The sequence below is a fragment of the Filicampus tigris genome, chromosome 3, assembly GCF_054856515.1.
Source record: "Filicampus tigris isolate MCC_2025a chromosome 3, RoL_Ftig_1.0, whole genome shotgun sequence".
Classification (NCBI taxonomy): Eukaryota; Metazoa; Chordata; class Actinopteri; order Syngnathiformes; family Syngnathidae; genus Filicampus; species Filicampus tigris.
Genome location: NC_141219.1, coordinates 13568889 through 13629444, shown reverse-complemented (window position 1 = coordinate 13629444; position 60556 = coordinate 13568889). Strand labels below are relative to the sequence as shown.

General features: G+C 39.9%; 3 protein-coding genes across 5 annotated transcripts; 2 read left to right on the top strand and 1 right to left on the bottom strand.

The window, feature by feature from the left end:
- The first annotated feature begins 872 nt into the window (after positions 1-872).
- Positions 873-23645, top strand: LOC147149973 (hexokinase-1-like). 2 transcript variants are annotated; one of them, XM_086026821.1, is made up of 21 exons: positions 873-1183; positions 8708-8870; positions 9923-10071; positions 10154-10273; positions 11612-11707; positions 11800-11899; positions 11993-12176; positions 12623-12778; positions 13734-13821; positions 14175-14320; positions 14589-14781; positions 14904-15015; positions 15596-15744; positions 17000-17119; positions 17202-17297; positions 17524-17623; positions 17704-17887; positions 18727-18882; positions 19565-19652; positions 20465-20610; positions 21320-23645. In XM_086026821.1, exons 1-21 carry the CDS (start codon positions 1121-1123, stop codon positions 21462-21464), a joined length of 2754 nt encoding a protein of 917 aa, XP_085882947.1. In that variant the 5' UTR covers positions 873-1120; the 3' UTR covers positions 21465-23645. The 2 variants fall into 2 exon arrangements, with proteins under 2 accessions (XP_085882947.1, XP_085882948.1); XM_086026822.1 differs by lacking the exon at positions 873-1183 and adding an exon at positions 6964-7132.
- Positions 23646-23741: 96 nt separating this feature from the next.
- tacr2 (tachykinin receptor 2) lies at positions 23742-34082 on the bottom strand. 2 transcript variants are annotated; one of them, XM_086026823.1, is made up of 8 exons: positions 33743-34082; positions 31207-31359; positions 30801-31096; positions 26836-27030; positions 26398-26548; positions 26186-26305; positions 25907-25983; positions 23742-25818 (listed from the first exon to the last, which is right to left on the bottom strand). In XM_086026823.1, the coding sequence occupies exons 1-8, from the start codon at positions 33770-33772 to the stop codon at positions 25626-25628; spliced, it is 1215 nt and encodes a 404-aa protein (XP_085882949.1). In that variant the 5' UTR covers positions 33773-34082; the 3' UTR covers positions 23742-25625. The 2 variants fall into 2 exon arrangements, with proteins under 2 accessions (XP_085882949.1, XP_085882950.1); XM_086026824.1 differs by lacking the exon at positions 23742-25818 and having other exon boundaries at positions 25903-25983.
- Positions 34083-40230: 6148 nt separating this feature from the next.
- On the top strand, positions 40231-58350 carry tspan15 (tetraspanin 15). Its single transcript, XM_086026877.1, has 8 exons — positions 40231-40429; positions 45526-45711; positions 45914-45988; positions 46626-46721; positions 50970-51083; positions 53438-53488; positions 55116-55232; positions 56867-58350. The coding sequence occupies exons 1-8, from the start codon at positions 40340-40342 to the stop codon at positions 57032-57034; spliced, it is 897 nt and encodes a 298-aa protein (XP_085883003.1). The 5' UTR covers positions 40231-40339; the 3' UTR covers positions 57035-58350.
- Positions 58351-60556: the final 2206 nt, after the last annotated feature.

Genomic DNA, 60556 nt, shown 5'->3' with positions numbered 1-60556 from the left:
AAGTGGAGTGATTTGTTTGCTGCTTGGGGACGGAGCAACTGTTTACAAACAAAATTGCTTTTCAAAAAAGAGGACAGTCGGCCTGGCCGTGAGATGCTGAAAAGATACTGAAATATGCCATACATTATAACTCTTAATAATTGTGTGGGTGTGTGTGTGCGTGTGTGTTAAGAGGTGAAGGTCATTGTCTTTGTCTTTTGTTGGAATGTGTTATGTAAATAAAAAACAAAAAAAGGAAACCAATTGGCTGATTTTGCCTATTTTAAAAGAACCAATATCATCTGGCTGATTAATCAGTTGAGCCATACTTTCTATAAACTGTTACTGTGACGATAAATACTGAAATATGGGTTTTGAATGTACTGTACAGTACAGTACTGAATATTGAGTTTCCATTACAGCATAAATGTTATTATTATGATTATTGTTTGTCCTGTGATTCGCTGGCAAATAGTTCAGGGTGTCCCCCGCCTACTGCCCGAAGATGGCTGGGATACGCTCCTACACACCCGCGACCCTCAATAAGGATGGGTGGATGATTACTGTTATTAAACATTCATAATCTTCAAATAATAGATTAGTAATGTTTTAAGGCACCTATCTATTTTCCATATATACTGTAAGCGTGTGTGTGCGCGAATTGGAGGCTCATTTTGCGGGTCGGTGCTTTCTGAAGTCCATTGACTTGCATCAGCTTCCAGGGCAGACACATTCAATATGGCGGAAGCGCTGTCGTATCCCAGCAGCGGATCAACCTTCTCAATGCCGGGATATGCATGTAACTAACCCGTCCACGCACACCTCCCATCCAATCAGGTGTCAGATGGTGGGCGTGTCTTTCTTGAGGTTTACAGCCTCCAAAGTTGCTGGCTACTCATCATTGCTTCTTCCTTGCTTTCACTCACGTGCAGGGAGAGCAAGAAGTGCTATACATGAGTCAGCCGACTACTTTGAAACCGGCCTCGATTCGAATGTGGATATTTATCCGTCTCTTTCTCTATTTTTAACGGGCCTATAAAGTTGAATGAAGTAGACGTTTAAGTGGGTTTCTTCCCCCCCCCACTTTGATTTCCCTCCATCTGTGTGTGTGCGTGTGAGAGAGCGAGAGAAGAGGAGCAGGATGATCGCAGCTCAGGTACTAGCCTATTACTTCACCGAACTCAAGGATGACCAGGTTAAAAAGGTGAGTACTCCATTTTGTCTAATTCATGTTTTGTAAGTGTCAGTTACAGTTGTTCCATACTCTGGCCTGGTTACCGTGCATATATGACGCAATGCACTGATGTGTTAAAGCCGTGACTCGGGAGTCTGACACCGGTGGTTCCTTGTTTGTTTTTAGAGGTGTGTTGAAGAGGAAGAGCGAGTAAATGAAAGATGAAAGGACAAATGACCACACTGAGGAAAGTTGTTGGTAGAGCATGGCAATTATGTCAGCATTTTTTTATTCGACGATTTACGTGGTTTTAAAGTCAATGTTCCGCTGTCTGTAACCCCTAATGTGTTCCTCTTTTCTTTTCTTATTTGAAGTGGACTTATAAGCAGCGCACAATATGATTGGCTGCTTACACTGGGGAAGCTAGAGTCGCAAGGGGGTTGCACTGCCCCCCTCTTAAATATGCTTGGACCCAATGTTCCCTTTAATTAAGGTGCGTGCGTGAGCAGTTGCGCACTCTTCTCAGTTCTCACCCTCGCGGCGCACACGGTGACACTGTAGCGCAAGACACACAAACTACATTTCTACAATCATTCCTTCAAGCATCTATTTACACACATACACACACACACCCACACACACCCGGAAACACACACACGCACGCACCCCCCCACACACAAACCACTGACAAGACGCTGTAAGCGACGCGCCGACCGCTCCATTCAGGAAGTCCAAACATGGGCGTAGTTTACGAGCCACTCAAATGACGCTCTCTCTCGCATTTCAGAGGTCAGGTGACATTTTAGTGCTTTATCAAATGGCATGTTTTCCATTATTTATGAGGGGGCATTATGGGACCACCTGTGTGCTAAAATAAAAGTAACAAACTAGGGCTGATTTTATTTGTGTCACAAATATCTATTCAATTAAATATTCTATTTTAATATGAAGGTGTATTCAATCATATGTTCTATTTTGATATATAGGTGGTTTGAATTTTTTGTAACGTACCTACATCATGTAACTTATGATCGCAGGTTTTGGGCAGGCATGATATTGGTTTGGCTGCCGTGTGATGGTGTTGCTCATCGTGGTCCTAGGAATGCTCAGGGAATGTGTGTGAATGCTCAGACACATGGAAAATTAGAGGGAACATTGCTTGGACCCCCCCAGGTGCCAGGCCAGATAATTGACTTTGGGGTATTTTCTGATTTTTCAGAGAATTCTTCCCCACATTTTCCCCTGTTCTCCATAGGGAACATATGCTGAAAGTTTATCTGCTTTTGGGATTTGTAAAAAAAAAAAAACAGATTAATCAAACTGTCGCAAACAGTTTTTCTTGTTGCAAAGAAATTTTGAACATGTTTGACATCAATAGGTCAGGGGTGGCCCAAATATGAAGCCACTTAGTATTTCTAATGGCAACAATGTAATACTTGTTGCATTGGTTTAGCATTTTATTTAGTGGCAGAGCCAGAAATATTTCATTGGTGTGGCCAGGGCGAAACCATGACTCACATAGGGGTGGAAATTAATTGATACACACACGCTAGAATAATACACTCTACTTGCATGATCCAGAACTCATAAATTACCAAGGTCAGCCATGCCATGATGTGAACATGGCAGAAGTCATTGTTTTCATACCACTCACAGTCAGGATTTCATGAAATAAAAAGCGCACATACCACACTTGTCCAACATAACCATAATACAAGCAGGAACAAGTGAAAGTAAAGAGAAACATTTACTAGATAATGCCTATAGTCTCCAGCACGCCCGCGACCCTTGCGAGGACAAGCGGTATAGATAATGGATGGATGGATAGATAATGCCTTTGTCTTTGCCATTTGTTTTCTTTTGCTACTTCTGTTTCTTGTCTCGTGCACCGTTTTGCTCGCTAACAGCCAATCAGAGGGATCAACTGTCACCGACGGCCGATGCCATTTTGCATATTGAATCTGGCAAAAATTGCCCGCCAATGGATGGCTCATTCAGTCAAGTCAAGAATCACAATGACATGGAAAAGATACAACAATCTCATAATCCTTGACATGCACAAAAATCGATACTTAATACTTAATCCAGTTATTACAGAACTTTAGCAGGTCTGGTTGTGTGGTGCATGTGTCTCAAGATAATATTCTATACCAGGGGTCCCCAACCACCGGCTGGGACCGCGGCGGGCTGCACAGAGGAAAGAACCAAAAAAAATAATGTACAGTATTTCCGGTTTAACGTCCGCGGCTGAAAAATATTTTATTTTGAAAAGTGACCGGATTCTCTCCGTTACGTCAATCTATGACTGACTCTTAACGCATGTCAAGTTGTCTCCGTCGCGTAACGCTAATATTAAATGCACAAGCTAGCAAATGAGTAAAATAAACAGACGTATTTGGAACATTTCTTAGGTCCTCCAGAGCAGAGTTTCCTAATCACGGGGACACATACTCCTCGGAGTATGCGGGCACTTTGCAGGAGGTACATGAAAAATTTTAAGAATTTATGTCCAAGCTCAATAACCTGTGGGACAAAATCAGCGTGTCAGCTCAAGTCTCATTACAGCTCAGATAGCTGTTGAAAAGTGTGTGTAAGTAAAACTGCTATAGTGAGCCTGAACATTATTTTTAGCGTTAAGTGTTTTGTTCATAATATTTACAGGTTGATGCCTGCTTGAAGGGAATTTAATTAAAATAGCTCCATATTTTTGTTTTAAAAATAGAACAAAGCCCTTGAGCACAAACTTTTGTATACAACCCCGTCCTCCAACAATAAGTTAAATCAGGTGAAGTGTTGGTCACCATGAATGTGTATATTTCATTACTTCCCCATTGCACCGCCCAGGTGGTTAGATTCCTGACCAAATGTGACTGGGCCTGTTTTCATGTGCCTCAAGGCAGCTTTCAGTCTCTTCCATCTTTTAAAGACCCTCTAAAAGTTTCCTGAATCCGATAGTGTTGTCAGGCAACCGGCATACATCCCTAGCTCGTGTTGCAGGAGACAACATGTCATCTTTGTTTTCCCCTGATCACAACAAATGTATTCACATTTTCCACTACAACATCAGAACAAATGCATTCACATTTTCCCCTACAACATGTGCTCCATAATTCACACATGAAGCCGGGGGCCACTTTAAGGTCGCTCACTGATGATGTCATCAGCTTCTCTTTCTGTCACACCTTCCTTTATAAATTGGGGAACGTTAAGGCCTGTCATACTTCTTTTTCGTAACCACCCTGTCTCTGTTTGTGCGTGTGTCTACGCGTGTACAGTATATGCTATGGTCAAACAACAGCCTGCGGTGATAAAAACACATTAAGAGCCCTGTGGATCTGATGCAATGCAGCGCATCATCCGTCCCACCCTCCCCTCTCTCGCTCCTGTCCTCTCTTGGCCTCCCTGAAATAGGCCAGCTTTGAGCCATGTGACTATAAGCACCACGCAGAAAGCTTACACACACTCTTGCAAGACTACAGCCAGGTGGGCAGTTGTTGTGTAGCTCCTGAGCTGAGGGATAGTTTAAGTGACCCTTCTGCTAAACACACTAGCCAAAAAATGCTAATCAGTTGTGAACATCCACACATCGTCACTGTGTTACACAAACTGCTCAGTGGGCGCCGCATGTTGTCTAGTGGGGGGAAAGTATTTTAATTTGAGTTCGTTTTTTTCAGTTTATAATTTTTGTTTCAGACAATACAAGAAAGACAAAAACAAATTAACTATAATCAAGGCTACACCAAAAGGGTAGGTAGGCTTAAGCTAAAGCTTTTTGATATCTACTCCTGTATCTCCATCCACCGCAGTGCCTTTGACTATACATTGTTGGCATTGTTGCCGTCTGTGTGTGTGTGTGTGTTTCACTGTGACCAAGGCAAGATGCAAGGCTAGAGTAGAGCAGAGGACAGTAGTTTTCCATATGTCCGTGCGTGTGTGCACAATGTCCAAACACCAAAGTGTCAGGTTTCAGAGCTTCCCCAAGCAAGCCTGTGACAAGGAGAGCAGGACATTGTTGACAGGTGCAGGGTGTGTGCGGAAGGGTGAGGCAGTGAGTGGGAAGAAAGAGGGAAGAAAGAGGACAACATTTCCACACAGTGTGACCTGCTACTGAAAGTGAAGCAAAAGGTGAAGTCACAGACGCAAAAGGTGTGTGGCAAATGTGTGTTCAGTGGAAAAAAGACCTTGAAACCCAGCCTCTCCCTTTGCAAAACAAAAAAGACATTTGTAAAATATAAATAGTATATGTATGACTCTCCAAAGGGCAATCAAGCTATGACCGCCATCTAGTGGTGAGTAGTGATATTACAACTTAAAACTACAGTTGGCAACTGCATACTCGCGGTTCGGCACCCGCGGATTCACATAATTGCAACAAAACATTTTTTTGTTTGGGATATGTTTAATAATGTTTAATATAAAAAAATAATATTTATTTTTTTGTTTTTGTTCCCCTCCATTTCACCCCCATTTTCCGTGAAAAACATTTATTGAATATTGAATCACCAGTGTTTTTTTGGAGGAATTTGTCAATTTTACACACTTTTATATATATATATATATATATATATATATATATATATATATATATATATATTTTATATATATATATATATATATTTTATATATATATTAAAATCCAGGGCCCCTGTTTTTTTTTGGTTACGTGTTCTAATGTGACACAGTCGCAGAGGCAGTCCTATGACATAATTGCTGCATCATCTCTCACCTTGCTGCAGGAGCTCAACCTCTTGTGCCACTAGCGGAAGTGTAAAATGAAAACATTGCCTAGTTTTCCCTCCTCCTATGAACCAGTTGTGCAACTTAGACACACACTGTTATTTAAGCTGACTGACTGCCTTAAGATTTACTCAGTATAACAAGGTAATGATTAAATAGCCAAAAGCAGGACGAATGAAAATGCAGTGGTATTTCATGGTAACAGGTAACAAATGCTATTTTTCCGGTGTCTAAGGTATCTTAAATTCATCTTTTAAATTGTGTTAATTAAATATGTTAATAAATCAGTGTGCAGAACACTATGCTTAATAAACACATTTAATCACATTTAATCGCTCATAAATAGATTTATGCAACGTCAGCTGAGTCAAGCCCCAATATGCAACCCCACAGAAACCCTCCCTCAAATCCATGATTTTAAACAAAAAGTGAATAGTCTATTGTGATGCGAATTTTGAATAAGTAATCAAGTGGCGGGTATGAGGGTTTACGAGTGACAATTAAGAGCATTCTGCTAATAAGCATTCCATGGCAGACTCTACATGTAGGAATGTTATAGGGAATGTAACACCCACACCCACAGTAAACACTCACTACCCGTATATCAAATGCATTTTCATTTGGAATATTTTGAATGGACTGGGAGAATGTGTTCTGATCTCCTGCTTCCATGTCTGTATTGAGAAGAATAATATTGAATGGAAAAATTTGAGGCCTGCAAGGTTGAAACTGTTGTAGACCTTTTCCACATTATCAACTGAATTCGAAACAGTCTGTTAAATGATTAGCGGGAGTATTCGCATTCCTTAAATTAATTATTATTATTTTTTTTTTAATGGTGATTTTTTTTTCGGCCACCCTTAAAAAAAAAAAAAATTAAAGCTTTATCTCAATTTGTATAAATTATTCCTGGTCAGGTGTGGTTATTCCAAGCCAAATTTCTTTCATTTCCTTGAAGCTGTAATTGTATAGCATCATAAAACAAACACCTTTCGAACAGTTCGGTTTGAGTTCCTGTTTGATGTAAAGTCATAAAGAGCATAAATGTCTCCAAAGTCTTTATGTCTGCCACACTGTATCCAGTCTCTTTCTGCTAAGTCAAATGAACTTCCTCTGAAATCACACAATACCACAATGACACTGTTAATGCCCTCGTTACGCAAAGACGAAGCTTCCAGGAAAGGTCACCCGAGTACAAGAAATGAAAACAAGCAACAGCACTTGTATGATCATACTTAAGATGTAAGTAAAATGCTTTTGTTTTTTTTGAGATTGAACATTGCCGAAGAATGTGAATCTTCTGCGGAACAGAAGAAGAGAGCCACAGAGCAAGTGATAAGGCGTGAGCCAGTTTATTCTTTGACGTTGACGTGACGCAACAATGGTTGTTTAACATCCTGTTTGACGCCACACAAGTGACACGGGCTGCGTGAGTGTGTCAACACTGTGGGAAGTTTTCGGCCAGTAAAGGAGATGTTTCAGCAAAGTACAGCAACCTCACAACTATGACGTAGAACGTAAAATGTGGCAATGACACAAGTGGCTACAATACCGGCTTGATGCCATTCATTTCTTTTTTTGTAAGAGAACAGGATGGTAATGATTGGACAGTATCATTCATTTCACAGCTATTTGCAAAGTCATTAGCAGATCCTGTAAATCTGGATCCTCTTTTGCAAACGAACATTGTCTTTTTTTCTGGGATTTGACTAGTGTTGTTATGCGGTACATGATTATGAAAATAATCACAATGGCTTTAACGTTCATTATAGTTTTCTTTTTTTTGAAATTATGTGATGGGGAATCTTTTATTTATAAAGGCCTTTTTTTTTCATTTTTTTTTTTTAATAAATGTCCCTGAGGCCCAGTCCAAGTTTATGACTGCGATGCATACAAATGTTGATTATTATATCCAATACCATATGACCAATTGTGGGTTACGGTAATTTACAGCAGTTCTACAGAGGTATTTGTTCTGAGAATTGCATGATGCCCCAGATCTAAAGCTCTCGTGGACCATGATTTTTGTTTGTGTGCAAACGCCCTTGCAACAGTTTAAGATCTACATAAAATTCCTTTTATTTTTTTGAGGGGCAGATATTTTTACACGAATGTTCCCCACATTGATGATGTGAAAATCTATCCACTGAACAAATAAACAAATCTTGATTCCTTATCATAAGCAAATGTATTTGAAAATATGATGCATGATTGCATGGATCTCTATCAAATCTGGTCTGAAGCTTTGATTAATTACCACGTGTTGTTTTGTCCACCTCTGATTTATCTGGCCTGATATCTGGCATATAACAACAACCTTTTCTGACTCTGTTAAAAATCATTTTGGGATAATATTGGATTTTTATGAACCTTGGATTGAAAATTTAACTCCTTTTGTAGCCTTCTTAGCTTTTGTATTGATGTTTCCGGTAACAAAGTCTTAAGCCTTGGTGGAGGTCAGCTTCTGTGGCCTTCCTTCCTTTTTACTTTATTTGGATGTGGAAAGTGACGTTCACTGAGGTGTTGCACAACGGTTTATAATTTTATTAGCTTTAGGTGCTTATTTCTCCCAGTCTCATATAAAGTACCCGAAAGCGTTACTTGAGTAAACGTACAAGTATCTTAGCAAAAATTCACTTCAATAGAAGTTAAAGTATTTATTTGTACTCTGTTACATTACTAGACTGAAATCTCCTGAAATCTTGGGAATTCCAAATTGCGTGACATGGGAGCGTTTGACTTTTGAGGTTGAAATGTTGAAAGTGAATTTCCATGTCCTGATTTCAAATTAACGGATTCCTTTGTGTGTATGGTCAGATTGACAAGTACTTGTACTCCATGCGCTTCTCTGATGAGACGCTACTGGACATCATGCAGCGCTTCGGCATGGAGATGGTCAAAGGATTGAGCCGCGACACCAACACCACGTCCTCGCTAAAGATGCTGCCGACATTTGTACGCTCCATCCCCGACGGCTCGGGTCAGTGCTTCAGTGTCGCGATGCGGCAAAATCATCCACTCATCTAGAATTTGAAAGTCTTATCATGAATGTCCTCTTTTGTGCTGCCGTACGTCCGCTGATTTGTGACACAAATGAATCATCTGTCTGTTTCACACTTTCCCTCACCACAAGCCACACTGTAAATCTGTGCCGTTGGTCTGTTGCGCCTTTAACTCATTCACTGCCATTGACTTATTTATTCGTCTTTTCACAGTCCAGCCATTCGATCCCAGGAACTCATTTATATATTTATTTTTTTTTTCAAATTTTTTCCAACGTTAGGGTAAAAGAGGGTCTGAAAATGCCTGGCAGCGAATGAGTAAAAAGGTGCAGTACTCCTTTTGAATATTTCTGCATCACTCCAGTGTAGAAAGAACAGACGAAATGAAATGAAAGACCATTTATACAGTTAAGACGGGTGCAGTTTTTTTCTCAACTGAAAGCCATTCAACAGCTGAAAATAAACAGCCATCTCAACTCACCAATTCTAAAATGACTATTCAAATGCAGTTTTTGCACACCTTGTTGTAAAAAGCTCTTTCACACCGACTCATAGTGAATTCCTGGAATCTTACTTTTTGATTTTGCAATAAGGAACACATTTGATTGCTTCTGCACTATTGACCTGAGTTATAATTAACTTTCAAGATACATTAAAAAAAGATGTGGATAGTTGCAGAAAATGATGTTGGGTGGAACATTGCAGTGTGCACACAACTCTCAACTGTTATCTTGTCATGTATGCACGACACAAGAGGTGTCCTGGCTGGTCCACCAATATTGATGATTTGGTGCCACACTGCAAAAACAAAAGACGTTAGTGACCTTATTCTATACCAATGGATGTGCAAACTTTTGCGCTGGGCCACATTTTTAACAGCGACTGATCGACCAGGTCTTCTGAAGGTGAAGTCAAATATGCCCTCACAAAATGTTTTGAAGCCGTTATTGTATTACTCGCAACGTCTTCCTTCTGTTCATTCTTTACTCCTCTTTGTCTCCTGCGGCAACATCTTTCTTGTTTTCTACAGAGAAAGGAGACTTTATCGCGTTGGATTTGGGAGGAAGTGCCTTCAGGATCCTTCGCGTCAAAGTCAGTCACGAGAAGAAGCAGACCGTTCAGATGGAGAGCCAGATCTACGACACACCGGAGGACATCATGCATGGGAGCGGAACTCGAGTGTGTTCACGCACAAGTACACACACGCACACGAACACACACACACACGCCCACTCTCACTTCCACCTCCGCCTTGTTCCAGCTGTTTGATCATGTGGCAGAGTGTCTGAGTGACTTCATGGCAAAACACAACATCAAAGACAAGAAGCTGCCAGTTGGCTTCACCTTCTCCTTCCCTTGCCAGCAAACCAAACTTGATGAGGTAAAAATTGTAAACACCTGAAAACAGTGGTGATGCCAGGTGTGGGTGAGCATTAGTCTTACCTGGAGGGGCAAAAAAGTGTTACAATGCTCAAGTAGGTTGAAATCCAGTGTCGTGCTACCGTACCTTAAAACGTGTTTTGTTTTCTCCTTAATTGAGATAACTGTTGTTGTGGATTGATTTGATTTCAATTTTTTTATTTCCCATTCATCAGAACTACGTCCAGTTTTCTTTTAGTGGGCGGAGTGTGTCCGTGGGTGGGCACTGCCGACCCTGCCCCCCCTCTGGTAACGCCCCTGCCTGAAAACCCCCTCTTGATTCATTATATAGCCATCTTATTTGTCAATGTCTCTATTTCAGTTGTGCTTCTAAACCAAGGATGGTCAACTGGCATCCTAGGACCACACTCTGAGTGGTCCCTTGATTAATAAAGAAAAAAAGAGAAAAAATAAAATGTTACTATTATTATTATTATTATTATTATTATTATTAATTTTTTTTTTTTTTAAGAAACCCGGCGGTTATTACTGTAATCCATGAAAAATGAGGAAGTGGGGGTGACCCGGGAAAATGGAGAAAAAAATCTACGAATATGCAGGGGTTGACAAGTTTAAATTGGAACCAATCACCACTAGAGGGCAGAAATGTCTTAATCTCGCTTACCAGGTTTTATCTAAACTACAACGTGAGTAGACTTAATATTTTTGGAATATATGCAGGACAAACATAGTATCTCAATAATTAAAAATTTTTCAGTGAGTTGATTTTTGTGAAAAAAATTTACAAAATGAGTTCTTGCACTTTAACGTTGGTTTCTTGTTCAGTAGTTTTGTGCCATCCTTCAATGATAATTTTATACAAGAGAGCACTTTGCACTGGGGAAAAAAAGTCAGTGTGTGGTTATTTTGTTGCTGAGTTAGTATAGTGGATCTTTTCTACATGCATTGAAAAATGTATCATCAAAAATGAAATGTATTAAGAGCACGTATTTTGTCCATATCTAAAATAGCATTTTTGTCATACGTCTAGTTCTGAAGTGTGTAGTCCTATGAGGCACCTTAGTTGCAAAGTTGTGGCCCCCTCCAGCATTTAAGTTGCCCATCCCTGTACTAAACTATGAGGCACCATATAGGCCAAAAATTTAGGACTCATACACACACACTACAACAGCCAAAAAAAACTCTGCATCAGCAACAGACAGGGGCAGGGTCTTTTTGCATGATAGAGGTGAATGTATACTTTTGACCTGGAGATTACGTCATATTAACCACAGATGACGTTTTTCTGTCGTGTTGTTTCATCTCGAGTGACAGACAGCGTTTGTTTGTCTGTCCGCAGAGCACTCTGATAACGTGGACGAAGCGCTTCAAGGCGAGCGGAGTGGAGGGCATGGATGTCGTCAAGCTGCTCAACAACGCCATCAAAAAGCGAGGCGTAAGTCATCTTTTCGTCTCCGCTGGAGTTGTGCATAGAGCAGCACGTAATGATCAGGGGCCGCCATGACTGAAGTCTTTTATTTCTTCCAGGACTATGAAGCTGACATCATGGCCGTGGTGAACGATACCGTGGGAACTATGATGACGTGCGGCTTTGACGATCAACGCTGTGAAGTGGGAATTATTATTGGTATTCCATCTACAGTGTGTCTATATTTTTCCCAAACGAGAGCTGAGTGCATACAAGAATTTAGTCAATATAATTTATTCATATTTCTTTTAGGAACCGGCACCAACGCATGCTACATGGAGGAGCTGCGTCACATCGACCTGGTGGAGGGCGACGAAGGCAGGATGTGTGTCAACACCGAGTGGGGGGCCTTTGGAGACGACGGCTGGTTGGAGGACATCCGGACGGAGTTTGACCGAGAGATTGACCGAGGCTCTCTGAACCCCGGCAAACAGCTGTACGGAACTTTGGCTCACTCATGCTGCTCTGTTTAATTCGTAGCATTACCCGTGTATTCTCTTTTTTTAAAAATACTTACGAGGCATCACATGATATCTTTATCTAAAGTGTGGGCAGAAATGTGCTGTATGCTGTCACAATCATAGTAAGTGATAATAAAACAAAGTCCTCAATTGGATGGCTCATCTATTTAGGCCATGTCCAAATCCGCTTTTCAGTTGGTGAATTTATATTGAAAATACTTAAATGCAAGCTGCACACTCGTTTGTTTGAGAATGTTCTACAAGAGCCTTTTCATTGCTGGTCATTCTTAACCATAAAAAAAAAAAAAAGAATTGAATAGAATTGTCCAAAAATGTTTTGATAGGATACAAATTCTACAAATTCAGGTGTGATCACCTTTGCGATCAGCAGATCATAACGCAAATGTTACTCGGGCTGCAGGTTTGAGAAGATGGTCAGTGGACTGTACATGGGCGAGCTGGTTCGTCTCATTCTGGTCAAGATGGCCAGGGGAGGTCTGCTGTTTGAGGGAATGATCACTGCTGAGCTTCTTACCAAAGGGAAGATCGAGACCAAGCACGTGTCCGCCATTGAGAAGTAAGTTGCATTTAAAACCGCAAACTTGATGTGCAAGTCAACTTTATTTTATATCCCTTGATTACAAAAGAGGGATGAAGGATGTGAGCCGATGAGAGGAGAAGAAGCAATAAAACAGGCCGAAATCCAGCTGTCAAGAAGCTAGTTGCAAACTGGGTGTGATTAAATCACATCTGCGAGTGAAGACCCACGCAAGTCTTAAATTAAGATTTAAAGATTTGTACCGAGGTCGCTGCTCTAATTTCCGCAGGTACGGCATTTCAAAGTACTGGAACCCGACTAGAGAATGCTCTTAAGTTTGCACAACGTTTTTGACCTCCTATTGGCCCGAAGGATGATGTGATTTACATTGATTTTGTGGTGTCTTAGTATGCTCACCACCTCTTTACACGTACTGGAAGTGGCATCTGTTAATTGCAGCCTTTCCCAAACTTTTGCTTGTGACCAAACTGCAATCAATAAGTTTGGGGTCCTGAGAAGGAATCACATTTCTAATTCAGCTCCAAAGATTTCTGTAAACTTCGGACGATGGTGGACATTGTCCAAGGGAAAAAATAATATGCAATTTAGTAAAATTACATGCAACATTTTGTTTTTTTTTCAAAATTTAACATTTAAAATTTGTATTTATTTGTACATCTTAAACCTTGATCTTTGGACCGACAGTTTAAATATATATACCGTAACCCCCCCAAGTAGCCAAGATTAGACTGCAAGATGTTTTTTCACCTGAGATCTTCTGCTCCCTTATAATCAACCGTGAAATTTAGCGAATTTCCATCTTGTAGTTTTCTCTATAAACTCATTAATCCCCATTTATTCTCATTAGTATATGACTCCTACTTTGAAAATTCCTGAAATAATGCTGCCCTTGTCTTGAGCGGCCATAGTTTGCGACGCCCTGCTTTATTGGATTACCCCACAGTGTCACTCTTTCTGTCTCTGTCTTGTTTAGGAGTAAGGAGGGATTGACCAAGGCCAAAGAGATTTTAATCAGACTTGGTGTGGAGCCCTCGGATGACGACTGCATCGCCATTCAACATGTGGGTATTGTTTCCAAAATGGATGCTAAATGACTTCTTCCTGGAACGGAGGCTGGCCTAATCCTGGTGCCATTTTATCTTCTCTTTTGGCTTCTTGTCACAGTCAATAACCTCTATGTTAGGTTATTTTGGAGACTAACACCATCGCTGTGAAAGTGAAATTGAATGGTTTGTGACTTTACGCGCTAGACGTGATCGACAGATGATAAATCCAGGGTGATCCCCGCCCGCCTATTGCACCAGATCATCTGGGCTAGATTCCAGCTTTGCATTATCCCTTAATAAGTGGTTTGAAAAAAAGGCTCACGTGGATATTTGAATGTGTTTCTCCTCCCCTCATCCGCTCCATTTAGGTTTGCACCATTGTGTCTTCCCGCTCGGCCAACCTGATAGCGGCACTGCTAGCGGCCATTCTCAAGAGGCTCAAGGAGAACAAAGGTGTGGCCCGACTGCGCACCACTGTTGGCATCGACGGATCTCTCTACAAGATGCACCCACAGTGAGTTACGGAAAATCATCACCACTCAGTTTCTGGAGACGGTATACTTTTTGCCGGCCCTCCCTGCACAGCCTCTTGAAATGAAATTGAAGTCTATTGTCAATAATGGACCCTGTCTAAAGTTGGTACCGTAAGGCCTTTTATGAAAGTGCACCGTCTTTATGGAGGCCCTATTGTATGTTCACAATCTAATGAAACGGCACAACCACAATCATAAAAGTATGTTTGAATTCCACAATTGACGACTTCTCTGACAAATGTACTTCAGGTATGCCCGTCGTCTTCATAAGGCGGTCCGTCGGCTGGTCCCCGACTCTGACGTGCGGTTCCTCTTGTCAGAGAGCGGTAGTGGAAAAGGAGCCGCCATGGTGACGGCCGTGGCCTACAGACTCGCCGAGCAGTCGAGGCAGATCGCTCAAACTCTGTCAGAGTTCCGCCTTACGACCGATCAGCTGCTGGAGGTGTGGAGGAGGGGATGCATGAAAGTGTATTTGTGTGGGTGTCTGTGTGTGCGTGCCTGCGTATGTGTGTGAGAGAGAGTAATGGTACGCTGTACCAATGAAGGTGTTGTATCTTTCTCCAGGTAAAGCAGCGAATGAGGACTGAGATCCAAAATGGCCTTTCGAAAGCTACGCAGGAATCTGCCACAATGAAAATGTTACCGACGTTTGTGTGCAGCACACCCGATGGCACCGGTTAGTCGCTTAACTCGATTTCTTGTGAGGACTCAGTAGACGCTAATAAAAAAAAAAATAATAATAATAGAAGACAATATGGATTTGGCATTCAAAATCAAGCTTTCTTAACGTGTTAATAAAGGCTCAGAAAAGAAGGGCGATTTCACGTCACTAGTCTCCATGCAGTGCAATTTGGCATTTGACACTGTCCGAGAAAATTTTAGTTGAGATAACAGCCTAACACCAAGGTCAAGCCTTGGAACAGCAGGAGCAAAAGGAGAAGGCGCTATCTTTAGCCTAAGGAGCTGTGCCATGTCACGGTGTACTCTCACACACATTGTGACCCGACTTTCATATAAACAAGTCGGCAATGAGAAAGTCTTCAGCTTCCTCACCCCATAATCCGTCATTGATACTGGAAATCCCGACCATGAATACTCGGATGTTCTCGTTATTTAAACAAACTCTACCCTAACCTAACTTAATAGTAGTTCACTATTAGTAGTCCACTCAGCTCTCAAGGCATAAACATGCAAGTGCACTTAAAGGTTGAATTGAAATAATTATTTTTTCAATACGTGTTTCTGTCTGACTGCAGAAAATGGTGATTTCCTGGCTTTGGATTTAGGAGGAACCAACTTTAGGGTACTGATGGTCAAAATTCGTTCTGGGAAGAAAAGGACAGTGGAGATGCACAACAAGATTTACGCCATTCCTCATGAAGTGATGCAGGGAACGGGAGAGGAGGTGATCTTAGAATCCGATTGAAAGGTTCATGCGTTACATGTCTCTTCCAAATAGGGGGCAGCATACAACCACGATAAAATAGATGTGAAGGGTGTAGGAAGTTGCCAGGCTACTGGTAAGCTTGTAAACGGCTCTGTAGCTGTTTTAATGTAGACTGGCTGGTATGGTGTTTAGGATTAGTGGCGTCTTCACTTCAATTTTGTCAAGTTAATCCTGTCTGTTAACTTTTGACCTTTGCCTCATTTAAAAAAAAAAAAAACTTTTCACATATTTTGCATAAGCACACTTTAATTCCAGACTTGGCTTTTCCAGGAACATTTATCATGCGTACAAACAAATGGCATGCCGTGTTAAGATATTAGTTCAAATTTACACTGTCATAACCATAAAACTTTTACGAACCAGAGCTGGGCATTTTACTAAAAATTGAGCGTCTGTTATTCGTCATCTGTCTGCAGCATGGGTACTCTTCCGCCTTTTTTTCCAGGGGGAAAAAAATAGTACCCGTCTATAGGCCGGTCCGCCTCGAATTTTAAACTGCCGTCCATCAGCGACTAAGTGTTATTATGACTAAGTGTTGTGTTTTGAATTTCCATGTAGTCTGGTTTCCTCCCAAATGACAAAAACATGTTTCTTCTCATTGGCCTTTTTCTGTTTTTTGTTTTGACCGACTTTGTCAAGTGGCATACAAAAATAACACATTTAACTCTGTCCTTAAAGTGCAAGTCAAAGCAAACATTTTTTTTTCAAGAATATGTTCTATGCAAGCCCAATAGTTGAAACAGGGCATTCTGATAAATATTGCGTTTGTGGAAAAAGTGTTAATCCACTCGTTTTTAGCCATCTCTGGGAGCGGCCATTTGGTCTTCTATTGACTGAAAATGACATCACAACGACCAATCACGGCTCAGATTCAGAAAACAGGTCAGCCGTGATTGGTCGTTGTGAGCAGTTGTGATGTCATTTTCAGTCGACAGAAGACAAAATGGCCGCCCCCTGAGATGGCTAAAAACTAGTGCATTTTGCTGCTTAATTTATATTCCACAAACGCAAAATTAATCAGAATGCCGTGTTTCAACTAGTGGGCCTGCTGGGAACATATTCTTGAAAAAAAATATTCTCGGTCATGGTTTTAAATGACCTCCACATATGACATCATGGTTCTGTTTCGTTATACTTGTGCGCATGAAAACAGACCCACACGTCACATTCAGGTTTTTTTTTTTACATGTCTGGCATGCCTTTCCTCTTTCAGCTGTTTGATCACATTGTACATTGTATAAGTGACTTCCTGGACTACATGGGGATGAAAAACACCCGTCTTCCTTTGGGCTTCACCTTCTCGTTCCCCTGCCTTCAAACCAGCTTGGATGCTGTGAGTACCTGTCTGCGTGTAGTTTTCTCAACAGCTGCCTAATAGTGGCGTTTTGTGAGCCTGTGTATGTGTGTGTACAAAGGGCGTCCTGGTGACGTGGACCAAAGGGTTCAAGGCAACAGACTGTGAAGGACAAGATGTGGTGGGGCTTTTGAGAGAGGCCATTAAAAGGCGAGAGGTAGGAGAAGAGATTGGTGGAACCTCTTAAATCAAATACAAGTTGTTCCATGATGAAGAATTGTAACTATTTTTAAGAAATAATGGAAAGTATTTAGCCATCATAACACTTATTTTAAATGTGCAGGGAATGACTTTATTGAATTGACCTTGATGATTTTGCCATTTCTCCTTTTGAATTAAATGACCTTGTGTCAATGTAACTACTTCTTTTGTTTCCTCTAAAGGAATTTGACCTGGATGTCGTGGCTATAGTCAATGACACAGTGGGCACCATGATGACCTGCGCGTACGAGGAGCCCACCTGTGAGATTGGGCTCATCGCTGGTAACTTTACATTTCATTAATGCAACTTCAATGAAATGATCTCAATAATAATCATATATCACCTTGACGTCTTCTTGTAGGCACCGGCAGTAATGCCTGTTACATGGAGGAGATGAAGAACATTGAGATGATAGATTCCACCGAAGGGCGAATGTGTGTCAACATGGAGTGGGGGGCCTTTGGTGATAACGGATGCCTGGATGACATCAGGACCGAGTATGACCGTGCTGTAGATGACTTCTCTCTCAATCCAGGGCAACAGAGGTAAAACACGTACACAAACATGCACATATACTGTACTTGCTTGCGTCCCTTTCTGTGCTAGACTTCAGTCATCGCTCTACGATGCATCCGGAACGCATTCGCAGTACTTCATTTCCTGCACATTTTGTTAAGTTACAAGCTTATCTCGAAGTTGAATGAATATGAGTATATTTGAATATATTTTTCCTTCACACAAAACCCTTTGAAAGCATTGAGAAAAACAATGGCAAGTTTTTGGTAAATTCATTAACGGACTACGACATCGATTATACAGTGGTGCTTTGAAATACAAGTGGCGCGACTTTCAATTTTATGAGATATGAGCCCGTTTGGCTTTCTTTTTTTTTTTTTTGGGTTTGATGGGGTTGAAGAAAAGCTTTGGATGATTTATGGTGTTATAATCCTTTAAGCATTTCAACACATATTTCAACACAAATGATGGAGCAACTCATGTAGACAGACAGTATAACAGTACTCATAGGCATATTCTTCATGAAAAAAATGACCAAGTCTCTTGTGAAACACTTCATTGTGTGGGTCTCTATGTCTGTATTATACTGCCACCAGGTCGCCAAGGTGTGCACACCAGAAGAAGCAGCACATTGTCCATTAAATTGAAGCAAATGTTCTGGGCAAAGCTGTTTAATTCTTTACATTCTATTTGTCATTACTGTATGTTTTTATGAAGTACAATCAGATATTTCCAGAAATGTTTAATCGTATTGAAGTTTGGGCTCTGGCCATGATGATGTGAATACTTTCCAATTATGCTGCGTATTTATGGATTATTTACTTTGTGTCTGTGCGTGTGCGTGTGTTTGTGTGTATATACACTACAGATATGAGAAAATGTGCAGTGGTATGTACCTTGGAGAAATAGTGCGGAACATCTTAATAGATTTGACCAAGAGGGGCTTCCTGTTCAGAGGGCAGATTTCGGGGACGCTGAAGACCAGAGGCATCTTTGAAACAAAGTTCCTTTCTCAAATTGAGAGGTAAGAAACCACCTCAATGTACACATTTTTAATGTAGCAACGTACTCAGCTAGATGCTTGCTTACCTCAGTGATGTTCTTACTACGAGTGGGCATATTCATTAATTAATCAATTTATTAGCTGGAATTGGAATTGATTGCTTATTATTTGTGTCTTAAATTAGTTGAGGTGAACTGGAGTGCAGTATTTAAATGCATCCAGCAGAGGTGCTGCTGATTCAGTATCAACTACAGGTGCATCTCAATATACTAGGATGTCATGGAAACTTGATTCATTTAACTAGTTCAATTCAAAAAGTGACATTCATAAGTTCACTGCAGAGAGTGAAATATTTATTAAAAAAAATGTCATAGTTTTGATGGTAGCTTGCAGCTGTTGTGAGCCCTAAAGAAGCAATCAAATGCTTGTCAATTAAGAAATTAGGTAGGTAAACAAATCTATCAATATATCCATACCTCCCTTCTGCTCAATACAAGACTTCACAACAGGACTTCAGAGTATTCAGGGAGATATTCTCCCATCCCTTTGAAAATCATACTGGAAAATCATTTTAATTTGTTATTAGTTTACATTTTTATTATGTCCAAGTTATGAGTATTCCTCAACTTGATTAAAAATTGTGATTTTTCCTTCACACTGGTGACTCTTGATGTGTTTGTGTGTGTTTTTCCCCTTTCTCCAGTGACAGATTGGCATTACTTCAAGTGAGGTCCATCTTGCAACACTTGGGACTGGACAGCACCTGTGATGACAGTATTATTGTCAAAGAGGTACGTTGCACCAGATAGTTAAAAACACATAATAAGAAAATAATCGTCACATCATTACCGCGTGCAATCAATGAAGCGTCTGTATGGCTGAATTACGACTATCGAAACAAATGTGCACTTCATGTTTCAAGAGCATTCAGACAGCAGACGCATTGCATACCTATCCGATTTATCTATCCACGCACGAAAGAGGCCCGGGTCAGATTTGAAAAAATCTGAATTGTACTGTTCACACTGCATTAAAAAAAATCTAGTTTGCAAAATCGAGTTGCAAAGTGAACGTAGCCCATATATTGTAAAATCTCTTATGTGTCCCCCCATAATTGACTCAGGGTATCCCCAGGGCTCAATCTTGAGTCCGATACTATTTTGAATTGAAAAAGGTATTTTAGCATCGCGCTGCTTCCAAGGGTCATTCCCGGGGCTCGATCTTAAGTCCAACACTATTTTGAATTTTAAAAGGATTTTAGCGTTGTACTGCTGCCATTTGCACTTTCACACCCTTAGTAGTCTCAACAGAGAATGTTATCAAAACAAACTCTTGAACCTTATTGATTGCATCTGAGCCGGGGTTTTAGAAAAAAAATGCAGTCGGTGCACATTTGTGAGGAAATCTTGAAACTTACTAAACATTTGCACAACTGTGATGTGTGAAAGAGCTTTGTGTGTGACAATCTGTGAATTTCACATGTGGAAATGCATGTCTCCCTTTTATGGTTTTGTGAACTGATGAGATTAAAAATAGCATTGTGTGACTATAGTTTGGCAATGAAGACAAACAAGTGTTTTTTTGTTGTTCTTGTGTTGTACAGGTTTGTGGAGCAGTGTCACGTCGGGCCGCTCAGCTCTGCGGGGCAGGAATGGCGGCAGTAGTTGATAAAATCAGGGAAAACCGTGGCTTGGACTATTTGAACATCACTGTCGGGGTGGATGGCACGCTCTACAAACTGCATCCACAGTAAGTTACAGTATTGCAATATTTTTCAACACAAAACAATTGTCCGCTTCATCAAATGCTCATAAATCGTTCACGAGGACACCCAAGAGGTAAGGGCGTGCTTCACGATGTGAGAAATACGATAAATCAGCCGCTGAAGCGCTGGTGAAGTACTAACCATAAGCAGCAACAATCGGAGAATCTGAATTTTTTTTTTTTTTTTTGATAAGCAGTTCACATAACGAATGAATGGATGGATGAAAAATGACAAGCTAAAAATCACAGCATTTCTGACCAATGAAAATAGCTTTGGAAAAGGGCATCCTGCTCATTTCCAACACAAATTGACCTTTAAGTGAAGTAAGCAGTCACTTTACTTTACATCAGGGGTATCCAAACTTTTTGGGGGCCAAATATTCATCTTCAAATTGCTTAAATTTTCACGGCATTTATTACCTGTCACCTTTTCGTAGTTTGCATGTTGATATTGAATTTCTTGAAAACAGCCCCACAGTCACGACTCTACAGACAGTTGTTTTGTATTTCAGTGAAAAAATATGACAATGTCCACTTGTTCTGGAAGCAACGGCACTCTCTGCCACTCAATATTAATTTTAAGCCAGAGGCTGTGGGCTGGTAGAAATTTGAACACGGGCCGCATTTGGCCCCCGGGCCGGACTTTGGACATGGCTGCTTTACATCATCCCAACTAATTATCTTGTCTGCGCAGCTTCTCTCGGATCATGCACAAAACCGTCAAGGAACTGGCCCCGCATTGCCACGTCAACTTCCTGCTGTCGGAGGACGGCAGCGGCAAAGGGGCGGCACTCATCACAGCTGTGGGTGTCCGGTCGAGACAAGAGCTCAACAACTAATCACTTGACTTCCAACTGGCCCCTCAATGCTCTGCCCACTCCTCTGTCCCACACTCCAGAGCTGCTTTAGTGCGTCCATGTGGAAGAAAGAAAGCTAAGTAGCACAATCACTATATTAGCCGTAAACCATGTTGAAAATTCCAAAAGATAAAAAGCTCATTCAATTGCTATAACGCACCACTGCAACTTTGCTCAGTGCTGTGTTATGTTGCCGCCTTCATGATGTTTCTAGTAATTGCAAGGTGTCAATCGTAACACAATACTCATGTCTCACTGCAGTGGCGTGTTGCATTAATGTTCTTCCTTGATGATTAGTAGGTGCAGGTCCATTAAAATATATTTTGTACCAAAGTCAGCTTAATATGTCTGCACAAAATATACAAATATGATATGTGAAAGGGAATTTTGTTGTTTGTTTTAAGATATTATTCCGGTATACAATATATTTTGCATGTAGTTTTATTTATTCTATTTTTATATCTAGAGATGATGAAATACTGCAATAATGACGCACAAACACACATACAAAGAGAAAGCTGTTATTTCTAATCAGCTCAGTTCCGTGAACATGAACAGGGAACATCCAATCTCTGCTCCGGCGACACATGCTTATTGAACGTGCTTGTTCTCCTATTCTTTTATGTTCTATGTTCTTGTAATCTACTGTAAATTATGTCCAAAGAACACTTGTACGTGATCATGTATTGGTACAAATCTGCTGTCTGCACGGCTTGAATCCATCTGTTCATTAGCAACCGCGACGAAAGTGCGTGAGGTGCTATCATGGGTGCCATTTGGAACACTGGCCCAAATCTGTGGAGGAATATTTCACTTGCTGAAACTTTAAGATGATTTGAAACATTCTGATGAGGAGGCTTTTAAATGTTCTCACTTCTTGTATGATACATTTGTCATATCTCTTTAAATCTCAGAGGGAAGTTATTTAAATGATCAATTAAGTGTTTGTTGTTTTTTTTTGTTGGGCTTTACTGAAAGTGAACACTCACGCATGAGTTGTAAATCCCCTGAGTCCTGGTGTCCATCAGGGCTCCATCCTAGGTGCATAGCTATTTGAAACGTAGTATTAAGTATTACAATGTTAGCAAATCCATTTTATTATGATGCTAGCGAATGGAGGGGGAACAGTTTTTCATCAGTGGTACTGGGGGTGAGCTGATTTTAGACAATAATTTACATGGTATTCTTTTCTTTAAGACCACACACTTAGTAACCAGATTTTTGACAAAATGCTGTTTTAAATATGGACAAAATATGTGCTTAAATGTGTGCTCTTAATATTTAATTTTTCATAATACATTTCTCAATGCATGTATAAAAGATTCATTGTCTTAATCGAAGAACCAAGTAAGGGTTTGAAGCAAACAACAAAATTGTGATTTTTCTTCTTTTTCCTTTTTTTTTTTTTTTCTTTTCAAGTGCAAAAAGCTCGCTCGCCTAAAAATTACCATTCAACGACGGCACACAACTGCTCTACGGCAAACCAACACTAAGTGCAAGAACTCATTTAAAAAAATCCACTAAAAATGTTGATATTATTGAGGTACTATGTTTTGTCCTGCATATCATTCCAAATTCGCAAAAAATATCAGTATATTTATCAATATCAGTAAAAGTATATTTTTGTTCACTCATTTCCTCCCATTCATTGTGGAAAAGCTGTATTTAATGATTATCATTTTTTTTTTAATTTATGTTTTTTTTTTTAGAATTCTTTGGGTTTGCAAAAAAAAAATGGGGGAAGGGGGGATTAATCAATCTGTGTGGTTGGGGGCTGCATGCGGGCTGCCATTTGCTCACCCTTGCTCCATTGTCTCAATAGGAACAGCTCTTGAACCTTTTTGCATTCCAGATGGGTTTTTTGGAAAACATTGTAATGTTGATATAAAGTGACAAACTGCAGTACCTGAACTACACTCCCTGGATAGAGAAAGTGAAGCTGCTACGGTGTTGTACATAGATTATAAATCAATCAGATTTATGTGGGCAAGAGAATCACAAACCAATATCAATAAGAAGTCTCATGAATGGCAGAGTAAAACCTGTTTTTGCCTCAATGATTACCCTATCATTACTCTGTCAGTATTCATCACAAACAATTCAGTTGCTTTGCTGTATCTGTCCAACACTGTAAATCATTCAATAAATACAGTCAAGACAGTGTCAGAATGACTGATGCTTGGGTCTATCAAACTGCTATTTGTGTACTGTTCACAGTGTTTGCGAACCAAAACAAAATATACAACCATACCGTTTGCTGCAAAGTATTCTCACATTTATTAAATACGTGAAATATGTTTAGGTCTTGAACAATTGACATTGTTTTCGCAGACAACAAACAGATCGTTCACAATGGGACGTTGCTTCTCAGTAGTTCATCAAGAACGTTTTCAATCAGTTCAGGACGATTACCAGTGCTTATTTACCTCACAAAACAATTGCATTTTTATTACATTAATACGTTCAAAATAAAATTTCCAAGCACAGCGCAAAGAACAACAAATGTGTGAGTAAAAACACAATATTTATGTTTGAGTGAAAGGTAAATATATTGTGTGGAAATGGAAATACGAATAGATAAAGGGGTATTTGAAACTTTAAGTGTACAGTTGAAAGCTGGAGAACTCATTTCACATTTTATTTGATATTCATAGCTCTGCATACATTTACACCAACATAAATGTTTGAAATCTTTGAGATGTATGTCTTACATTGAATATGCATAATGGGATTTAATGTATTCTGCCAATGGATACTGCAATGGATACTATTAAAGCACGACTGCATTTCCAGCCAGCCCTCCCTTCAAATAGCATGATTTTAATCATAGCAATGATAATTACTCCACTGTGTGAAAATACTTCTAAATTATCCAATTTAAATTGGCTGAAATTACTCGTTAACTACAAATAAAACATCGTTGTAAATCTACTGTATATAACTCAATGAGGTATGGTGACAGGCGGAATAATTAAATGGACTCTTCCACTAAATGGGGGAAGGTGCCTAATTGTGACATTTTTTTTTTTAATTATTTTGTTACATTACTATTGTTGTATCATTTTTATAATATTTTTTCATGGGACAACGTGCACTCAGTTTCTTTGCTTGGCCATGGCTCGGCCTGTTCTGAGTGGGACCTGGTACTTAAGCCATTTATGTGTATGAGGTTTGATATTAATGTTAATTGCAGATATCCGCAATATGAATTAATTGTAAAAATCTCAAGTTCGATATATTTGATTCTGATGAGTCAATAATCCAGTTCAAGATATATTTAATTGACTTCAAGTAAAGATCTCTACACGTCCTTTTTCAGGTATCTGAAATACATTTTTAACTAGGAAAAATGACAATATAGATATCGCTTTCAATTAGGCACTGTTACATTACCAATATCTTGAATGAAAAATTCCAACTATTCCAAATGTAATTACGACAAGTGAGAAAGATCTTGATGTCTACAATGTTAATCACACTTCGGTTTTAAACGATAAAGAGGAAGTCCACCCCAAAATTCACTTTACAATCTGTTCTATGCAACCCCACTGATCTAAACAAGGCATTCTGAGTGATTTTGTGTTTGTGGGATATGAGTTAAGTAATCAAATCCACATGTTTTTGTCCTCTTGGAGCATTTCGTTACTTGCCGTCAACTGAAATGAGCATCTGTGATGTCATTTTCAGTCGACAGCAAGTGACAAAATGGCCGCCCCCTGAGATGGCTAAAAACAGGTGGATTTTGCCGCGAAACTCATATTCCACAAACACAATATCAATCAGACTGATTTGATGAATTGGCGGCGCATTGAACATACTATTGTAAAGGAATTTTCAGGCTGACTTCTGCTTTAAATCCGCTTGTCATAATGAGGCGAATATTACGCTTCCACTGACCAGTATGAGAGTGCAAGAACACCAACTTTAGCACATCCAAGCGAAGTTGGACAATAGCAGCAAATATAACAATCATTGAGTTGTGAAACACAATTCGAAAACATGACTGCAACATTCATTCAGTGCTCACAGGAAGGAATAATGGCTGCTTCTCTTGTGTCAGTGAGCCTAAATGTGAGACTTTTCGGCACCATGAATGTCCATGTAGTCATTGCTCCCTAAGTTAACAGCCGCGATGACTTGGCGTCATTCTTGTCCGCAACCTTTGTTTGCATCATTCGTGTTGTTTGCATGGATGGAGGAGGGTGCGCTGTTTTTGCGTAGGCTGCGCGTCATGGTCACCCTGAAGGTGTGTGTGTGCTGCAGCTCCATCTTATCCTCCTCTGACATTTTGATGAAGGGACACCAAGAAAAGGCGTGGCGGAAACCGGCACGGAACCTGCAACAGAGGAGAAACTTTTCTAAACTATTGGATTAGGATTCACTGGAGAAGTCTCCCAATGTAGGAATGCAAATGTGGGCATTACCTTTGGTTTAGACAGCAGTAAATGATGGGGTTGTACATGGTCGAGCTCATTGCGAACCAAAATATGGACAGGTAAACCTTTTAAGGGCGAGAAACATCATGTAAAAATGTGCACATTAATCACGTCACTTTTGCTCTACTGCTATCAATAACCAATAAACCATTACTTGAGGGGTTGGTACTCTACTATTAAAAACTGAACTGAACGCACACACACAGACTAATAAATACGTTGTACATGAATCATTGCATCAACGCACGTATGATGGAAACTGCTAACCTGTTGAATGTAATGTTGCTTGTAAATGTCTCTGTTGATTGATCCCAGTATGAAGTAGATATGGTAGGGCAACCAGCACAGAGCGAAGGTCACCACCACAACAACCATCATCTTTACTACCTATGACACAAAAGACTTTTTATGTCAACGCAGCGGACACATTTTTTAGACTGCGGTGGAATAAATGGTAGTCATAAAGTGGAACAAGTGACCTTTCTCTTTGCAGTGATCTGGCTATGGTAGTGGTCCGACGCCTCTCCTGGGATGTGGCCCCCCCACAGGGTCTGGCCCACCAAACTGTAGGTCACCAGCATCACCAGCAAGGGGAGCAAGTAGATCAGCAATATCACTGCAAACTGGTAGCTAGAAGGTAAGCGTTAGTATTTTTGTCAGCAGGATGCCACAACATTAAAAATGGTTACAATTAAAATAAAGATGACTGCTACAGTACTTGTATTATTAATACTACTATCGGCCCGCTCCTCCAGCATGCTACTGTATTTTAGCAGGGCAAAAATGACAGATATTTGGGGGCCAAATTGCCATTTACTGCCGCTTTCTAACCTCAAAAACGAAACTTAATTTGATTCTTTGGTTAGTTCACTCTCAGTGGATGATTGTACCCCACATCAGATCACATCGCGTCCCACCTGAGTTGGTGCGTTCCTCCGTAGTCATCCGGCCAGTCAACCATACAAACAGTTCTTGGGTAGTAAAATCTGGTCACGCTGTAGTAACACTGCGGGAACGCTAGCAAGACAGCCACGATCCAAATAAGCGCGATCACAACCTTGGTGGAGGTGGAGGAGAGGCGAGGCTTCAAAGGGTGGATGATTGCCATGTATCTAAAGCAAGCAGTAAAGAAAGGTTAATGAATTCATATGCATTTTGAGCACACGTACACTACAGTACCCACAGGCAAATCGAACCTCACACTGAAGCTCAATTTCCATTTTTTTGGCGAAGTATTTATCTTTTTTTTTTTTTAAAAAAATATATATATATATATATACTGTTTGTGAACAGAACAATTACGATTTTTTTTTTCAAATCCAACTTGGGCCTTTTTCATCGGTGGATATAAAACGGACATGTATGCGATGCATCTGCGAAACCAGAACGTGGCAAATCTGGAAAAATCGTATATTCAAATAAAATGACAAACTGAATAATATGAAGTTCAGATCTTCCTTAGACAACCACAATTATACCATTCTTGATATTCAATACAATACAAAAAAACCCACAACGAAACACAAATTAAAAAATAATTTAATAATAATTTACAAAAAATTAAAAGTATATTTGTTTTCATGAATCTCACAGTGTGGGCAGTCTGTCAATCTGGTTGGGCCTGTGCACACCCAGGCCCACCCATGGCTCTGCCCCTGATCTGTATTAAGAACGCAGATGTCAGGTAGCCTCTGGCCTGGCAGTTTGTTGTCCGTTGTTGTTCTTTACGGTTTCAGCATTTTTTGGGGGATGTTGTTGGTCCTATTTGTCTCGGCTCCTTGGTGAATCACTTGTCTTTAGCTAGCGCGGTCTCTGGCAAATTCTTGAATTCTAGTTGATGGAGCAGCTTTTCAAGTTAGAATTGAGAAGCTCTTTGATACTTTTCTTCATTGCTTGGTGTGAAATCAGGTTTCGAGGTAAGGAGTTGCTCTGGGAGGTGGTTAAGCATTTGTACTTTGCTAAAACTGATGCAGATATTCATAGTTCCTTGAAGTGTTCCATTCATCTTGCAGAGATGCCATTTTTGGTCCTTAGCAGGATGGAGCCATTTGATTCGGAGTGCTTCTTGTCTTGTGTGGAAGGACCATAGCAGCCGGTGAAGAAAGCTTTAGTCATTTCTGTCTGTGAGCCCTTAGATTTCAGCTGCTTTCTTGGTCCAACCATTGATCTTTTAGTTTTTAGACCTAATTTTGAAGTGCAGTTTTGCATTTTTGTAACAGGTCTTTTTTATTTTTTATTGTTGGCTCTCTCTGAAAGCCTTGTGCTTTTTGTACATTGTTGCCGTGCTTGATCATTTGTGTCAGAACAATTTATGATTCTGTTTTTGTGTGCATGGCAGGTCTGTTTGTGTGTGGGCTCTTCTTCTCCTGGCAGGTGGGTGTGGCTGGCAGCTGACAAGGCACACGAGGTTGCAACCAGATAATCAGACTTTCCATAAAATACCTTTTCTGCACCCCGGATGTTGCCAGAGAATTCCATCTTATTTGTTCTCCTGGTAAATAATCTCCAGTGAGCCCGCCCTCTCTGCCTCCACTGCTGCATCCTTTATTTCGCCCACTGCCATTTTGAATAAAATGTTGTCGTCAACCTTTTCTTACCACCTGTTTCTGCCTCTTTGAAAGCCTTCGACAAGATTAATGGACGATTCTTTGGCGACACCTTTGCGTGACGTTGATTAACGTGGAGATCTCGTTGCACCTTGACAGCCCCTTAATCCAATGCAATGGACCGAACGATTGAGATGAAGGACTGCTGCAGTCTTCATCCGCCTTCACAATCGTTGGGGTCACCAAGGTGCCACTTCTGCATTATCAACCGCTGAGCTCTTCTTTGATGACCCCGGCCCTCTTGACGCATTCTAGTTTTAGTTCTGTGGTGTGTCCATCCACCCTCCTCAAGAGGTAAACCTCAAGGGGGGAGCTGCTTTAGCCATTAGCTAACCCTGACCTGAGAGAAAGGTGTTTACACGATTCCCCGTTGGTCGGACCAGACCCACATTTATCACACTTTCAACAAATTATTTGAAAGTCTCTATTTAACATCTAATAAAAGGCCCATTTTATTCTCCACTGTCATTCATGTGAATGATGGCGGATGTAGGCGTCCATGCTTTTAAATCACTTAGCACATTGACTTGAGAATGGAGTCATTGTGGAATAGCTGCATTAGTCAGAGACAATGACCAGATCCATGTTTTCTCTGCAGTGCTGGTTTTATAACAAGTCAAGTTATTATGTTGTAATAATATGGGCAGAAAGAAACTATGGCTATCTCATTATTCTACAGTATGAATGATCTTTCTATTATATTCAAATGGCAAATATAGAGCAACAACTCATTTCGAAGACTTATACAAAGTGCATACCGACATTGCTTTTATATTTCTAACAATAAAATAATGAATCCTTAATTTGAATCATTTAGCACCACAGGAGTGGGCATATCTCACTGAATATGTATTGTATTTGTTTGTATTACAACGGGAGAATACAAATTTATGAGCAATACAAAAATGCTCACCATGAGAGCAACAAAAGAACCTCCTGCAGATTACTAATTTTACAACATTTTATTGAACTGGCACATTTACAAACAAAATGAAAATGGCAAAAAAAAATTGACTTCTTGACTCCCACAATTTTCAAAAATATTGTAAAAACTGTTTATCAATTGATTGGACGCATTTATTAATTAACATGAATTGCTTTCTGAAAGCCAATATGGATTCAGATCACAAAAGGTTCCACAACAATGGCAGTATTTGCTTAATAGAAGGTATTACTAGCTCCATGGACAAAAAGGAATACCCGGTATGTAGTAGGTGTGTTTATCGATTTAAAAAAAGTCATTTGATACAATAAATCATGAACTATTGATCAAGAAAATGGAGCATTATGGTATTAGGGGGATGGTTTTACATTGGATGAAGAGCTACTTGGATAACAGGCAACAATTTGTAAAAATGGGTGACTTTCAGTCATCATGCTTGGACATTGCCGGTGGTGTCCCCCAGGGGTCAATGTTGGGACCAACACTTTTTTATTTTATACATAAATGACATATGCAAGTGTAAATGAAATGTAAATGTAAATCATTTTTTGACTTCATATGAACAAATATGCACTGAAATTAAATCTGCTTCCACTGATTAAATAATGCTTCTACTCACTCAAAATACAACAGAAAAACATGCACTAACAACAGGCACTAGCAGTTGCAAATACAGTAGTACAAACCTAGATGAATACTATGCAAAATAGTCAGATTGTGGGGAAAAAAGACACAACTTCTATTTCAGCCATTCATTGTTTGAATCGTCTCTTTTCTTCTCTCTTGTCAAATGGCATGTCTATTTGTTTGTGGAGTTCTGCCTGCATCACTTACTGGTGTGCACTCTCACAGCCACAAATCAGCACAAAATCACTTGCTCTTCACCTCGCAAAGCATTTAATGAGCCAAAGCACACATTTACCATGAGAAAAATCTCATGGCACACCACCAAACAAGAATGGCACAAATAATATATCTCCTGAAATAAACGTGATCTCTCAATTTACTCATAAATTGACTCACTCAGTGTAATGTTTGGGCCTAGTAGGTAAAACACAAAGCTATTATTCTGTTGTATAAATACACAAGTTTAATTGTACATTCTTCCATCTAGTGGAAGACTATTTAATTGCTCTGCATGTCACAATAACACACGGGAAAAAGAATGTATTTGTTGTAAATTGAAAATAATTTTCGTACCAATTAAGACAAGTTTGATACACATCTCAGGGTCTTTCTCCGTGCTTATAAGGCATAATACCTGCATCATGTGTGACCATGTCAGGATGACTTCTAGTATTTTTTTTTTAAGTCTGCCAAAAATTTCCCTTACCTGTCCACTGCGATGGCAGCCATGGAGTAAATGGATGAAAACATGGCGGTGATTGGGAAGAAGTTCTGGAATCGACAGTAGCCCAAGCCAAAGTACCAGTCGTTGTGCAGAGCGTAGACAAAGTTGAAGAGAGTGTTGAAAGTTGCCATTGAAACATCAGAGAAAGCCAAGTTGACGATGAAGTAGTTGGTCACAGTCCTCATGCGCCTGTGAGCTAGAATGATCCAGATGACCGTCACGTTCCCGGTGACAGACACCAGGATGATGAGCGAGTATGCCAAAGCCCACAGAGCCACCTGAGGAGAATGGGCAGAAAAAAATGTGATTTCCCACAAGATACTTTTTTTATGAAATGTATTGAATGGCCTTGCTCTCAGAATGATTTGAAGCAAAAACTGCCTTGTACCTGCCAGTCAGGCTGTTGAAATTGATTTCCAGTGGTCTCATTGACGTCTTCCAGCGAGTCTCTGGTGACTAGCGTTGGCAGCAAAGTGGCCTTCAGGTCCCGTTCGATACGCTGAATTGAATTTTCAGTGTCCATATTCGAGTCCCTCGTCACCTGTTGACATAGGAAACTGAATGTCAGAAAAAGCAGTGCATTACGAGGACCTTTCATGTCCCTAAAGGTACAATGTACGTCAGTCAAATTATTCCTGTTGGCCAACAGGCTGCACGGATGTGCACCAGGATGTCGAAGGGTGAAAAAAATGTTCCTTTAAGGGTACCATAGATAGATAATGGTGCAGATGAAAGATTTTTGAAGCGAATTGAATTTTGATGCAAATAAAGTTGTACACATCACAACTAAAATGGAGTACATTCCTTCATAAATCACTTCGTAAGCAGTGAAACATCAAAGCACAATGTAATTCCAGTTTTGGGCATTTCTTATCATTTGCTAATTGAATTCTGTTTTTACTGCACATTAGGTGTTAAAAGAGTAGGAAGGGTTAGTTCCTCCACTCTGGAACATGTTGACGCAGGCATTCGCTAGAGTGGTCACTCAAGTGGTTGGCTGTTTAAGGACCCTTGAGTTTCTTTTACTCTATAGCATATAAATTGATCTGCATTTTTATGGTGTGAGATCGAGTGGAAAGCCCAAGGGTTGAACACAATTTTGTCAAAGGCGCTGATTGACATATAATTTAAAGGGCCAGCACAGCGTGTTAGTGGTCGTAACGTCTGTCTCACCCGTGACGCTAATGGCGACAAGCGCTACGGAAAATGGATAGATGGATAATGTCAAGGGTATTCATTACAGGCTCAAACTGCTGCCATCATAAAATTTTATTGACTCTATGTTTTAAGTAACCTTTTAGCATTATTTACTGCTGTACAAGTGTAAAAACAATTAACCATTGTATAATAAAATCGAAACGAAATCAAGCTGCCCACTCTCTGAAGATGCCTAACAGAAGGTTTTACAAAGTTGGTGCCAGTCGGATCTCTGCGGTAACTCCAACCCCACGTTACGCCCCCAGGTGGTTGCATTGTAAAGATTGTCAAGGAATTTTGCACCCCCTTGCGGAGCCATCTTCTGTCGGAAAGACGCACGCATGTTGATGCTCTGTCAGTGCCAATTCAAGGTTTGCCATTGCTCCGACGTTGGATAAAGATTTATACTTTCATAAAGTGGCATCAACCCAAACTGGCATTGATACATGACGTCTTATAGAATTAATTAAGACTCTCTCAGCTATACAAAACCCAAACCAGCTGTTGTTAATCCTGCTCAATTAGCTGGAGTCTCGCAAGATTTGTTGACGTCACGCATGGCGAGGTGTTTTTGTTGTCGTCTTTCCAGGACATTTTTCCTGACCTCCAAATTGTACTACTTTAGGGGCATTTGACTTTGAGGTTTCACTGCATGCGAGCGGAACTGACCTCGGTGCTTAAGTAGTCGATGGCTTTCAAAAGGCATTTTGTTTGCTCACTTGAGTTTATGTGGTCTATTAAACTTTAGTGTGTCATCCATTACGACCTATTAACTCATTCTCATACGAGAAGCCACCTCTGAGATAACACAGGCACTTGGCCAATAGCTCAATGAATAGAAATTGCTAATACAGTAGAAATAAAATATACTGTACAAGGACCGGCGCTTGCGTTTGTTTTCTCTGGGTGGTCTGGCTTCCTTCCGCACTCCAAAAACATTCATGTTAGGTTAATTGAACAGTCCAAATTGTCAGTAGGTTTGAATTTTGAGTGTGTTTGTCAAATGTGCCCTGTGATTAACTGGCAGCAAGACCAGGGTGGGCACCACCTCTTGCCCAATGCCAACTGGGCTAGGCTCCAGCTCACCCGCAAACCAAGACTAAAATAAAGATAAAAATGAGAAATGTAGTAAAAAATGGATGGATGAATGTGTAGAGTGTCATTTATTTGGTTTGGGCTTTGATAAGAAAAAAACACACGATCCTATTTAGACATCCTTGTTATATTATGTAATTTTATTTGAGAGGTGAATATGCGGTGTCCGTGCTCCCACTTGGTCGTCTAAAAATTAACAAATAACTGGCCACAACATTAGGTACACTTGTCTAATTAGCTTCAATGCAAAAACGATATCAAACATCTTGCTTTGCAATTCGTCAAAATTCAGCTTCTACTGGACAGTAGAGCAAAACCTCACTGCATCATCCTGAAGTCTGTCTCATATTTTGCCAAACAAAATTCAAGACACATCTAGTCCACTAAACCACAATAATAAACACATTATTAAATGAATACTCTTCGTCAATCAATCCTACATTTATTTGACACAGAATTTCAGTTTTCAAACCACATCCCTTAATTCATGCTCACATACTTATATCCAGTGTCTTTGCAATTGGCTCACAACAATTATTTGGTAGCAATTAGCCCAAATGATGAATTAGTGCAATGCAACGCTAAGTATTCTCTACAAAGAGAGGCAAATAAATCTGTTGTGTTATTCTTACCTTATGCAGGCAAACAGGGCAGTCTGTCATCCATGTGTCCAGTTGCTTCCAGATTACAGCCAAGAATTAAGTGTCCCTTGGTGCGATGGATAACCAGGTCCAATCCATCAAGACGCCCCCTCTCTCTCTTTCTCTCTCTCTCATGCACACACAGAAACAGGCATAGTCTCTCTCTCTCTCTCTCTCTTTTCTCTCATATGCACACAAACGCACACACACACACACACACACACACACTCACGGGATGTGCAATTTGCAAATAATCCACCTTAGAGTGACAGAGGTGCACACACACAGACCCTTGAAAGCATAAGAGTTAGTGTGTGTGTGTGTGTGTGTGTGTGGGTGTGTGTGCGTGCGTGCGTGCGTGCGTGTGCACTGAGTTGATCTGTTCACAGGTGGTGGGTGGGGGTGAGTAGGGGAGGGGCCTGGTTCTATAATGGAGACATAAATGAGAAAAAAAAGAAAAAATGTCTAGGATTGTTCCTTTAGTGTAATTTGCTCGTAAAAAAAAAAAAAAAAAAAAGTGTGCTTCTGCTGCATATTATGCACCCTGAAAATGGTGAGCATTGATGAAAGGACGGCATTTTATGTGGGAGATTGTTATTGTTTCGCACCACAAAAAGAGGGATACCATTTGTGCTTTGGGTTGTTCCTCTCAGGATAAATAGTTGGGTTTTTTTCACACCGTCACTCAGGGTAGGACTGCCTTATTGTATCTAGTAGCCTATGTGCATTCATTGATGAAGAGTGCTTGGATGAGAGGAATATATGTTTTTCATTTTTTGTTGTTGTTTTTTTTGTTATGAAAGTGCTCAATGTAGACATCACTTCAAGGCTTGAAATAACTTGCTAATCATTGACTTCATTTGAGTAGCAATTTTGGAATTTTGAGGAGCATTTTTTTGCTCCAATTAATCCCAGGGATCTGATGCAAGAATTTTATTTAACAATTTAAAAATATAACATGGCAATATATGACAACACAACAGGGGAGTTGAATGTACGGCTGCAGCTAAGAAATATTTAAGTACTCGAGTATCCTATTGAAAATTCAAACGTATAATCGAGCATTGGGATAAATCCTATGTGTGGTTGGTTAAAGAGCAAGTAGTAATACAATAGAGAAAATAAGATACTTCACTTCAAAATAAATGACCAATTGCAAAACTGCAAACCAACAGAAACTCATTTCCAGATGAATTTGTCTGAATGTCCATATTTTTACAATTAGATCAAGTGTTACACTTGTTGCAGTGTAGTATAATGCAATAGAATAAAAAATATTTCTGCATCCTGTTCAATTGCACATAATCATTCCTCTATAATGATAATTGCTCCTAAACTATGGCTTGAATTTTGTTTATTTTGTAGTATTAAAATAGGTTCAAGTGAAGCGTGACATGCACGTTTAATCGCCAAGATGTGAGTATAAAAGGTAAACTATATTAAATATTGATGCATGTTCTTATCAATTACACATGTGTAGTGGCCTAAACAAGTGGCCTAAATTACATAACTCACATTTTGTCCCAGTTGAACTAAAGGGGATTATGGGGCGGGGGTTCTGGCTGACTATGTTTGCCTTTGGCATCCAAATGACTAGCTACGGCCCTGGACTGAGCCAGCCAAACTGTGCTCATTCACAGCTTGGCAGCAGGAATCTGCGACTACACGTGAATCGCATCACACATTGACCATAGTAAGTCGCGATATGCTTCAATTGTACAGCGCCAAATCCTCTCATAACCGAGCCGGCGAGACGACGCATGGAAAGAGCAAACACTGGACAAGGCCACGTCAGCAGTTGCCGTGTTGTCAAAACACATCACTGTTTTTGCTCGCTTCCAACATGTTTGAGCAATCTGGCCTGTGATTTTTTTTTTTCAATCCGGAACAATAAGGACCTAATGAGTTAGTGTATAATGTGCTGTACTTGTCACCATGAAAATAAAGAGGCCACAATCCAACGCTAGCCATAATTAACAGAGACCAAGACCAAGCCCTCTGCAGGGATAATTTATTGATTTTTTTTTAAACACCTTTTTGTGGACAGCACTGCACACAGTCATACTGTAGACATGTACTGTATCTTCAAACTATGGTGGACAGTAAATCTGGTTAGGTTGGGCTGCACTCGCTACATTAATTCCCTTTTCACTCATTGGCAAACTGTGGACAAAAATATGGTCTATGAATGTTGCCCGTATTTCATTTGAAATAATTCATCTTTGTCACGCCTCCCCTGTCTCTATCCATGGGGAAAGTTCAACAACCAGTGTTCACTGAACTGATTTATATTGGTTTCTTCACATCATTAGCCACAATTGTGATCAATGTGAGTTGCTGTAAGTGTTTATGTTGAAACGTTTCACTTTTGTTACACGTGCTTACCATTATGCAACAAAGGTGCATCAGAGTGCAAAATGTGTTTTAGCGGGTGAAAATATGTTTGCAAGTTGTGTCTAACTAGGTGAAAAGTGCATAAGGGGAAGTCAACCCAAACATATTTTTTTCAAGAATATGTTCTATGCAAGCTCATTAGTTGAAACAAGGCATTCTGATTAATATTGTGTTTATGGAATAAGCGTTAATCCAAAAGGGGGCGGCCATTTTGTCACTTCTGTCGACTGAAAATGACATCACACCTGCTCAGGGCTCAGGTAACGACCAATCACGGCTCAGCTTCAGGAAACAGGTGACTCATATTCCACAAACGCAATATTCATCAGAATGCCGTGTTTCAACTAGTGGGCCTGCTGGGAACATATTCTAGAAAAAAATATTTTTGGGCTGATTATAAGGTTTTAGGTCAGTAAGAAATTTGGTTCCATAGAGACTTACATGGAACAAATTAGAATTAATTCATCTAAAAAAGGAGATCTATACAAGTCAAGAATCTAATTCCATGTGTGTAGTGTATATTTTAAGAAGTTGTATAGGGGCTTGAAAAATGACAAAACAAAGCACGAGGGTGCTTGTGTCATCAAAAGCATGAGACACAAACCAATACTGAAGAAGACTGATGCTCAATCTTGAAGGAGACTGGACAGAACGACTGTCAGCTGCAAGAATTTACCCCCGCCACCCCCCCAAAAAAAGCAAATTTCATCAGTAATGTGACACTTTTGTGGAAGGTTTTTGATGAAACTGCTTCCTTCCATTTTGGCCAGATGTAGCATTCAAAAATCACTAAAAAAGATGTATACACCAATTTCTGTCTCTCTGTCGAGGGTCATGACACAGGTACGACAAAATGATGTGAACATGTGGACACTAATTGCAGGTCAAGCTGAGATAGGATATCACCTATCGCAATCCTGTGATTGCACTACAATTTACATCTATGTTTAGCTGTTCGATCTGATGAGCTGCAGTATCTCCCACAGCACTCATCCTCAACCACTAACAGTCCAATTTCCCTTGCTGGGTCCTGATTTGTGGACAAACAGCCTGTGAAAAAATGAACATGCCGCATGATGCTGATTGTGGGGGTGAGAGGCAACTTCTTGCTGGGAAGTTTGATCATTTGCAACTGACTGTCATTGCCTTCCTCATCAAAATAAAAAATAAAAGATCCACATCTTACTAGCCGCTTTCCTTTCCCATTAAGAATGAACATTTGACAATTTCTTGATTTATTATGGTGAAAACTAAACATCATTGAATTATGAATTTATTTTTGTCTATTTTCTATTGTGCTTGTCCTCATTAAAGTAGAAGTCACCCCCCCCAAAAAAATCTTTACAAAAATATGTTCTATGAGTCTCCACTAGCCTAAACACAGCATTCTGAATAATATTGCGTTTGTGGAATGAATATGAGGTAAACAGCAAAATCCACCCATTTTTATACATTTCGGTTGCGGCCATTTTGTCACTTCCTGTCGACCGAAAATTACATCGCAGCTGCTCAGGGCTCAGGTATTTTTAGAAATACTGTATATATTTTTCGATGGAAAAGTACAATTCCTATGAATTTCATGAACTGCTGTTTCTATGCATACTTATGGAATAAACACCCACTGCTAACATTAGTTGCTAACGTTAGCCACAAACTAGCTAGCCGCCAACTGACTGCAGTCAACATCCCAATTGTGCGGAATGTGTCGCATTGTGCTGTGTGATAAAATTGCACATTTTAGAATGGCCTTTTATTGTAGGCAGCCTACGGCACAACTGTGCAATAATCATGCTGTCGAATCAGCATCTTGATATGCCTCACCTGTGAGATGGATGAATTATTCTGGCAAAGGAGAAGTGCCCACGAACACTGATTTAGATAGATTTGTGAACAATATTTGAGGGAGATAGGCCTTTGTGTACATAGAAAAAGTTTTGTTCTTTGAATTCAACAGAAGTGTTGCTGTTATGTTTTTGTTTGTCCCTGGAACAACACCCACCCACACAAGCCCACACGCCCCCCCCCCCACACCGAACCACCCACCCACACCCACGCACACCCACACACACACACACACAAAGTGAGCCTGGACACCCAACACAAAGATTATAAAGGAAGGCTAAAGGCAGCAATGCTTGTGTCTTAATCGATTTGTCGTTATAATGCCTGTCTAGTATTTTGGGAGGTTGCTTTTGTTTTTTTTCCCTGTGTATTTGCTAAGAAAAATTGCATCTGGAATGTCAGTAAAATAATGAAAAACCGCCCTTGAGACTATGCTGGTGATGCTTTTGCTGACTTGTATGTTTGCCAATTGTTTGCAGACTAAAGGGATGATTTCCATTTAAACTTGCTAGACGAAAAAAATCGATAAATGTTTGAAAAGGCATACCGGTAAGTACCTGTTTTTTCTTTGGGCTTTGCAGCAAGAAGGTAACAAAAAAAATATTGGTGATGCCAGTCACACATATTTGACACGTATTCCTACAAGCTGCTCTGGTCTTGGGTATTGTCACTTTGCCAACTTGATGTCTGTTATTCCAACCATCAATCTTTTACTTAAATGTTTTGTCTTTACTATCTGTTGTATGAGCTGGGATGTGTTTGCACAGAGAAGCAATGCAATCGAGATTGGGACTGCTGACCTCAGCTTAACCATTCTTTTCCCTTTGTGATTGTTTTTGTGCAGACGGTATGAGCACTACTTTTACATGCTGACAAATCTATTGTCAGATAAGGCCTTGAGAACAGGAAGTGCAGCCTCCACTTGAGGAGAATCATACACATGTAATGTGTTACATTCAAAATGTACGTTCAGTTCAAGCAGGATGTGAAAGACTTCAAAGATTTCTTTTGGGAATATTGTCGTTTGTCTTTGGCTTCTGTATCTGCATATTTTCATATTTAGGACCACTTTTGTATCTTTTGACTTTTCACCTCTCATGTTTTGTATGTATCCCAGTCAGATAATATTACTTATTAGTGACAAGGCCTTGACAAGAGCATGTTGAAGAACAGGATAAGGAGCTAAAAGGTTCAAGTCAACCGGATTAGAATGGAGTCTTCATCATAGACTCTGCCTCAATGCACCTCACAAACATGTCAGCATGAAAATGATTTACATTAAAGTATCACTTATGAGTTTACATTGCTTTGTTGACTAGATGTCAAAACACTGTCGTACAATTACTGTTTTTTTATGTCTCCATACGTATATTCTTGCAGTGTTTTTCCACTTCCTTTTTTTTTGCATTGTACGCTCACATGTTTATGACCAGTTTTGTGTCTTTTGATCCTGTGTACTCATCCTGCTTTTAAAAGACAAAATTGGATTGCCAACTTCTTTCAAGTCTGTTCACTGTGATTTGTGCCTAAGAGACACGATACATCTTTGACTCTTGTTTTGTTTTTGTTTTTAAAGTAATTTTACTGCTGCTTGCAGCTTGTCCAACGAAGCATGTTGTACTCGCCAACTGAAGTCCATGTACCACAATGTCACACAATTATGAATGTGAAATTTAAATGAAAAGAGTAACTATATTTATTAGTTATGCTAGAAAGCCACAATTATCACTACCTGTTCAACACAGAAATGTTATGTAGTTGGTCAGGTTGAGCAGTTTTAAAGATTTACAATTACAAATATATTGAGAGAATAAACAATTTTATAAATACATTTGTTTGTTTGGTTTAATAGGTTATGACTATTCCGTTTTATGTTAAAAACATAACATACGGTGAACGTGACTCATTTCTCAGCAAGCAATTTGTGACCCAAAATTGCAAAAATGTATACCGCAAGCATTTTTAGGTCCCTATCTCCTACAAAAATAACAATAAAACACAATGAACAATATGTTCAACTAACTATTTGAATTGACCTCTGATGTCATATGTAGTTATTCACAAATCATTACGTTATTGCAGACTGGTTCCACAAACAAAACGATCGAAATCATTGCTAAAATAAGTTTGACATCCCTTTTTCAAAGGTACAAAGAACTACAAATTAAACAAGTGTGAAAAGTTTTTTTTTTCTTTTCTTTTTTTTTTTAATTTGAGCGAACTTTGCCACGACCGCGAACGCGCCCCAGTGTAGTAGAATAGCGTGCACGCGCCTGCAGGTGTTCAGAAGGACTACAAGGCGGAAGTGAGCTGGTCACTCACAACAAAGCAGTACGGGACAACGAGACCACGATGTCTAACAAAGACGAAACTCGCTACTGTCACAGATTCTCCTACATGGTTCTCAAATTTATCCTCTTTTCCTACGCCATCGTTTGGTGGGTGAGTATATTTTTGTCATTCTGAATGGGCGCGTGTTGCTTGTATTTCTGTTTTTTTTTCTAAACTTCCGAGCTGCTGAGACCATATGTTTGCGTGAGAGTCGGCGTGACGCTGCGTTGACAAAACTAAAGTTGACGAAAGCTGATAAAAGTGTTTAAACTACGACAACTCAGAACGAGAAGTAGTCAACGAGTGAATTATTCTCCTGTCTTTCGCCACAAGAACATGGCCACGCCCTCCACTACACCTTTACCTAGCTATCACCTTCAATTCAGTCTAAACGCAAGGAGATATTGCTCGCTTCGACTTTTTACATCATTTTCGTATAACCTGCTTCGACGTCCACCAATGCATTTGTTTTATTTTGTGACGTGTATTTGTATTTACTCTATACACGTATTTACTAAGATTTCAGTTTTGATTGACAGTCATTAAGGTTCTAGAGGGTTTTTGGAAAGATACTGTGCACTTATGCTTTTATTAACAGGCGTTTTTCAATCTAGAAGCCTATGTAATAACTGTATTCTTCGTTAACACGTCATTTAATAAAAATAAAAGTGCACCCGGCCTAACCTTCCAAAGCTTCCAAGTTTGCAGTAGTGTGGAACTGTACTGCATCACTTTTTTTGTTTTTTTTTGCTTTGACGTGAGAACGCAAACATGATGAAATATGAGCGATGTATGGTGGCAGCGAACGCGACTCATTTCTCAGCAGTATGTCAGATCGTGAACAATTCTTCAAAAAAAGAGTCTTCAATTTGTTTTAATCCTTCTCCCAGTGGAACAACACAGTAACTTTGCCTTAAAGTTGCTATCTTAATGCTGATTCATTATAGGAAAAAACACAAGACGGGTTAAAGCATAGTATCCATGCGGCAGGGTCTTCTTGATGCTTGAAGCAATGGAATGTTGAACACAAATGGTGCAGCAACACATGCAGACAGCCAATATAAAAGTGCAAGCATATATTTTTTTTGTCCTGGGAAAAATGACTAATATTGCTGCACCTTACTGAGTCAATTCCAATAGTTGTGAAATTCTTCTCCATTTCTTTCTGCATGACTTTATTATAACTACTGCCCCCCTGTGGCCAATTCTCACACAGCAGAGGAACTTGCAGTGAATATATCAGTTATTATTGTGTGTCTAATAACTGAAGTATTTGTGCTTTTAGGCTAAAAGTACTGTTAACTGATCCCCCGCTGTATCGTAGTACACCATTTCCACAATGTTGTGGAAATCTGCGCTTTATAGTCGATCGTTTTCCAAGGGTTTTTACAGCTTTTTACATTATGAATATTGAAAATATAAACGTGATAAAATTGAGTAAAGCGTCATTCTTTTGGTGTCGCTGCTGGTAACATCTGATAGAACAGTCAGCATCAGGGTTCACATTTTTTGGCTTCTGTTTTCTTGCATAAAAGTATTGACATTCTTTGAATAGATTTAACCTCAATTTAGTCTTTTCTTAAAGCATCAGACACTTATTGGCTCATAGTCTTTCAAAGTTTTCAAACTTTATTGTCTTGGAATAGGAACGTCACGAAGACAGATACCCGACTGCCCAACTAATGACTTTCAATGACTTTTGATGCTATTTACCTTGGGATGAATTTCAAATCACAAAGCACCCTCGTGGCTTCATTTTCCACACAAAGAAAAATGTTTGGTGCTGAAGACTGCAGCTGTATTCTTTCAAAGACAACCTAACAGGCTATTTTTGCTGAAACAGATGGCTGATTGACACTTAATGTTCTGTGCCTATGTGAGATGTTTTGAAGGAAGAAGAGAAGGAGGAGGGTGGTGGTGCTGCAGTAATTCGTATATTATGGCGAATGAATGCTTTCCTGATAAGGGAGGCGAAACAGATTAATGGCCGCTCTTGGTGTTGTGCTTTCTCGTTCCTGCTACACTTGGTCTCCGTGGAGTGTGGTTTATCTCAGCGGGATGCTGCACACAGTAATGAGCACTTTAGGTCATATTGTCACTTCCTTCAGGAAAAGCAGACCAAAGTAAAGACTCCAACGCTTGTGTTAACATTTGAACTAACAATATGCCCCAGCAGTGTTTTGTTATACATTTCTTTACATACTGGTGAAGGTCGTCCGTATCGAAAGTAAAAATAAGGATTTTCCCTCCCCGCCTTCTTTCGACATTGTGTTCTGTGTTTCCTCATATGATGTCACTGTCTGCTCTCCCAACATTATACAGGTAGACTTATAAAGTGGATAAATCAAAGACAGTAGAGAGTGTGTTTGTGAGAACACGCCATTTTTAGGTTCATTCAAAATCTCATGTCAGGCTTCTGTGTGGCCCACTCAAGTTCTTGCACATCAATTCCACCCAGGCATGCCTTTGTTTTGTACACTGGGTCACTCACAATCATGCAGGAGCAGAAAATGTCCTTCCCAAATTGTTCACTTGAAGCGTATTGGCAACATGTCTTCCATAATATGCGTCTGCTTTGTGATCTATGCAAAAGAACGTTTAGCCTGTGTCTTTGAAATGCTTTCAGACTGACATAATCATGCTGGAGTATAAGCCTGAGATGGGTTGTTCCGAGGATGGCGACAATAGTGTGTCGTTTGCATGGTCATCACGCTGAGGTGTGTGACAAGGAGGCTGCTGTGTTTGTTCGTGTTAGAAGAGGCGGTGCATGTATCACACCAGACAAAATCTGACAATTGGTTCAGTCTCCTAATGAGCACTGTATCACGGTGATAACCGTGGCATTTTTCCACCCATCGTTTCCTTATTGGCAGAAATTGAATCCAGGTGGCCTTTTCTATTTTACTGGAGGTTGTTCTTGTGAGGAGCGATTTCATTTATCCTTGACACAAATCTCACAGACTTAAAAACTATCCACTTTTATGAGCACTGTATTGTAACATTTGCTCATCATTTTGCTTCATTGTCTTGTCAATGGAGTGACAGACGGTTAAGGAACCCTAAAATCCCACTCGCCATGTCGCCATGTTCCCATTTGCTATGACTGAAGGTGTTCCTAATGAAATCCGACCTAAGGTAGTGAAGACGTGTCTCAGATGAAGGCCACCGCCTACAGGCTCAATTTATCAGCTTGGTCTACTCACTTGTTGACAAGGTCGGTGCCCTACTTGTAGGAGAGGATTCAGCTACTGCAAACTTTAACACATTAAGGATGGCAGTGCATAACCGTCTTTCTACCCTTAAAGCCTGGAGAGCATATACGTCATTTTCTTTTTTTTTCATCCAATTTTTGTTCTCTTAACCAATGAAATGCATCAGAATATACACGTGACGGTGTCGTGAGCCCGCAGAGGATGTTCTGGAATTCTTTCGAGTCACAATGGCGGACGCCATCGATTGCGGGAGCTTTGAAATGAGTAACGTCAGTGATATAGTAGTAGAACCAGTCGAACGTGATATATGGTTAGGATATACGTTTGTAGACAATGACAACATCGACGTCTTTGTAACAAAATAGAGGATGGTAATCACCACTCGATTTTTAAAATTAAAAATAGTGCTTCTCTTACACTGACACTTTATTTTTACATCTTCGATTGAAACAGTAAAGATGAACAAACTCGGGCCTTTGTGCAAGCCAGTTGTCCAAGGTCTCAAAATCTTTTGGAATTATGTTTGTGTGTTCTACAGGGACTGAGATATTATTTTGTAGGCGTTGGATTTCTGGGAAAACTTCGGGTTTTCAAGGGTAATTCCAAAGACGACTTTAGGCTTTGGGGAGCTGTTGAACCAGGCGCTTTTGGCTTTAATGGGTTAGATATGTTCAAGACAAAGTGTCTGATCTGCAGCTTGAGAATTGAACAAGTACTGTACCTTATTCCTGCACCATCTGGTGTAAACCAACTGAATATTTTTGTTTGCATAATAAACAAATATTAGAATAAACACCATGAGTTCTACAGAACTACAACCACAATTCATGAACATATTGCGCAATTGATAATTCAGGATCATTTAACTTTTGTTTTCTTGTATTGGATGGATTGTGACGACCTAAATGTAAGTGTCTGTTTGCCTTCGAGGCTTGTTAATTATCCTGCGATTGACTGGCAACCAGTCAAGGAAGGATATGCCCCGCCTCTTTGCCGGAGGCAGCTCAGCTGGGATAGGCTCCAGCTCACCTGCGACCCTAATGAGGACAAACACTATGGAAAATGGGTGGATTTCATTGAGAACATTTGAACTCTCTTTGTTGTTTGCAAAAGCATTTTTTTTTTCCCTTTTAAGAAAGAGTTAGTTGATGGGGGTGATCTATCCAACACTCCCAAAACACAACTGATCCACTTAATTTGTTGTAGCAAAGACAAAAGGTCTGCTTTTGAAGTCTACCTTAGTTTGGTTTAAATGCAGATGATAATTTGACTGTAACTCTTCTTCATAACTGACCGGCTAGCTTCAAGAGCGACTCAACTCCCACATCACATTTGGGCCACTGAGGAGTAAGAAAACATTTCCGTTGCTCAATTCTTTCCACGTTATTTCCAGTCTGGGAAGTTTCAATTGCTCACATCTTCTTTTTTGGAATGAGATTGTGTTTCCACCGTTTGGGCGATACTATCTTTGACTGCATTAGTGATTGCCACTTAAAGGAGACATATTACACCGCTTTCCAAATGCTTATGCAAATGGTATTTTTCTTACAATCAACCCAATTTTCAAGTCATCAACCTTTTAGAGGATAATTCAAATGTTCTTGAACAAATATCTACATAATATTGTTTAGCAACTTATGTTGGTAAATTTGTTGGCAAACACCACAGCTCTGATTACCTTTTGGCTTTAAACATGACAGGATTGAGCATATGCTTCAAAGTGGGTCTTCTTTCACTCTGGAGCTTCTACTTTGGTGGCGGGGGGGCTTATTATGTAAATTAGACCTAGTGTTATGTAATAGTGGGGCGCAAGTGCAGAACATCTCACTCACAGGCTTCAGAAATAGGCCGATAACCAAATATTTACTTGGTTATGTAATCCCACATGTGATGAGTGGCTGACACACTGACACACACACACACTGAAGAAAGACAAACTTTGAACACATTTACGTCTATTGGACTAATTCAGGTGTATGTCTTTTGTGTTTTCAGCTGATAGGCAGCTTCATCCTGGCGACGGGTATATACGCTGAGGTGGAGAGGCAGCGCTACAAGACTCTGGAGGGGGTGTTTCTGGCCCCTGCTCTGATTCTCATCCTCCTGGGGATTGTCATGTTCATCGTTTCATTCATTGGTGTCTTGGCATCACTCCGGGATAATCTGGTGCTGCTCAAGGTGGTAAGTAGTATGCTAAGAGCTTCGCCCGCACAGGTAGTTTTTATTTATTTATTTATTTTTTTATTGGAGTTTTTCTTGTGTTATTAAAAATGTCAGCAGTTAAACACTGGTTTAGGTGTTGATAATAAAGACGTATCATGGGAACCAGGGCAACATAGTGAGGTACACGATGTCTTGTTGATTGCTGTTTTGTTTGACACAGTTCATGTACACACTGGCGGTGTGTCTCATCCTGGAGTTGCTGGGAGGAATTTTGGCACTAGTGTTCCGTAACCAGGTAAATGTTTACAAAAAAAAAAGGCAATTGTTTTTTTTACAATTTGTTTTATATTGTTGACTATGACATGGGTTCTTTCTGTGGTTAACTGCATCATGCACATTTACTGCCCACCACAAACTGTCGTCTTTTTCAAACACAACATTTCAGTGTGATGCATGCCAGTTAAATACAATTGCTAATTTGTGATGTTATCAAATCAAATGTTAAGTCAAATTATAACAGTGTTTGCTAGAACTCTCCAGGGACTACAAACGCATGCGCGCTCACACACTGCTGACAAGGCTTCCTAATGTATCCGAAATAAATGTTGTAAATAAATCGAAACATTAAATGAAAAGCACCATGTGAACAAGCTCCCACGCCGAACTTTCTTGTCTCTTTCCGGATGTTTGGACACATTAGCCCGATGTGATCCTGCCACGCCAGATTGCAACTGGCAGATGTGGGCTATTTAAATGTCACATTTCCATTTCTACTTGATTGGGTCAGTCACCTTGACAAACCAGGGCATACTGAACCTAGACAAACTTTCCGCTCTGGCATCAATTCGCACAATGATTGAAACATGTCACTAATACCCCTGCCCTATGTCCATGTCCAAAGAGTTTGATTTCTTCCTTGCCTTTTTGTCCAGACAGTGGATTTACTAAACAAGAACATACGAAGAGGCATAGTTAACTACTATGATGACTTGGACTTCAAAAACATCATGGATTTCGTCCAGATAAAGGTACACTTACATTTTCATGTGCTCGTGCATCAAAGCAAAAAGTCATTGAAGCATAGGTTATAATAAAACTCCGCAAACAGTCTTGCTATGCAACGAGCGTTACAAACGAACCAGTCATTGGTTGGGTACACGATGCTTTTTTTTTTGCATATTTGGAAGATTACATGCAGCTGTCACTCTGTACCTGCTTCCAAGTATTCCACACTTCTGCGCCATTAAATGACCTGAAGCAGATCTTATTACCATCCTCTATCAAAGCACATTGAAATGAATAATCTGGCGGCCGCAACGCCTCATGCATTAAGATTGGGCAGGCTACAAAAGAAATCCACTGAAAAAGAACTAGCAAGGCTGCTTCACAGCATCTGTTCTCAAATAAGGTGAAAATGCTACAAATAATCTTAGCGATTTATAAAAAAAAAAAAAAAAAAGAACACACAATCAGAACTTTTTCAATGCTATGTGAGATTCTAGTTAAGTCATTTTAAGATAAAAGAACAAATTTAACGTAGTTATTAGCTGACGTGGGTGTAGAGCGCACTCTGCTCACATTTATTTATGAATGCAGCCTCTCATCCCCAGCTCGTGTCTATTATTAAGCGTAAAAAGCGACGGAAGGCTGTGAACCGTGAGTTTGGGGTGGGGGTGGATTCATAATGGCTTACGAGAAGTGTGAATACCCCCACTCCAAAAAAGTCAACCTCTACTATGCAGATTTCACCTATTGTAGGTAATTTTTGGAACGTAACACCGCAATAAACGATGGACCACTGTAATACATGCAGTAGCATAGGTCTCATTAATAGCCACACGCATACTGTATAAAACCAAAATGACTTTACTCTGCTTTCAAAAGGGAGTACTGTTGTATGGCCAAAATAAAAGTAATAATTTTTAAAAAGCCATAAAAACAGCATTGTAGCAAAGACCTTCAATAATGTGGAGTCATTTTCATTGTCCGCATTGTGTGACATCCAATGATCGTGCATATTTTGAAGTTTATTACTGTAGGCCGTGGATGTCATTTATGTATTGCATTTTTTACACAACACTTTTTATATTCAAATCAATCTAGCACAAAGTAGTGTATGGTCTATGTAAAAAAGATGTAAACAGATCATTAAGCAAGACAAAAGAAGCACAAGAGATGCGCATATTAAAAGTCACAAGCCTTTGTATTGCCACTGCAGTGAGAGTCGTATAGAAAAGCCTCTAAAAAAATGTGAATTGAATCAGTAAATCAGAAGTGTGGTCCGAGTATATGCGGTATGTGGTCTGCCTTTCTGCTGGTTCAGGCACATGTGCTGCAGAACCTTTGATTCATCAGCGTAGTCTGCAAAGTGAGTCAGAGTAGGCTGGCTGCCTCATTGTGGGTGGGATGATCCATTCATCACTTGGACTGATCCTTTTTTTATTTTGTTTTTTTTTGTGTCCATGTACTTAAGGTGTAACAGCTCACAATAATTGCCCTGTCGAGTTGCATTGTTTCGTCACAATCTATTTCTTCCGCGTCTGTAGCCCTCACTAAGAATGTCCTCCTCCAACAACTGTCCGATTACCATCTCATTAAAATGTGCGCATACGGACTCGTGTGTCAGCATCATCTTTCACGTTGGGAACATTGTGAGGAACAAGTACATTCATATGCACAGACGGTAATCTGCGTTGTTATTCATTGTAGGCCCGTTTTAGTGGTTCCTTTGCACTATATTTGCATGCGCAAACTGGGTTTACACATCACAGATTGACGTGTAAACGGGGTGTCACAATTAGAGCAATCTGAAATATAGTGTTTAAGGGCTGTCTCTGCCTTTACAAAGATGATAATACTGTACTCAGATTGGATTTCATCCGTCATGCAGTTCAGATCAATTCTGAGGTCTATAATTTGCAGTATTTGTCCAAAGGCTTTTCATCAGCAGAACAATTGATTTAAAGGTTGATAGCAAATCTACTTATGCCAGTCTGGTTGAAGTCCATTAAATGTAGAAAAGCATTTAAATGTTTATTTAAGAAAAACACAGACCACAAGACTTTCGGGTTAATGGCATCCTTTGCGATAAGAATAATAAAACAGTGGCTGTATCCGCCTTACTGCCGAGAGACTATCACTTATGGTTAATTTGATGAAATACCCTTTTGAGTTGAAATACATTTCAAAAAAGTATAAAATATATTTATTTCTAATCATATCATCTATTTTGTTTTACCAATATTATTTAAAGCTACGGCTGAACGATTTCGGGAAAAGATTGAATTGCGATTTTTTTTATTTCTGATGGAAATTGCAATTTTTAAAATCTTTTCTACATCAAGCTTCAGGGCAACATTCACCACATTATCATTTACAAATATGACAGAAACGTACATCATACTATCAAAACATTCAAAGTGCTTACTCTAAAATTGTAATTGGAAGGCAAGCCAAGGTAGCTTTATTCCTATAGCAATTTCATACATATAGTAAAACAATTAAAGTAGGACATTTTCACAAATTTATAAAAGTTCCCCGGATGGCCGGATGGGGTGTTAAAAAAAAAAAAAAGTAGACTTGTCCGGGCAAAAAAGGGCGTTTGGTCACCCTACATAACAGAAACATTCCAAGGAAAATGAACCCATTGTCAAACACCCTTTTAGCCTGCTACCGACACTTTAGCGCATACTGCACTAAAAAACGTATTTGATTGACAGATGAGGGTCGGCTTCAGCTGATTCTGTGAAGCCTCATTATACAAGGCATGCTTGGCTTTTTTTTCCCCTTTTTTCTAATTCAAATTCGGCAGGCTTGTTAACAATATTCTTCTCTGCGTTGTCAAATTTACAAGACATTCATTGGCTCATTTACAGGGTCTTAAAGTCATACAAACCCGACCAATTAACATGTTTTTGTATGCAACTTATTAAAATGGCAGCAACAACAGGTTTCTACTTTCTCTGAATGTATTTTAGTCATCATTTGACTTAATGACTTGACAAAGGCAGGGATAACATGGATTTTCATACCCAACATGCTGCCCGGGCGGGCAATTAGGGGCTAAATTAGTCGCTCCGGCTGCTATTGAACGGCCAGTCATCAATCAGCCTGTCAGGCGGGTGGGCTGCTAGTGTGCTTTAAAAACGAATTTATTCCCTTTGCAGAGGCATGTGTGAGGATTATCTCCCAGTAAAGGATATGTTGAGTAATCCATCTGTGAATGGCGCAATAGGCAAGAGTCTTATTCCATCAGTAAACAAACACACACTGTCCAATCATTCTTCAGGGACTTCAGTCTTGGTTGTGTTGATTTTACTTTTAAGAGATAGATAACTCACTCTGGCTTTATGTGTCAGTGTGTTCCCCTTAAGCAAAACACCAAACAAAGCAAAATAGTGTTGTGAGGAGGGATGAGTTTAGAGAATAACTTGATGGCACGTTTGCTTCACGCCTGCATACTGATCACACCACGGGATAAGTGAATCGCACTTTATTCCTTTCTTTTCCTCCCATCCTTTTAAGAGCTGTTTTTATTTCTCGGTGACATTATGTCTCATTTGTTCTTCCTTACATCCTATTCAGCTCACTTTCCCCACTTCTGATAAAATATTTATCTGGTAAAAAGAGCAAAAAAGAAGAGCTTTGTAATGTGCTGCAAAGTCACTATGTGCAAAAAGTCAGCAGGTGTCACGATTGTTGCTTGATTCGATTTGCGGAGTTTGTTCTCGATTTTCCCCACTAGGACAATAGTCGCATAGTGGGTGACCTCATCAACACAAACGCTGCTATTTAATTTGTCTCGTCTTTTATGTTGTCTCCACCAAACTAGAATTGACTCGGTATATTTCATTTTCTCTGTCCATCTAATTGACTGACAGATCTTGATAAGTGCTTTTCTATTTTTCCTGACCAACTGTAGAAGTTTGCTAGGTGACACTCTGGGCTGTGTTATGGACTGTGTCAGTTTCTATTCCAGTTTGGGAGAATTCTCTGTTGTAGCTTGAATCATACATGTTGCTGGTTGAGTCATTTATACCGACATTGGGTTGATAAAGCCTCAGTCCGTACAGCATGTGTTAACTGCTAAAAGTAATTTCTGTCAATCGTTACCCCAAAAAAGGAATAATGCACTCAAAGAGAGAAATAGGAGAATATCACTGTATGTGCCAAGTACATTTGAAGAGTTCTGCTCACAATTTGTCTTCTCATTTGTCACTTTGTTCCTGATTCTTTTGAATACTGAACCTTCTCTGGCATGTGTTTTCTCTCAAAAGTTTCAATGCTGTGGTGGCCAAATGTATAAAGATTGGTCGGTCAACTTGTACCACAACTGTTCTGCTCGGGGTCCGCTGGCCTGTGGAGTGCCTTATACCTGCTGCATCACTAAGGTGAGTAGTATTTATGTTGACAGATTTTTATCAACATGACACAACCATGTTACATCACAATGTGCTTAAACTACAGAAATGTGAAATGGGTTTCTTTGCCAGATGCTCTTTCCATATGTTCCGTTTATGAAACCCATAATACGATATTTGTGCGGGATAGGGAGCAAGCCTTCCTGTGATTAGTAACAATCTGTGATTAATTCATGCCCCCGACCAAAATGGTTTGTAAACGTCCTTAACTCACTTGTAAATGTTTACATTTTAAGGCGTTTTTTTTCGTTGTTTTTTTATTCCTGAGGGATCCGTTTTTCGTAGTTGACTGTTTTATATAAAATGTTGAGGTACTCTCTATCTTAATTTTCAGTACAGATGCTTTCAGTTGCGTCCAAACTTTTTGCAAAGAGGGCCAGGTTTGGTGAGGCGAGAATGTGTGGGGGCCGACCATTCAGCTTCAAGTTGCTTTAATTTTCCCCCCACTGATTTGATAGATTTGGTATCAAAGGATCATTGCTGCCGGGGCATTCACATTTAGCCATTTTTAGTCTCACTGGATGGTCAAGCAGTTTAAAGTGATGACCATCAATTTAGACTTAATTCCATTGTTCTCTTTACCCAGGCCATGTCAATATATTGCTGTGAATCCATGTCATGTTTTATAGTGACACTAATGGCAGACAATTATGGTGGTCACGTTGTATTAGTGACTGGAAATCAAACCCACTCGAGGAAAGGAATTGGTTCACGTGAAGCCAAGGTCAGACTTGAGAAAATTAGAGAGTTGACACCCCTGTTTAATTTCAGGCCATTAACATTACCTAAAGTGGCCATAAAGAGTATAATTTCATCTTCCCTGAACATGTATATTTACAAGGTGAACCTGTGGTTCACTTTGCGTACACCATTATAGTAATGGCCATAATAGTGGGGAGTTCTGTTACAAATGCATCTCATGGATCATAATTGCGAGTACGCCTTTGCCATGCAGGACCCACTCTGAGACTATTTTTGCCCGCACAAAACAACAAATTGTATGTGACACCGTTTACGTAATATAAACACCACAACTTGCCGCAGCTAAACTGGGAAAAAAAAAGGAACAGTTTGTTGTTTGCTTGTATTTCGACTCATATTACTCCACGTTCTGGTCCAAAGGTTCAGCTATAGCAGGGCACACCGTCTCCATAGGATTACCTGCTTGAATTTTCCCAAAGTTTCTGTGGTACGCCCAAGGCCATTACTTCCATCCCCACCCCCTTCCTTTTATTTTCTCCAAATAAAAAGTTGGTTTTCATGACCCTGAGACTTAGCACAAATGACCATCATGTGCAGAGTAATAAATGAAAGTCACACAGCACATGGAAATTCATCCCATCTGTTACTACAAGCTGGCACTCGCACACGTTGACTCAAAGGGCGTGTGCGCAGCTGCTCTCTGTGCAGGCATGACAGAGTGAATTGAAATGCTGAATTGATAACATTAGGTCCGGAAATTCATCACCCAACCGAGTGATTTGTGTAGATAATAAGCACATATGAGCCCCAAGTCTGGAGCACCGCAAATCTGCCCAAGTATCTCCTTGTGGGGCGTTGATATGAGCAAGTTCAATACTTGCAATGTCTTCACACTCCTACGCAAATGTCAAGTGTGGGCTGACAAGCCATAAGCCTGCACACTAACACTTTCTGTCCATGCTCAGAATTTTGCTTTGCAGTCATTCAATTGATGAGCGATTGAGTATTTGTCTCAACAAGTACAAGCATAAAGTAAACATTCAATAGCAAAGGGGAATAAATGCACATTGTGATAAAGTGCAAGTTGGAGAAGGGGCTGAAGGTGAAACTCTTCTCAAGTTCAGCCCCCAGGTACATTAGAATCATTTCAACATCCATTACGACATAATTATGTGCCTTTAGTACAGTTTCCTCTGTTTGATCTCTAGACTTGAGACTAGCAGGGTAACATTTCATGTGACGTGTGCTTGATCTTTCTCATTTTTTATGAGTCTTTTTTTTCCCCCTTGCTGTTATGGAATTGTTCAATGAAGATTAATGTATTTTATGCAATATTATTTTGCCCCGCACTCCACCAAATCATGTCTTCATGTTCAGAGTGATCCAACTAATCTAATGATTAAAGCCCGTAGAAGCAAAATGCAAATTGGTTAAAAAAAAAAAAGATGAATTGGATCATCAACCCTTCATCTCTTCTTCTGTGCCAGATGGCAAGATTGGTAGGAGTTCATCTTGGGGATATTGACTTGAATCTTTGTGGCAGGCATAGTATTTTGCAAGATTTTGTCACATTCATTTCTAACGTTTCTAATTTTCTACCTTGTTTCCTTTCTCCTCTCTAGCCAAATGAAGTAGTAAACACATTGTGTGGCTACAAGGTGTTGGAACAGGAGGTAAGGCCAATGAATGAGACGGATGAATGTAAAAATGTGTTCCATTTCCAGATGCAATATTGCATTTGTTGGAGCATTCATCTAAAAGTGGCAGCCAACGGCAAAAAGTCGGTGTGCAGTCATGCAGTGAGTGCATTTAGCATTCCGGTGTCACGGCAGCACTGCACCTGTATTTACTCTCATTGAAATGTGCTCAATATCTTTTGCTCTCCACAAATTGTTTCTGACAAACAGAGAATTGCTTGGTCAATTGGTGGCATCTCAGACTATACAATACAATACAATACAATTCTATTTATACGGCGCATTTCATAACAGCTAGAGCTGTAACACAGCACTTTACAAACAATTCAATAAATAGAAATAAATAAAACAATAAAAGGCTGTGATACACATTAATAAGTATCGATATAAATAATATGACATATAAATAAATAAAGCCAATAAATTAACATAAAACACTACGTACAATTGACACCGGAAAAAAGCCGAAAATTTCAGGTCTGATCAAAAGCCAGAGAAAAAAAATGTGTCTTCAACCGGGTTTTGAAAATGGACAGAGAGGGGGCTTGCCTAACAACCAATGGGAGGTCATTCCAGAGGGAAGGACCAGCAACAGGAAAGGCTCGATCCCCTCTGAGGCTCCGCTTGGTCCTCGGCACCTCGAGCAGCGCCTGGTCCGCAGACCTGAGGCTGCGGGAAGGAGCGTAGGAGTGGAGGAGCTCCATGGCGAGGCCATTTAATGATTTAAAGACAAATAGGAGAATCTTAAATTGAACCCTGAAATGCACTGGGAGCCAGTGAAGGGAGGCCAGTGCGTGAGAAGAGTTGTGAGTTGAGGCAGGACAAATCAAGGCAGATGCTAACACGCCAGTTCACAATCCCATGAGCATCTGACAGTTCCTGCCCGAGAAGAACTTTGCCCTACCGCTGAACCGGAGCAACCTCCCTGCTCACCAGTCTGTTATTTTATTTTATATTATGTCTTTTTTTTAAATGAAGACTTTCCCAAGCTTAAATGGCCAGCAAGGGGACCCAGTTTGAAAATGTGGACAACATCAAGATGACTGTGGCTGCAAAGAATCCCGGAAGAATCCTTCCAGGAGTGCGTGAAGGCGTGGCAGAGAGGGCTGGGAAAGCATGTTCGAAGGGGAAAACTTTTTATTAGTTTGGCTTTGAATGGTCTTTTGTGACACGTTACCTGCAACTTTTCTGAACTCTCTGTAAATGATCACCACGGTGTGAAAAACAACAATGTTGTTCTCATTAAAATGTATTTGCGGGATGTCAATTATATGCCAAAGCGGCATGTGGTGTAACAGGTGGTGCTTGAACCATGGTCATTTTAGCCAATCAGAAAACTGTAAAAAGTCATTTCCATAAAAGGCATCCAAATTTGCCAAACGGCAAATTTAATGAAGGGGATTTGTATTTGCGGGCCGATAAATTCTCTTGAACTCAAGGACACAAACGATACAAAAAAGGAAATCCTCCCCTAAGAAACACACAAGAGTAAAAGATTAATGGTAAAAATAATAAGGTACCGAATCATCTGCATATTTGTCTTCCTCGTCTGATGTTCTTTTCCTTTGGTATGGTTGTTCTTCCTCCGTCACTGCCTCGTTAGCGCTTGGACCTGATGGACATCATCCACATCAGAGGCTGTACCGACGCCTTCTTTATTTGGCTAACGGATAACTATAAGATTATGGCAGGACTGCTGCTAGGAATCCTACTACCGCAGGTACACACACACGCGCACTACATTGTATCAATATTTTCATTTCATTTACTGTGTGTACATTGTGTGCTTACACAGTGGCAGTCAGGGGAAGCCTGCATTCCCAAATCCAAAACTTCCGGTCGGAAATGTAACTTTTTGGGGAGGTTTGGCGCACATAAATTGAAATTAAACATGCCTCCATATTCAACAGTCTGTGTAAAGCAGAGGAATGACTAAGAGGGGTTGCGTTTAATTTCCCCCAGCCCAGTTTTTACTGACAAACATCTGCTTAGTGAAATGCATTTCATGCTCAGTAGTTTCATTTTTGACTCTTTTGCATTTCAATAGAGTTTGACTGGTCAGTTCATTACGTTGCACAAAAAATACACACTTTATTCAAATGTCACTTTTTAAAAATGTTTTATATATTTTTTTAGTATTTGTCCTTTCTAACTGCCAAACACTTTTTTTGTAAAAATGCATTGCAACATGGACTCGAGTCGACTTGAGTAACTGTTTGATGACTGAAATTTGAAACTTGGGACTTGCGACATGACGTATTTGATCATTTGGCCAATAATATCATTATCTGATCTTACTGGACTTCTCTTTGAAGACCAGGTACTGCGGGTCACACATGAATAAGGTGACTTGACTTATCATAGGGTTTGACTTGAGATAACCTGTGACTTGCCTCTCCCAAGACAAAATGACTTAATTAAGGATTAAAAATGGAGACTTAGCCATGTGTCCCCTTTGCAGCCATAACTATGGTAAGTTATTTTTACAGCTAGCGCCTTGACTGGATATGTGTTTTTTGCGGATATCTGTAATTCAGTTTTGCCTAGTCAAGAACTAAATGTCGGATATTGGCAGATGGAAGCTACTAAACATTCTCCACAACGGTCATTTCCGATATCCACAATGGCATTCTGCCTCGGACAAATGACGTGACTTTTGCCATCCCCTTGGTGAATGACACATATCTAACTGAATTGTGTATTTGTTATTTTAGGTTGAGATGTCTACAGTTTGATTCTGACTATTCATAATTCAACTTGTAGATACAGTGGTACCTTGAGATATGAGTGACCAGACTTGGACGTTTTTCAAGATACGAGATAAGCAACACAAATCTGAACACAAACGATGCTGCAAGATACACAGGCAGGGCGGTATAACAATAGTCACAGGCATATATTCTTCATTCCCTCCAAATAATGACGAATATTCCTGCTGTACTGTGAAACTGATTCTCCAGTGCAGGGTATCTGTAAATCTGTCTTAATCTGCCCCAAATCTATTTGTCATTCTTTAATATTTGATTTACATATGATATTCTAGAATGCTGTTTTTCTCATTACAAAAACACACGACATTTATCTTTTGTTATTTTTGTGGAGGCCGGAACTGATTAATGGCATCTCTGTTCATTTCAATGGGAGATGATGATTTGAGTGTGTTGTCGTTACAAGTACGGTCGAGGAACGAGTTAAACTCATATCTCAAGGAACTACTCTATCTTTTGGGTTAATTTAGCGTTTAATGTTAAAAACGGCTTCCACTCTTTTAGGAAGACCTTTGATTAGATGTTGTGTTGCACTGTGCTGGGAATAGAAAATACCCTTCTGCAAACTTCATTTTGTTTCCTTTAGTTCTTTGGCGTAGCAATCGGCTGGTTGTACATCACCCGAGTGGAAGACGCCATCAGCCAGTACAGTCACTACACGGACGGCCTTCTGGACTCCAACGCGCAACGCAGACATTTCAAAAGGCAGGGCCGAATGGCCAAGTGGTTTAAGTGTATGCCTGAGATTGACTGAAGACGCAGCAAGCTGGCAGCTTTTGTTCACTTGAAAGCCCTCAATCAGACAAACAATTTCACCTTGGACTCAAATCAAATCAAGTCTACAGAACTGATTCTCTTCTCACCACTCAGGGATAAGCACCGCAAAGTGATACGCTAAACAAATTGACACTCTACCCCAACACCTCCAGACCCCTTGAAATACAGTATTCCTTCACTTCTCATTGCAGCAACAAGCGGGTCATGCATATTTCATACGGCTTCAACAAATATGCAGCGCCACAGCCTCTAAGATGCTCATCTCATCAGGTGAGCCTAGAACCGAAAACACTCCGAGGATCTCAGGATCATAATGAAAAAATGTTTTTGTATATTTATTGCGTGAACCTGTAGGAATGCTAAATCATTTTCCTTTTGCAATTTTTTACTTTCCCCCATTGCACATCCACAGTGTTGTCTTCACTTGATGCCAATGTTCTAGTTATCTTTAAGCGACTAAGATGAAGTGTATTAGGGATCATAAATATTCAACATCGTGTTTTAGGATTGAACTGCAACAGCGGTTCTCAAACAATTACAATTTAGCTCCCCAAGTATCACCATTATTATTATTATTGCAAACCACTTTCACATTATGCACAACTTGAACATTAACATTGTGCTTAAATATTAAAAACAAAATAACCGTAATTATTCAATTCAAGTGTACTTAAAGATAAAACAAATGTACTTGAATATTTTAAAACAAACAAGAGATGAAATGCAAATGTGTTTCACGTAAAAGTTAAATGCAACTGACCTATACTGTATTTAGGCAGTTCTTTTACCTACCACATACTACTAGTACCACACTTGGCGAATACTGAACTATAACAAAGTGTACTTATGAAGCGCCAGGCGTATCCGTGCGCACATTGATAGATTCTGTAGATAGAATGTGCATGAAGGGATTGGCTGAATGTGCTACTCATTACCGAATAATGTGCCTTTGACGTACTACTGAAATTGATGTGAACGTGACTGTTTCCTGAATTTTAAGTTGGGTTTTTTTCCAGCATATATATTTTTTCCAATTTTACCTCTGTTGATTTTAAATCAACCCTTCATAACATGACACAGTCCTCCATCAGTCCATTTTAGATTGTACTCAAGCTTTAAAAAAAAAAAAAAAAAAAAGATTCATTTTGCTTTCTGTTTTTGAACCTTTCTAGTTGTTATTCCTGTTTGGCTTATATGCTTTCCAATGAATTTTAATGGTGGGTGTGTATAATATGTAATTTGATAATGATCTATGCAAGTTTGCGTGCAGAAAATGAAGTGAAATGAGGTAAACTGTCTTGTGTAGTTTTTGACTTTAATTTTTGGGAGTGGAGGACCACTATATGATTTCTGACATCCCGCTGAAATACAAGCTTGAGTCGCTTGGCTTAAACTGCAAAAAATGTAAACATCGGTTTGAATCTTTCAAACAAAAACGTTGGGCTGAGGTGTTATGTACAAATAAGATCCCCTATTATTGCCATTATGTAGTTATAATTAATTTGTATTACATCTTTTAGCCAATGTTGCTTGAGATGAAAGTATTTCACACATCTGATCACTTGCAGTCGCGCTTGACATTTGAGTAAATATTAAGTATCTCGAAAATGTCAACTCACTTAGGCTTTCGTGCAATGAGTGGGTTGTAAAAGTGCTCAGTAGTTATTTTATATTCCTATTCCCCCCCCCCCCATTACTGCTCCTGCTGCTTCTCACAGAGTGGAGTCTTAATATTTTAGCACCTCATAAGCAACAAGGATAATATTACTCTAAATTGCCAACAAGGAGGAAGAGGTTATTTTAAATGATCTTGAGGCAATACAGTACTGTAATGTGTTCAGGATAACAAATAACTGATTGACAGCTGTTGGGCTTAGGTTCCAAGCAAGTTTCTGTCCTGTGTGTCCAAACGAAGCAAAATGCAGAAACATGACGTCGCTTTCCTGTGAAAAAGACTTATCTCTCCAATTTTTCCACCTTTTTTAATTGTCACATCAATGCGATGTCTGTAACGCGGAAACACCATTCATGTAAAAATACGAAAATGAAAAAAAAGTGGAGATGTGTTTTTCACTTGACAGTGACTACGAGTGACGTGGCCTCTCATACATGCTGTGGATCATGTGCTGTTTAGTCACAAAGTCGCCAGAAAACAATGTGATCATGGACTAAGCTCGTGAGATCAGAAGTAACGCCACATGTTACCCGCAACACGCATTCAGTGTCTCACTGCGTTTTGATTGCATTCTTTCCCATGCAAAACAGGAAGCGTGTGTTTGTAGAGACCACAATGTACCCCACCAGAATTCCACCCTCTTATACACTCCAATACAAAAGGGGATGAGAAGGCATTATGTATGTTGTTGTTCGTCTATGGAAAAGTTGGTCAATTCTGTCATGTTTATACAGAGGGTCTCCCTACCCCGTGATTCATTTCCTTTTTTTCCATTTCGTTTCAAGTCACTTTTGGTCAGACGTGAGGCCATCAGCGTTTGACAGATTCAGCTTTGCAGTTTTTGTCAGCATAACATTCCTTCGCCTGTTGCTTGCCAGTTGACAGTGGAGCAAGGTTGCAAAATTGCCACCAAGCAAGAGGTTTTTCTGTCCCGACTGCAGTTTAATCGAGTGCAGCCCCTCTCATCAGCGGTGGTAGTAGCAGGCCTGTCACTTCTTGGTTTGTGAAAAACAACTTCTTTGGAGAAACTTGCCATCTAAAGTGTACCATTCGTTAAAGCAGTGTGACAGCCATTAAGTTTCTCAAACTGGCTCAGAAAAAAAAACTCTTGCCACGTGGCAATTTTTCAGCACTTCTTCAATAGCAATTAGCAAACCATGTGCAAAGCATATTTTTATTGAGTGTTACTGTAACACTAAATGTTATCCTTTGAAGCTGGTTTAAAACAGCATACAACATAACGTCCATGGCTAACGTCGCGGCTGCGATGTGCCCACCGAGGGTGCCGTGAAGTGCAGTAGAATTAATTGACGCCTTGCCTTTTCCATAGGCGTGGTGTTTTCAAATCAAATTAGAGACAAGATGCGGCAACGGAGATAGCACTGCCCCCCCCCCCCCCCCACTCCCACCGCACCCCAGACACACACAGATCATTTTAATGATGTAGTAGTATCAGATCATACTGACATTTCAAAAAGTGTTCTTTTTTTAAATAATTACCCCTTTAGGTCTCCGGAGTGGCAAAAAGACACTCAGCTGTTGAAAATACAATGACACTTAATAAGCAGACATCACCTGTATCATCAGCGTCACTCTCACTCACACCCAATTTCCACTGATTCAGTGACATGCTAATGAACAGACTGACTATATAATCTTAATTGGCATCGGAGTTAGTCGACTGAAAGCGATTCAAATTACATTCAAGTAAATTAAAAAGTAAATGTTTTCCCCCCCATTTCAGCTACGGTTAGTTCTGATGTAATGATGCATGAAGAAGCCACATCTCTTTTACAAACAAGTAATAATAAATGTGAATAATCA

Excerpts from the sequence above, each read along its gene's own strand:
- tacr2 (XM_086026823.1), bottom strand. The coding sequence starts at position 33,772 with ATGACAGACTGCCCTGTTTGCCTGCATAAG. Across the intron at positions 31,360-33,742 it reads GCCCTGTTTGCCTGCATAAG|GTGACGAGGGACTCGAATAT; the intron begins GTAAGAATAACA and ends CTATGTCAACAG. Across the intron at positions 26,549-26,835 it reads GGAGGAACGCACCAACTCAG|CTACCAGTTTGCAGTGATAT; the intron begins GTGGGACGCGAT and ends CTTACCTTCTAG.
- tspan15 (XM_086026877.1), top strand. The coding sequence starts at position 40,340 with ATGTCTAACAAAGACGAAACTCGCTACTGTCACAGATTCTCCTACATG. Across the intron at positions 45,989-46,625 it reads CACTAGTGTTCCGTAACCAG|ACAGTGGATTTACTAAACAA; the intron begins GTAAATGTTTAC and ends CTTTTTGTCCAG. Across the intron at positions 51,084-53,437 it reads ATACCTGCTGCATCACTAAG|CCAAATGAAGTAGTAAACAC; the intron begins GTGAGTAGTATT and ends TCTCCTCTCTAG.
- LOC147149973 (XM_086026821.1), top strand. The coding sequence starts at position 1,121 with ATGATCGCAGCTCAGGTACTAGCCTATTACTTCACCGAACTCAAGGAT. Across the intron at positions 10,274-11,611 it reads AGCAAACCAAACTTGATGAG|AGCACTCTGATAACGTGGAC; the intron begins GTAAAAATTGTA and ends GTCTGTCCGCAG. Across the intron at positions 17,624-17,703 it reads TGAGATTGGGCTCATCGCTG|GCACCGGCAGTAATGCCTGT; the intron begins GTAACTTTACAT and ends GTCTTCTTGTAG.